This window comes from Piliocolobus tephrosceles, chromosome 13 (assembly GCF_002776525.5).
Source record: "Piliocolobus tephrosceles isolate RC106 chromosome 13, ASM277652v3, whole genome shotgun sequence".
NCBI lineage: Eukaryota > Metazoa > Chordata > Mammalia > Primates > Cercopithecidae > Piliocolobus > Piliocolobus tephrosceles.
Genome location: NC_045446.1, coordinates 30,613,034 through 30,685,122, shown reverse-complemented (window position 1 = coordinate 30,685,122; position 72,089 = coordinate 30,613,034). Strand labels below are relative to the sequence as shown.

Sequence of the window (72,089 nt, the reverse complement as noted above, 5' to 3'; positions counted from 1 at the left end):
CTGTGACCCTGGGAAAATCACATCAGCTCTCTGAACCCCAATTTCCTCAGATCTATAAAATGAAGACAATATCTACCTCATTGATGTATTTGATAGACATATGTATAAGCAGTACCAGGGACAACTAGTAGGTGCTCATTGAAGTGTAGCTATAGTTATTATACAGTTACACATGGATTCCTTAATTCCCCATTAAGCCCTGGTGGATGAATGAGGAAAATGCAGCAGGGGGTCGATCCTAGAAAACCCAACCCACTCCAGATAACTGCGCCAGCCTCACACCTGAGAAGCTGTTTATTCGACCTGCTGAGGACATAATGATAAACACACGAGAGGCTACTGTGTCCCAGGCACTTGTCTTAACTCATTTAACTTTTTTAACAACCCTAAGCCTAGGGTTCTCATTTTCCAGATGAGAAAACTGAGGCATGTAAGGTTAAGTAACTTGCCTGAGGGTGGCTGATTAGCATCAGAGCTGGGGTTTCAAATGGACAGGCCAACTCTAGAAGCCAGGGTGTTTGGACAGCCTCCAAATTGCCACCCCAGCCTTCAGGGCAAGGCTGCAGCATGCGTGGCCTCTAGTCTCCTACCCCTCTTCCTGGCAGGAGGCTGGCTCTGACTGGAAGTTGTTTGTGCCACAATTTAAGGACCAAGCTATTCTGGGAAGCCCAGAACAGTCTTTCCTTCATTATTCATCTCAATTAACCATTGTGTTGGTTTGCACTTGGGGGTGCAGGCATTCCCATCTCCCTTTCAAGAAAGTTTCTAAAAAATACAGACCAGCCTTTATTCTTGTTTTCCCAGGTAAATGTGGTCCTATGTACTTGCAGAGTAAGAATTAAAAATAAACTGAAACCTGAGAGGTAGTTTAGCGGAATAGGGAGTACAGAGGCCTGGAAGATGAGGGAGCTGAGTTTAAGCTCCATCAACCAGCATCAACTAGCCATGCTACCTTGGGCAAAATAACCGTAGCTAACACTTACTGATTGTGTGTTCTCATGTTATTCTGACAGTTAACACTTACAGGGTAGGTCTGTCAGAATTTTCTGTCCACAAGCAACAGAAGCTGACACGGAGAATTTATTGGAGGGCTATGAGACAGCTCATGGAATTGAAAGCTCTTAAGAACTAGATTTAGAGGGTGCAGAGACCAGGGCAACTTCAGGGATCCAGGTAGCAGGAAGGAATCGGTGGCCTCTTGGGTATGGCCACTGTGGTGGTAGACACTGTCTGCCTTGTTTGCTGAGTCTTCTGACTTTCTTCCATTCTTCCTGCTCTTGGACGTCAGACTCCAGGTTCTTCAGTCTTTGGACTCTGGGACTTGCACCAGTAGCTTACCAGGGGCTCTCGGGCCTTTGGCCACAGACTGAAGGCTGCACTGTCAGCTTCCCCAGTTTTGAGGTTTTTGAACTCGGGTTGAGCCACTACTGGCTTCTCTATCCCAGCTTGCAGACGGCCTATTGTGCGACTTCACCTTATAATTGTGGGATCCAATTCCCCCTAATAACCTCCCTTTCATATATACCTATATCCTATTAGTTCTGTCCCTCTGGAGAACCCTAATACATGAATTATAACTCTAAGTTTCAGTTCTGGCCATAGCATTATGTCACACCAACATCAGCATCAATGTTTTAGGTTGCCTAATTAATGTATCTGTAAACCTATAGGCAGGTTGGGTGGGGCTAGTGAGAGTTAGCGCCAGCATTGATCATATATAGGATCAACCTACTGGGGTTGGCCACGTTGTATATAGCCACGAATAGCAAGGAGGGGAACAGCAACATCCCTAGGGAAACTGATCACAGAAAGGCAGCTCCCTACCCCGCAGTAAAAAGAACCTTGAGTTTCCCAGTTCAGTCCCCTGCTGGGTGCATGCTGCCCCTCCCCTCTCCCAGAGGCTCTGGACCTACACAGCTGCTGAAAAAGAGAAAACGTCCTTACCCACAATGAACCATCATGGGCACCCACCTAGAAATTAAGGTACTGTGGTCATTTACCTTACCCCAGAATAATAGGAGTGTGTATAAACAGGAAGCTTTAGTTTAGATAAGTAAGATATCCGTTATAAAAATGTTACATTGAATAACCTATAAGTAATTTGAAAGAGAGACTTCTGGCTAGTTTTCACTTATTCAAAGTCAGTGGGGATAAATGCATTCTGAGTCGCTGTAGGTTTGAGACTCTTACAGCCCTTAACAGCCCTGTCAGTCCGTAACCAGCATCTTCCTATCTGGCAGACCCTTTACCTTAAGCCTCACAACAATTCTTTGAGGTAGGTATAGAAAGTGAAAGTTCAGAAAGGTTGGGGGGGGAAAAAAAAAAAAAAAAAAACCTTGTCCAGAGACATAGCCAATTAGTGGAAGAGAGTTTGAACTCAGGTTCCTAACTACAAAATCCACGGATTTAACTGCTGCTATCCTGAAACGAAATATCTACAAGTAGCAGACACTGAGAAACAGACCAGCAGATAGTGTTTTGAAATGATCTTCTGTTTCCAGGAAGGACTAACTAGGTCCTGTTCAACTCATATTGGGTAATCTTCCAGTTAAAAAAAAAAAAAAAAATTGCACTTTGTTTTCTTTTCCAAAAAGAGGCAGAAACTGATTTCTTCAAAGTAAAAAAGCACCAAGAACCCATTCTAGGCTTTCCAAAGTTAGGCACATATTAAAAACAGTATGCAAAACAGCAGAGAAGTAGACCTGCTGACCTGAGGAGCTGAGTGGGAAGCATGGACTTGCCAACCTACCTAAGCGACCTTGAGCAATCCAGCTAACTTTGCACAGTTTCCCCTTGAGTAAAGTGAGGTGTGAGTACAGATGAAAATGTATATAAAACATAGTGCTTAGAACCCTGTACAGAAAGTTGCCCTCATCACAATGAATGTCAGTCAGTACTAGCTCCAGCCAGCCCATCAAGAATCCCTCAGGGGGATCTGTCAGCATTCGTTCAGATCTGTTGGCAGTAACCGAAACTAATGTGAGCTAGTAGACTTTGAACACTGCTAAAGGACTTCCCAAGAGGACTCAGATGTATAAAGCTGGTTCATTCTGTCAAGAGGCCCAAAGTCTTGGGCAGGCTCTTATTTTTTCAGGACACACATGACATGAGAAGTCATAGGGGCTGACCGTAAGGACACAAGAAAAACATACCCATACCTTGAAGCCCCAGGACATTTAAGACTCAGTTCGGCAAATGGATTAGCATCTTTCAGGAAATACCATGAGCTCTACTGACCTACTCATCAGGTGTACCGTGCACCCCTAGCTCATCCCCTCAAGGGGACAGTCCAATGGGGTTACCACCCAATACTGAACACTATGACAGTTCCTGTAAATCCAGATGAGGAGGGCATGGGGTAGTGGCTCTCGAGCAAAGAGCCAGTAGGCAAGACTGGACCCAAAGGCAATACTGTAAACATCTTTACATTACAGGATTGCCTTCATGTCCAGGTACTCAACCTTGTCTATAGCATGAGTCACAGCAACTTTATGCAGAAAGCAACCCCAAAGTTTAGGGCCATTTATATGACCGTTGTTGATTTGGACAGTTTAACAACCCTCTTCCCATCTCCCCATTTAGCAGCACCCAGATTCTGCTTTAGAGGACTACCTTCTTCCCAATGTAGTCTGGCCAAAAAGTGGGTGCATGACACAAGATAGCAGTAAGCCAATCTCATCCTCGAATCTGAATCCTGAGAGAGGCTTCCGAAACTGTCGACTCCTGGCTTTCTGGAGTGTGGCTGAATTCCCCACCCCCTTGCCCCCAAAAGAGTTCCCAGAAATTCATTTTCTGCTCAAATTCATCAAAATTCGTTCTCATTCCTTAGAACTCACATGAAATGTGCTTCTTTGCTCAGCCAGTGGCTGTGGGCAAGGTCAGTACTTCCTTAGGCCAAAAAAAAAAAAAAAAAATCCTATTGAGGAAAGAGTCACACCTAGTATTTTGTCTTGAAACAGAGGATTGAAGATGATGTAAGGAAAGACACTGAGCTAACAGAGAACACAGAACACCAAGGTAATGCTGAGTTTTGATAAGCAAGTCTCTATTTTTCTATGTTCAGGGAATGGCATCAACAGAAGAAAGCTGGCACTGCTCAGGACATCTTCTTTCAGTTACTGCCATTAAGCATACTGCATATGCTCTTATCCTTTTGGGCCACAACCACATTCATCCACTTGTTATAGTTCATTTTCAGAAAGGCATCATTCACTGCACTCAATTTGTCTAAGAGTATAATCAAGGGTTTTTTTTTTTCAACATTAATCAAGAAATTCCTCCATCTGCAAAAGTCAGGCTATGCCATTAAATACAGCCAAGATCATAAAACACAAATGTTATTAAGGTCTACTGAATCTTGAGATTTATTCACTAGAATACACAGGGAAAAGGAAAAAGTTTGCCCTTGTGAAAGGTGTGTATCATTTTTTAGAAAGAGCTTCTGAAAGCCTCAAACATGTGTGACTGTGCTAATAGCCCTTACAAAGGTATTTTATACAATCTATGCTGAGTCAGCTAGGAGTTAACAGAAGGCTGGATGCAGATGGTAAAACAACCCTGCAGAGCTGTTGTTATTAAGGATGACCTCTGGAAGTCTCAAACTGTAACCACAAAAGTTGTTCCCATTGCATTCATACTGTATACACACATACCTGAACAGCCTTCCTACCAGTAACATTTAAAATAAGCACACTTAATACTGCCAGCCACATGTACGGAATGTTCATTCTGTAACTGTGTGTGGCAAACCCAAGATATCCCACCATTCCAATAAAAAAAAAAGGCGAGGAAATAGCCTTAACACACCATTAATGTGTGCTATTACACTTTTCCAGTGAAAGATAACAAAGCCCATATAAAATTTAAAGACAGAGGAAAAACTCGACTTTCAGCCACTTGTATCTCCCTTAAGTTTTCATGCCCTGCCATCTGGAACACTTACCCACTTCTCTTCCAGAAGTCCTCTAGCTCTGCATTAGGGATCTTGTTGCCCCTGACTGACACCCACATAAGGAACATTTGGCATGCCTCCATGGCAACATGGGAGCCCTGAAGTTTACAAAAGCGTTCATGTGAGAGAGGATGCTCACACACTCCTGCCCAATCCTCCAAAGATGTACTAATGATGCTAACTGACTACATCCAAGGAGCCAGAGGAAAAATAATCTGAGGGTTGCAGAGAACCCACTCAAGTTGTCACTGCAAAGCTGGTCCTCCCAAGAGCAAAGGAAGAAGCATGCAATCTAGCTCAAGTCACACCTACTTCACTCTTAAACTTCTTCCTTCAAGTGGGGCTTCCCTGCAAACAGAACTGGTCTTCAAAGTCTTCCAGAGCCCCTCTATCTTAGCCAGGTTGCTCAAGTCAATTTTATTCTTTCCCAACAGGATCCAGTTGGAAAATATCATGCCTTTACAATGCGGCAGCAAGGGAAAGGGGACTACGCAGCAACGGGGAGTATGGGAGAAGCTCTCCTGGTGTTGACTTAGGGATGAAGGCACCAGGCTGCTGCCAGAAGTGGGGTCACCAGCAGAAGAACTGTTTTCTCTGATAAGGATGTCCCACCATTTTCAAGCTCTTCGTTAAAGTTACACAGGTCCTTCTTGCAGCAGTGGTACTTTAGCTCGCTTTCCTTCAAGTGGGTTGAAATGTCATTGAAATTGCAATCCGCAAACTTCCAACACTGGTTATATACTTGTAACCCTGTGGGGAGACACACATACAAGGGTAAGAAAGTAAGTGAGAAGAGTTCTGTATCTGCCTTTGAACCCTCAATTCTATTTCATATGTATCCTGTGCAAGTAGAGACATCTAGACAAGATGCTCATCCCAGGTTGGTATAAAGGAGAACAATTAAGTAAATAATGATACACCTCTAAATAGAGCTTTTCCAGAAAATCAAGGTCTCATCATACCCAGTATAGTTGTGGGGGTGGGATGGGAGAGGAACAGGCATTTATACTCTTAAGAGGGAAATTTGCTAATATCTGCCAAGATTTTAAACACATGCTCCCTTTGATCCAGCAATTCCACTTTCAGAGTTTACACTATGAAGTTACTTGGGGTTTTTTTCCTTTTCCTTTTCTTATTTTTATTTTTATTTTTTGGAGATAAGGTCTCACTTTCTTGCCCAGTCATCTGGTCTTGAACTCCTGGGTTCAAGTGATCCTCCTGCTTCAGTCTCCCAAAGTGACAGGATTACAGGGGTGAGCCACCATGCCCAGCCAAAGCTATGTATAAAAGAGGTTAAGATATATGCTCAAGAATGGCCACTGCAGCACTGAACAGTATCTGTACAGAAAAAAGCCTGAAAAAAACCCAGTCCATTAATTTTTTAAAAGTGTTTAAAGAAATTACAATAGAATGTCTTACAATGCAAGTCCATGTAGATAAGAAATGACATGGGCCTACGAGTGCTAACATGGAAGGAGCTTGATTTAAAAAAAAAAAAAAAGGTGGGGGATGGGCAGAAAAATAGGTAAATTGGACTCCATCAACATTTAAAACTTCTGTGCTTCAAAGGACATTATCAAAAAATAAAAAGATAACTCACAGAAAGGGAGAAAACGTTTGCAAATCACATGGAAAACACTAGGCGCGGTGGCTCACACCTGTAATCCCAACACTTTGGGAGGCCGAGACGGGATAATTGTTTGAGGCCAGAAGTTTGAGACCAGCCTGGTCAACATGGCAAGACCCCCTCTCTATTTTTTTTTTAAAGTCATTGGAAGAGCATAGTATCCAGGATATAGAAAACATTCTTAAACTCTACAATAAAAAGACTAACCCAATTAAAATATGGGCAATGAGGCCAGTATGGTGGCTCACACCTGTAATCCCAGCACTTTAGGAGGCTGAAGTGAGAGGACTGCTTGAGGCCAGCCTGGGCAACATAGTGATATCCCAACTCTACACACACAAAAAAAATTTTAAAAATTGCCAGGCAGGGTGTTGCCGCTTTAGTCTTAGCTACTTGGGAGGCTGAGGCAGGAGGATCACTTGGACTCAGGACTTTAAGGCTGCAGTGAGCTATGATTGTACCACTGCATTCCAGCCTGGGCAACAAAGCAAGACCCTGGCTCTTTAAAAAAAAAAAAAAAAAAAAAAAATGGGCAAAGGATTTGAATAAACATTTCTCCAAAGAAGATTCTCAAATGGCCAATAAGTACATGAAAAGATGCTTGATATCATTAGTCATTAGGAACATGCAAATCAAAATCACAGTGAGATACCACTTTATACTCACTAGGATGGCTAAGATCAAGAAAATGGCAAATAGCAAATGTTGCAAGGAAGTGGAAAAAATTGGAACCCTCAAACATTGCTGGTGGGAATGTAAAATGGTATAGATACTCTGGACAAATTTGGCATTTCCGCAAAGAGTTAAAGATAGAGTTATCCATTTGACTGAGCAATTCCACTCCCAAGTGTATATACTTCTGCCATTCTCTGGAAGGATTCCCAAGTAATTTAATGGTGTTATCATCATGGAAGAATACACTTCATTTATGTTTCTATTGAGTTTTTAAAATTTGCCACATGGATGATTTATTTTTAAAATATTTAAAACTTCATTTTAAAAATCATGAGATTATTCAGTAATACAGGAAAAGTTTCTACAAAAACATGCCATCATGGTCCCATTTTTGGAAAAATAGCCTTGGGCACACAGGAAAATAAAGGCCAGAAGTATATGCTCCAAGTATCTTACCGTAGTTTTTTAATATTCAGAAAAAGCATGTTAGGTGAAAAATGTATTAGTTGAGAGTGGTGTTATGGCAGATTTTCTTCTCCAAAAATAACTGAGTGCCTATGTGCTAGATACTGGGGCATAAGAAGGTATTTGTCCTTGCCCTGAAACTGTTTTCTTATCTTCTGTGCTGGAAAGAAAAAAATACAGATGCATATTTCCTTATTTCAGGTTTGTAGCTAATTTACCCAATTCCATGAAAAGCCTGGAACACAACACTTCTCAGTTTACAACTGCAGGCATAACTGTCCTTTCCTTCTCCTCTGAGGGGATGGGTATCTGGACTGGAATTTAATGAAGTTTGGTCAAGTGGCAGAGTCCAGATAGAGTATTCTAGAAATGCCTCTACTTGCTGGAGTCTTAACTAAATAACTGGAAGCTTCTAACATTGTACTAGAGGCTGCTGGTGATTCAGACAAGTTACTGCTTTATGTAATAGTAAGTAAGCACTGGAACTTGAAAAGCTTTAAAGCTATCAGAATTTTAATTAGGGAAGCCTAGCAGCTTGGGGAGAACAGACAGTAATTTATTAATCATTGCTACCAATTAATCATTTACTATGTGTCCTGCAGCATACCAAAGTGCTTTACTTGAATTACCATATTCAAATAATTACCAGCCTTACGATGGTAATCTTCTCACCAAAGCTAGCCTCGGAATTATCCACGTAAAAGTGGATTATATCAGAGTCCCTGGAGTGTTAGAGGTTTTCTCCTCCCCCCTCTTTTTGAAGACCTTGGCTCAAGTCTATCTAAAGCCAACAGTCTTCAGTCGTCCTGGGCACCCTTAAATGTGGTCCTTGTTCAGAACGTCATTACAGCAATGACTACTCACCACTGTCATCAGAGGCCCCTTCAAGACTAATTTAACCTGGCTTATACTTCCATGGTTTATACTGCTAGGATGCCAGTAAATATTGGTTGAATTAGCAGCCAACCTGTCTCTCTTCTAGACTTACTTTGCATAGCACCATCATATCGGTCGCTATGCGAACGTCATAGAGTACAGTTACACAAACTTACATGGACTAGCCTAGTACACACTCAGGCTACGTGGTATGTCCTGTTGCTCCTGGACTACAAACCTGTACAGCATGTTACTCTACTGAATACTGTAGGCAACTGTAACACAGTGGTAAATATTTGTGTATCTAACCGTATCTAAACATAGAAAAGGTACAGTAAAAATGTGATACAAAGATTTTTAAAATGGTACACCTGTACAGGGGGGCACTGACCGTGAATGGAGCTTGTGGGACTGGAAGTCAGTGAATGAGTGGTGGGTGAGTGTATACATTAGTGTACACTACTGTAGATGTTTTAAATATTGTACATTTAGTCCATACTAAGTTTATTTTAAGAAATCAACCCTGGTTTGCTGCCACTTTACTTTAGAAACTTAATTTTAAATGTTTTTACCTTTGTAATAATAGTGTAAGACACAAACATGTTATACAGTTGTACAAAAATATTTTATTTCTATTCTTACTTTATAAGCTTTTTTATTTTTATTTATTTATTTTTGAGACGGAGTCTCGCTCTGTCACCCAGGCTGGAGTGCAGTGGCGTGATCTCGGCTCACTGCAAGCTCCGCCTCCCAGGTTCACGCCATTCTTATGCCTCAGCTTCCCTAGTAGCTGGGACTACAGGTGTCTTTGTATTTTTAGTAGAGACAGAGTTTCACCGTGTTAGCCAGGATGGTCTGATCTGCTGACCTTGTGATCCATCCGCCTCGGCCTCCCAAAATGCTGGGATTACAGGTGTGAGCCACCATGCCCAGTCAGAAGCTTTTTTATTTAATTATTATTTTTTTTATTTTAAAAACTTTTTTTTTGTTGTTAAAAACGAAGACACAAGCACACACATTAGCCTAGTCCTACATAGGGTCAGGATCATCAGTATCACTGTTTTCCACCTCTTCATCTTGTCTCACTGGAAGGTCTTCGGGGGTAAAAGTACGCATGGGGCTGTCCTGTCCTAGGACAGCAATGCCTTCTTCTGGAATACCTCCTGAAGGGACCTGCCTGCTGAGGCTGGGTTGTTTTTCTTTTTTGCTTTGTCTTTTTTTTCTTTGTAGAAATAAAAGAAAAAAAAAGCCTTGTTCTGTCACCCAGGCTGGAGTGCAGTGGCGCAATCTCAGCTCACTGCAACCTCTGCTTCCCGGGTCAAGCAATTCTCCTGCCTCAGCCTCCCGAGAGGCTGTTTTACAGTTAACATTTTTTTTTTAAATAAGTAGAAGGAGTACATGCTAAAATGATTTTTAAAATATAGTAAATACACAAGCCAGTAACACAGTCATTATAAAATATATACTGTACATAGTTATCAAAATATCAAGTATTATATATTGTGTTATATTTTAGTTTTGTAAGAAACTACCAAACTGTCATCCACAGTAGCTATACTGGTTTGCATTCCCACTAGGAATGAATCAAAGTTCCCACTGCAGCTGGGCGTGGTGGCTCATGCCTGTAATCCCAGCACTTTGGGAGGCCGAGGCAGGCAGTCACTTGAGGCCAGGAGTTTGAGATGAGCCTGGGCAACACAGTGAAACCCTGTCTCTACTAAAAATATAAAAATTAGCTGGGCATGGTGGCTTATGGCTGTAATCACAATTACTTAGGAGGCTAAGGCATGAGAATCACTTGAACCCTGGAGGCAGAGACTGTACCACTGCCCTCTAGCCTAGGTTGACAGAGCAAGACCTTGTCTCAAAAAACAAAAAACAAACCAAAACAAAAAAACAAAGTTCCATTGTTCCACATCCTCACCGGCATCTGGAGTTGTCAGAGTTTTGGAGTTTGGTCGTTTTAATAGGTGTGTCTCATTTTTGTTTACATTAACCATTTATAAGAAATTTTGGGATTTAAGAGCTGGAAAAAGATCTTGGCTCTGACCTTTCCTCTCCTCCCTACCTCTGCTGTCCAACACATACATTTCATAAATGAAAAACAGAGGTGGAAAGAACTAGCTGGTGGCAAGACAGACGTCAGTGCTCCTAATTGCTGCTCTAATATTCATTCAACACATAGTAATTGCTCTGATCATCTCATTTGGAAATTATACTTAGTTTAATTATACTTAGTAGTGAGGAGTCCAAGAGACACAGTTGATCAAGCTAAAGAGCCAGGTCTTCTGTGCTCATATATAATGACCATGTTTTCTCTAGGGGCCTTACGACGCTTTCTACATTAACAGTGATTGAACACGGTCTTCCAATGGAGGCAGAGGGACTGGTCCCCTACAGAATCAAGAACTCTGAATGGAGGGTTTGCAGTTTTAGCTGCAATTCAGCAATTTATATCAAAATTATCAGATGCTCCTAGTTTCTTAGACAGGGTAACTATAATTTGTCTTTAGTTATTGAGGGATTTCTCCTTTCTGGGGAAGTTAATCTTCTTTATCTCAGGCTTTTGTGAACCTGTGGGTGTCCCAAGGCTTTTCTGAGTTTACCTGACATGTTCACCATTTCTCGATGTTGACATTGGGGGGAGTTGGTGTAGAAGATCTAAGAGTACAAAGAATCTTGTGGAGTGTTTTTATGATTAATCTCTTAGAAATCTAAGCCTGGGGGTTTTACCTTGGACACTAAGAACATTCTGAAACCATCATTCCTCGCTGGCATCATTTGCACACATCGATTCTATCCAGAACCATACCAGCAAGAACAAAGGGCATGTCTTTGCTGGTTTCTTTCCTCTGTCTACCACTTCCTAAACTCCATTTTAACAGGGTTGATGGAGGTGAATATTCCGTGGTCTCACAAATTTGGGAAATGCAGACTGGACAGGACTGGTGCATGTTAGTATTGCCCATCCCCACATTCATGAGCATGTTGCTCTGAGGCTACCGAGCCCTGGTACCAGATGCTGCCCCTCGCAGGCACACCTCCTACTTATCCCTCTTACCTCCTACTTGTCCTCTGAGCTCAGCTTGAGTCTCCTCAGGACTCTAAAAATACCAGATACCCCATAGAATGAGACAAAGGCATACATAAAGTCATGTAGGACAGTCAAACAGGCCTTTGTCATGATTTTAACTGTATGTGTCTTTTATCTTTGCATCCCTAGCTCCTAACCTTCTGCTGGGCACACAGTAGGTTCTCCAAGGTTTGGGAGGCAGCACAGGGCTTCTGTTAAAGGGTACAAAGCTTTGGAAACAGATGGACTTCCATGTTCAATTCCTGAGTTGGTTAGTTGACAATAGTTTGTTGCTTAATCTGAGCCTCGGTTTCCACATTTATCAAATGGAAATAAAAGATCACCCTTAGAAGTACAAAACATTAAATTTAAAATGCATGCACATGTATATATATGTAACAAACCTGCACGTTGTACACATGTACCCTAGAACTTAAAGTATAACAAAAAACAAATAAATAAAATAAAATGCATGGACAAAGTGCTTAACCCAATACACACCTGTTGCTAATAAACAGCAGCTATTACTTGATGCAAGTCTAATGGCGATTACAGTGGCACAATTTTCTATTACCCCTTTACATTTAGGAGACAGACAGGGCAGGCTCTTACCAGCTCTGGCAATGAGACACACATCAAAACCAGATGAACAATTGATGGCTGTTTTGCAGTCAGTAGTTGGGTTAGAACAGCTGTAGCACTGCAGGCTATGACCTAGAATCAGGAAGAAAGTAAGGATCTCTTAAAGCAACACTGACTTGTTCCCTGGCAGCCCACCATCTCCATTAATATGGGCCCAAAGTCGGCAACTTATGGTATACTTCCATTCCCGCACAAATGTATAGCGGTCATATCTTTCCAAATTGAAACTACAGTTCCAGCAACATTTTTTGGAACCTGATGCAAGCACAAAGAAAATATCCACATTTGAAAATCCATCTAACTGTGTAACTGAGAAGCTTCCTCCTAACCTGCAACTGGAAGGAGATTAGTCTGCAATGTAATGATGTGTTAAGAGGAAATTACCAAGAGAAACAAACAGAATTCTATAAGTGTCTTCCAAGCAATGAATATGCCCAATTAAATCACATCCTGTGGGTTGATGATCAGTGTCTGGCAATACCTATCTGCATGAAAATACATTTTCAAAAATGAAATACGTAAAATGTCATCACAGATCAGTATTAACAAATGAACATCTGCAATTGATTTGATGAGAGGGAACACTAATTCTGAACCTCAATTAAGCAAATGGTTATCCTCCTAAAAAGAATTATATTCCCCTCATTAGTAGATGCGTATTATATGGTTGGGCTCAATTATTATGTTGTGAATTTTGTCAATAAAAAAAAAATCTGTGAAAATTTTGTTTCTTCTCTTATTATTGAGGTAAGTCTCATAATACCCTTGATTTTGCCTCTTGACCTGCAAAGCTTAAAATATTTACTATCTGGGCCAGGCGCGGTGGCTCACGCCTGTAATCTCAGCACTTAGGGAAGCCGAGGAGGGTGGATCACCTGAGGTCAGGAGTTTGACACCAGCCTGGCCAACATAGCGAAACCCCGTCTCTACTAAAAATACAAAAATTAGCCAGGCATAGTGGTGCGCACATCTAATCCCAGCTACTTAGGAGGCTGAGGCAGGAGAGTCACTTGAACCCAGGAGGCAGAGGTTGCAGTGAGCCAAGATTGCACTACTGCATTCCAGCCTGGGTGACAGAGTGAAACTATTGAAAAAAAAAAAAATTGCCAGCTGGTCCTGTACAGAAAAAGTTTGATAACTTCTGGGATAAGGTATCATTACTGAACTACCTGCTTCTAAGGGACTGACCAAATGCCAGGAGTACACATTGTCAAAGACAAGACAACAGCTGTGCACTTTAACCCATGGCCATAGGAGAGCTGGGTACCAGCAGACACAACGTGAGGGTCATCTTACGTCACAAGCAAATTGCCTCCAGTTCCCTAGTTTGAAAAACAATTATTGCTCCCAGTCAATTCTTAGGACTCATCCTTGCTAGCTGTCAGGTTTTACTGGGTTATTTTTCCTTCTCCATTTTTATAACGACAGTGACAAGAAAAGATGAGTTACAGTCCACACATGTGATGGGGAGAGACTGGGGAAGCAAGAGTTGGAAGGAAATCGTCCTGGTTTGTATAGATAACCCCTTTTCCATCATCAGAGATAAACTATCTTCCTGCCATGTGACTTCTGCCATGTAATCAGTATTTGGCAGAACCCACCTGTGTGAAAAGACATTTTCAAAGAGGAAACATGTAAAATTTCATAAAAGAATGTCATGGTTAAACCAAGTGTGGGTTTTAGAGCCCAAGAGCTGACTTCTAGTTCTAAGGCTGAAGCTTAGGTTTATCACCATGGAAAGAGGAGATTTTTCAGCGGAAAGTCCAGTGGAAGGAAGGTGGGTCCTCACTTCCTGAGCACAGAGAGGAACCCAGTTCTCTAGAGCATCTGAAATGGCCATGCTTGCCCTCACAGGTGTGAAATCCTACCCAACAGAGGATCCCTCTGACTTGTGAAGGTTCCAGATTAATGCCTTGAAATATTAGTTTTAAAAAACAACAACAGTAACAACAACAACAAAAACTAGGCCAGGTGTGGTGGCTCACACCTATAATCCCAGCAGTTTGGGAGGCCAAGGTGGGCGGATCACTTGAAGCCAGGAGTTTGAGACCACCCTGGCCAACATGGTGAAACCCCACCTCTACAGAATATACAAAAATTAGCCAGGCGTGGTGGCACATGCCTGTAATCCCAGCTATTCAGGAAGCTAAGGCACGAGAATCACTTGAGTTTGGGAGGTGGAGGTTGCAGTGAGCCAAGATTGCACCACTGCACTCCAGTCTGGGAGACAGAGCGAGACCCATGTCTACATAAAATAAAATAAAATAAAAATAAAATAAAACCAACCTCCACTTTCCCCACTTTTTTGCAGATAACAAGACAGATGTCTGGAGAGGTGACGTGACTCACCCAAGGACACCTGGCTACAAAGCAGCAGAGCTGGCAGCAGCCTCGGCAGCCTAGGGGCCTGTGGGCAGGGCCCTATCCACCGGCTTTGTTTGTTCTCCCCTACTGTCAGCCTGTGGCTGTCATGACTGTCTGAGAAGGAAGCCACAAGGAGAAGGCACAAAGATGCAATTTTTCTCTGGTCCCTTCCTTGTGCCCGACGTGTATTGATGCGCACGAAATGGAAAGAATCTAAGATGACAGGTCATTTTTGAGGGTCATTTTAAAAGGTTACCTGTAGATGTGGATTTTTGTACTGACCAGATCCTGGGCTCATTTGGCTTCTTGAGAAACCTTTAGAGGGAAAGGCTAAAACCCATGGTTGGAACGTCTGTGGGCAAAAGTATTCATGGCAAACACGTTCATTCAGTGTTCAAATATCTGTGCATTGATGTGCTAAGCTCTTCACAGGATTGTTAAAGCTTTTCATAGGATTGTTAAGAGAAGTAGGCTCAATTATCTTCATCCCCATTTTGCAAGAGAAAACTAAGACTAAGATGTTACCTAAATTGTTCAAAGCCACACAGCTACTAAGTGACCGAGCTGAGCTCAAACTCAGGCTGTCAGTTCTAAAATCCAAGGTTGGTTAACCATGATGTTCTAATTGACCTGAGTGGGAAGAGAAGGAAACTATACATTATGGGGGAAACTGAGGTCAAAAACAGGGCCAGGTGCAATGGCTCAGGCCTGTAATTCCAACACTTTGGGAGGCTGAGCTAGGTGGATCATTTGAGGTCAGGAATTCCAGACCAGCCTGGCCAACGTGATGAAACCCCGCCTCTACTAAAAATACAAAAATTAGCCAAGCATGGTGGCATGCACCTGTAATCCCAGCTACTCAAAAGACAGAGGCACGAGAATCGCTGGAACCTGGGACATGGAGGTTGTAGTGAGCCAAGATCATGCCACTGCCCTCCAGCCTGGGCGACAGAGTGAGACTCTGTCCCCCTGAAAAAAACAAGCAAACAAACAAGCAAAAAAAACAAGCAATAGGTCAGTGGACAACGGTTTGATATTTTAGCCACTAAGCCAGGGTAGACGAGATTTCCCCTGGGCTACGAGAGGCAGAGTTCAGAGGAAAGTTCCACTGCAGGGTTCTCAGACCCTTTGGGCAGCAGCAAAGAAGGCCTCTCATCTGTGGGCGTGTGAGCTTCACATCTCAATTCTCTGAGAAAGGGCTGATGTGCAACCCAAGACTTGTCACAGAGAAGCTGATGGTCCCAAGCTTGCTCCATAAACAAATGCAGACTGCTAGAAGTAGGATGTCACTGGGCTATTAAAATTCTAGAAAATATTCCAACTTAAGCAGCAGAGACAGAAAAAAAGAAGGAACAAAGAAAAATGAATAAATAAAAAATAACTATAGAAAAAATATAGTGTTTTAACACAGGTGAACCACATCACGGTGCACCCTGGCTAGAATCACAGAAGTGGAAGGAGGGGTGTCATGACTTCTTTTTCTGCTCAGAGAGGGACAGCATGTTAAAGTGTGTCCTGGGGCAAGTTACTACTTTGCCTTCATTTCCTCAGCTGTAATATGGGAGGTAATAGCATCGACCTCCCGGGATGGTTAGACGGATTTAAATGAGACAGGCTCTGGCACTGTCCCCAGTAAACAATAAGCAGTCAATATATGGTTGCTACCAATATTCTAAGACATGCTACAGTGGTGTGGAAATCTTTTTTTAAATTGCTCACTGTATTGCTACTTCCTTTTCTGCTCCCCCCACCAACCGTATTTCTAAAAAACAAAAATCCAGCAGCAGCTAAGACGTTCTACCAACATGACACAGGCAGGCAACCACATCTGACCCTTACAATGAAGCATGTGTGTTTCCACTGTTATAGAAGTTGACTCAGAAGCACACAATTTCCTCCAGCAACCAGGGGAAGGGGGACTGAGGGGAAGTGGTGGCCCAGTGACAGGTGGCCTGGAGCAGGAGGGAAGAGCAGGGACTCTGTTGCCAGACTGTGTGTTCACATTGCAGTGTACCACTTCTGTGTGTTATTTGACAAGTTATTAATTTTGGGGGGGCCCTCAATCTTGTTGCTTGTAAAACAAGGATAAAAATACCACCAACTCCATCAGGTTGGCATGAGGATTAAAGAAGCAAATACACGTAAAATGCTTAGAGTAGTGACTGGCACATAAATGCTGTCAGGGTTAGTTAGCTGCAGCTGCTGTAACTATGACCATCATCATCATTAAAACATAGGAGGAGCCCTAGAGCAGGATTGAGCTCAGATGGCTCTAAGCAGAGTGGACCCCAGATGGACTTGCACAGCACTCTAAGAACGCTATCCACTGGTGTCCCCAAGCAGCTTATGGTGACAGGAGTGAAACTTCAGCCGCTGAGTGTTGATCCACCCCTGCCAAAAGCCACTTTGTAACCCAGGACGGGGCTGTAACTCAGGAAGATGCCCCACTGAGGACAAGGTCATAACACAGGAAGGAGCTGCCATACAACCCCAGACCTGTAACACTGGAAGGCAAAAGAAACAAAGCCAGGCCTAGAGGAGGAGCTGGGGCTGCAACTGAGGCTTAAGAAGGGAGTTCATGTCCAAGGCAGCCTAGATCCCTGTCCTGAGACTAGAACACTCACCTGAATGGCAGAAGACAGCCAGGACAAGCAGGAGCCCAAACAGGACAGACCCTCCTTGGACTCCCATTGTGATTGTCCACAGAACCTGGAAGGAAGGGACAGGAAGGATTGTCAGGAACCAACAAATGACTGCTGGTTGTCTCAAAAACCAAGGGCTGGAAGGCCAAGGAGGCTTCTGAGAGGAACATTTACAGGGGAAGTCAAGGCTGAATCCCTGGGCCATGCCCCAGCTCTAACCCACAGCACCATATACCCTTCAGTAGGCTCAGTCCCTATAAGCCCCAGCGTGCACTACCACACCGTGGGAATAACACTATCTTCCCCATCAGGGTTATTGACTCAAATGACAATATGACCAAATTGACTCATACAGCCACTGTGGTTCCCACTCTACTGGCCCCACTGCAAGCTGCTGGCTGAAACAGAGGGCCACTTCTCTGAGCCATAGCACTACGTAAATCAGACCAAAGGGGTGACTCTGGAAGGCACCAGCATGCACTCAGCAGCAGAACAGGGAGCAACGGCTTAGCATACCTGGAAGCTCTGGCTCCTCACTGTAAGAATTATAATGGGGACACTTGCTTGCTCTCTTTGGGCACATGAAGAGAGGTACTGGGCAACTTTGTAAGCTTCCATTACACAAATGCCTAGATGTGTAGTGATAGCATCAGGTGAGAAGGAAAGGGTGAAATGCCTCCAACCCTACTTTACCCAGTAAAGAAGCTAAGGCATGGGGAGGTTTTGAACTTGCCTAAGTACAAAGCATCCATAGCAGAACTAAGAAATTTCCCAACTCCAACCCTACATCCCTGAACCCATCTTGAAATAAGGAGGTGGCAGCGCCTGTAAACCAGGGTACTCCATATTCTAGTCTCCAGAGTCCCACAGGCCCGGACAGACAGATGGGTTCTTGGAAGGGTGAGTTACCTACCCTCCCTAAGTCAGAAATGCAGAGTTCCCTGGGAAACTGACAATCCTGACAATCCTTACTGTCCCTTCCTTCCAGGTTCTGTGGAATCATCACCTCTCACATCTTGAAGGTCATCTGCTACTTAGGAATTTGCTGATACAGGCCAGTGGAGGACTGAGAAGCTCCAGGAAAAGGGCAGGGTCTGATATTGTTCAAAAAAGAAAACACTCAGTGAGTCAAGCCTGGAGATGTGGGTGGTGGAGGTAAGAAAGAGGTGGTTTTATGATATGTGAGGAACCAGGAAGAAAGACAACTGTGGCCTGGCCTTTCCTTACAAATTGAGGGCTCACCACCACCCACTGGGCTCTGAAACCCACAGCCTGCTATGGGACACCATCCCCCATGTGGACCTTCCTGGGGGCCTGGGCTCCAGCAGCCTGCCTGGTTCCCCATTTTCAGGGGTTTCTGAGTAGGAAGGGTGATTTACAGTCTCGGGTTAGACAGGGCTCCAGTACACAAGGAACTGCTGTGAGTGAGTAGGGAGAGGAAGGTACTAGTCTGAGGTCCCTAAACAGAGAGCTCCAGACACTTCCTAAAAGTTAAGCATAGCATGATTGGAACCTGGATATTATAGTGAGACCCTGTCTCTACAAAAATAAAAACATTTTAAAAAATTAGGCTGGTGTGGTGGCACATATCTGTAGTCCCAGCTACTTGAGAGGCTAAGGTGGGAGGATCGCTTGAGCCCAGGAGGTCAAGGCTACAGTGAGCTGTGACTGTGCCATGGCACTCCAGCCTGGATGACAGACCAAGACCCTGTCTCCAAACAAACAAAAAGCCAATGTAGCTACAATGTCAGGCATCCCCATGGAAGGAGGAAGGAAGGAACCTCCTGACTCGGGTTAGGCACTGGAAAGGCGTCAGGCTGGCAGGAGCTGCTGGCTCAGGACACTTCCCTTGGAGTGGTCCTTGACATAAATCACACCATCACAACACGCAGGGTCCCTGACGGGAAGCTGTTGTTTGACGAAGTGCCTTAGAAAGAACTGGCCTGGGTGGAGCACTGTGGCTCACGCCTGTAATCCCAGCACTTTGGGAGGCCGAGGTGGGCAGATCACGAGGTCAGGAGATCGAGACCATCCTGGCTAACACGGTGAAACCCCGTCTCTATAAAAATACAAAAAATTAGCTGGGTGTGGTGGCAGGGGCCTGTAGTCCCAGCTACTTGGGAGGCTGAGGCAGGAGAATGGCGTGAACCCAGGAGGCAGAGCTTGCAGTGAGCCAAGATTGCGCCACTGCATTCCAGCCTGGGTGACGAGTGAGACTCCGTCTCAAAAAAAAAAAAAAAAAGAAAGAACTGGCCTGCTTTCACAGGCGTTCCAGTTCAGTCTGGAGGCCTCTGAACAAGGCCAGATGGTTCTGGCTCTGTCACCTCTTTGCTGTGTATTAACCTCTGATCATGCTTTGGCTAGTAAGCATGGGGATAGTTATGTGTACTGCATAGCACAATGCCTGGCCAAAGATGGCACTCAAAAAGCTGTGGCCACTGTTAGTGTAACTTAGGCGTAATGAGGTTACCTGAGGAAGAAACTGCGTGGGGAGGGAGTGCTGGGGGGTGAAGGGTGGGAAGGCAGACAGAGGGTGATGTGAGGTGAGGAAGCCAGAGAAACACCCTGGGTTGAATAAGCAGGGGAGACGTCAGGCATCAAAGCTAAGGAAGCCCTCAGTTTTCTGGGATGGGTGGGGAGTGTCAAGTCTTAGCTTCAGTTCCACATGACCCGCTGGTTGTTGCTATAGCTGATCCCATGACACGCTGCAGGGGAAGCCAAGATGGCAGAGAAAGGAAGTAGCTATGTGTAGATGCCCAGGTCAGGGTGTTTGATCAAAATAAGACCAGGCCTTTAGGAACCACTGCCAAAATACGAATTTCCAAGAGCAAAACATTCATATAGAGTGTGTGTATGTGTATGTGGGGTGGAGGAGGGCGGGAGGCAGAAAAAGAAATAGCTGATTGTTTTAAGGCTATTTTATAAATGCCCTAAAATGTAGATGGTAACTAACACTAAGCAAGATCATTTACGGCTTTTATTTTTCTTCCTGATCCTTTACTTTTTTCCATCCTTTCCCCAAATAGTCTATAATTAACCAAGTATTACTTTTACAATCAGAAACATCAGGAAAATCCACACATGACAATGTTCCTCTTCTAGTAGTCATAAATCATCTATCTTTTGGTAAAACTAGTCCCTAGTCTAAAACACTCTCCATTTTAAGTAAAAAAAAAAAAAAGGAAGATGCCCATAAGTTAAGTGTAGATAAGATGACGAACAAATCAAAAGTGCTGCCATTCCACCCAAACCAAGCACTTAAATGCAAGATACACTCAGAAAGCATCAACACTCAACTCCTTTCCAAACATCTCAGGACTCATTAATAACAGTGGGTTTGTCCCTAAAGACTGTTCTAATAATATTGCTACTGTTCTGAATAATTTTTAATTCTTCTAAAGAATGCACAACTGAAAAATCCCTCAAAGAAGATATGTAGGGACAAGTCTTCCCCATGATGAAGGAAGGGCAGGTTTTCCTGGGTGGTGCGTAAGTTGACTCTAAAGTCATTTCCATAATGGGAGTTCCAGATAGGCCTTTCATCACAGGAATAAGAAATAGTCAAGGTTATACAAACATTCTTTAAAATAGCAACAATTTAGTGACATACACATCCAAAGATAAGGAAATGAGTATATTATGGTACACTTCCATGGTGGGGAACTGCATAGCCAGGAAAAGAATGGGTGTGGAAGGCTGCTTACAATGATTTAAGATCTACCAAGCAAATGCAAAGCAAAAAAAGCAGGGGTTGCAATCCTAGTCTCTGATCAAACAGACTTCAAACCAACAAAATCAAAAGAGACAAAGAAGTGCATTACATAATGGTAAGGGGATCAATGCAACAAGAAGAGCTAACTATCCTAAACATATATGCACGCAATACAGGAGCACCCAGATTCATAAAGCAAGTTCTTAGAGACCTACAAAGAGACTTAGACTCCCACACAATAATAGTGGGAGACTTTAACACCCCACTGTCAATATTAGACAGATCAACAAGACAGGAAATTAACAAGGATATCCAGGACTTGAACTCAGCTCTGGACCAAGCAGACCTAATAGACATCTAATAGAACTCTCCACCCCAAATCAACAGAATATACATTCTTCTTAGCACCACATCGCAACTATTCTAAAATTGACCACATAACTGGAAGTAAAACACTCCTCAGCAAATGTAAAAGAAATCACAACAAACTGTCTCTCAGACCACAGTGCAATCAAACTAGAACTCAGGATTAAGAAACTCACTCAAAACCACACAACTACTGGAAACTGAACAACCGGCTCCTGAATGACTACTGGATACATAAGGAAATGAAGGCAGAAATAAAGATGTTCTTTGAAACCAATGAGGACAAAGATACGACGTACCAGAATCTCTGGGACACATTTAAAGCAGTGTGTAGAGGGAAATTTACAGCACTAAATGCCCACAAGAGAAAGCAGGAAAGATCTAAAATTGACACCCTAGCATCACAATTAAAAGAAGTAGAGAAGCAAGAAATTAGAATGGCGATCATTAAAAGGTCAGGAAATAACAGCTGCTGGAGAGGATGTGGAGAAATAGGAATGCTTTTACACTGTTGGTGGGAGTGTAAATTAGTTCAACCATTGTGGAAGACAGTGTGGTGACTCTTCAAGGATCTAGAACTAGAAATAATATTTGACCCAGTGATCCCATTACTGGGTATATATCCAAAGGATTATAAATCATTCTACTACAAAGACACATGCACACGTATGTTTACTGTGGCACTGTTCACAATAGCAAATTCTTGGAACCAACCCAAATGCCCATCAGTGATAGACTGGATAAAGAAAAAGTGGCACATATACACCATGGAATACTATGAGTTATAGTTCTTTGCTGGAAAAAGGATGAGTTAATGGCCTTTGCAGGGACATGGATGAAACTGGAAACCATCATTCTCAGTAAAGTAAAACAAAAAAAGAAAACCAAACACCACATGTTCTCACTTGTAAGTGGGAGTTGAACGATGAGAACACATGGACACGGGGAGGAGAACATCACACACCGGGTCCTGTCTGGGGTTGGGGGTGGGGGAGGGATAGCATTAGGAGAAATACCTAATGTAAATGACGAGTTGATGGGTGCAGCACACCAACACGGCACATGTATACCTATGTAACAAACCTGCACGTTGTGCACATGTACCCTGGAACTTAAAGTACAATTTTAAAAAAAGAGCTTAAACTTAGTATCTCCAAGAAAAAAACAAAAACAAATACAGGCACTTCTTATCAAGTTCCTGAAAATGTTTTAGATAGCAAATGTTCTAGGTATTTGGGTAGAAAATGCAATGAGTCTATTTCCACTGTTTTAAGTAGGAAAACATGTTACTGTCCATCCAAAAACCCCAACTGGCTCCCCAAACATCAATTAAATATATACACCCACACACATGTGACCCTGAACAACACAAATGTGAACTGCAGAGGTCCATTTACATGCAATTTTTTTTTAAGAAAATGTATTGGAAAATTTTTTGGAGATCCGCAATTGAAAAAACTGTTACATAAACTGCATACCCTAGAAATATTTTTAAAAATTAAGAAAAATTTAGGTATGTCATGAATGCATAAAATGTATATAGATACTAGTTTATTTTATCACTACCCAAAAACATATACAAATCTATTATAAAGTTAAAATGTGTTAGCCAGACATGGTGGATCATGCCTGTAATTTCAGCACTTTGAGGGACCGAGGTAGGTGGATTGCTTGAGCCCAAGAGTTTGAGACCAGACTGATAAAACCCCATCTTTACAAAAAAAATAGCCAGGTGTGGTGGCATGTGCCTGTAGTTCCAACTACTCAGGAGGCTGAGATGGAAGGATTGCTTGAGCCTGGGAGGTTGAGGCTGCAGTGAGCCAAGATCACACCACTGCACTCCCACCTGGGTGACAGAGTAAGACCCTGTCTCAAAAAATAAAAACTTACACACACAAACACAGACCATACATAGCAACATTCAAAGTCAAGAGAAATGTAAACAAATGTAAAGATGCAGTGTTAAATCATACTGCATAAAATTAACTATAGTATATACTGTACTGTTAATAATGCCGTAGTCACCTCCTGTTGCTACTGCAGTGAGCTCAAGTGTTGCAAGGATCTACTTATCATCAGGGATAGGATTAGTATCATGTGATGATAATTATCTGTGAGCCGTCTGCCTCTCTAGAAAATTGTATATCACAGTGAAAGGTGATCTCTTGCAGTTCTTGAGTATTTTCTTTATCGTGTTAAGCACAATAGTGTAAAACTTGAATGACACATGAGACCCATACAGGGTACCTCTAGTGATGCTGGGCACGCTCCCAAGAAGCATAGAAAAGTCATGATGTTACCAAAAAAACAGTTGAACTGCTTGATATGTACCATAGATTGAGGTCCGCAGTTGTGGTCGCCTGCCATTTCAGACAGGTAATTCATCTTGTAAACAGATGACATAAACTCATGGTATCAATAACTATAGTACAGAACTATAACGGATTTTCTCTTCCTTATGATTTTCTAAGTAACATTTTCTTTTCTCTATCTTACTTTATCATAAAAATATCGTAGGCAATACATATAACACACCAAATGTGTGTTAATCAACTGTTTATGTTATTGGTAAAGTTTCTGGTCAACAATAGGCTATTAGTAATTAAGTTCTGGGGGAGTCAAAAGTTAAACTTGAATCTTCAACCGTGTGGGAGGGGTCGGTTTCCCTAACCCCACCTTGTTTTAGGGTCAACTGCATATAAACATATATAATATATATTACATATACATGTAAACACATATACATATTACACATACGCACACAAATACACATATGTATGCACATATATATGCAATCCAAATAAATGTGAACATAAAGCATTTAACACATCCAATAATTATTTAATAACATTTAAGGAATTCAGTCATCAGTATACTTACTGCTGTGAAGTAGGTCTCACCTCCTACACCAACTGGTGCTAAAGACTAGGACGAAAATAAAAGAGGGTCATAACACTGGTTCTCAAACTTTAGGGAGCATCAGAATCACCTGGAGGGCTCTTAAGCAGATGATGGGACTCCAGCCCTAGAGGTTTTAATTTAGTGGGGCTAGTGTAAGGCTCAAGAATGTGCATTTGGAGCCAGCACTCGGGGGCTGCGTATCTGCTGGTTCAGGGGTCACACTAAGAACCACTGGGTTAGAGGGTGACCTGGCATAAGGGCCAGGTTACTTTAGATTGGGTTGGAAATGTTTCTTCCAACAGGGCTATCAAAGAAGCTGTTAGTTCTGATTAAATATTTAGGAGCCGCTTCTACTTTTAAGGGCCCATATGATTATGACATTGAATGCAAGCCATTAGGCAAGACATTGTGATGTGGTTTGGCTGTGTCCCCACCCAAATCTCATTTTGAATTGGAACTCCCAGAATTCCCACGTGTTGTGGGAGGGACCTGGTGGGAGATAATTGAATCATTGGGGGCGGTTTCCCCCATACTGTTCTTTTGCTAGTGAATAAGTCGCACAAGAGCTGATGGTTTTATAAGGGGTTTCCCCTTTCACTTGGCTCTCATGTTTCTCTCTAGTCTGCTGCCATGTAAGATGTGCCTTTTGCCTTCTGCCATGATTGTGAGGCCTCCCTAGCCACGTGGAACTGTGAGTCCTTTAAACCTCTATTTCTTTACAAATTACCCAGTCTTGGGTATGTCTTTACCAGCAGCATGAAAATGGACTAATACACCACCAAAATCTCATGGTGAATTTTAATCCCCAGTGTTGGAGGAAGGATCTGGTGGGAGGTGATTGGATCATGGGGTGATTTCTAACAGTTTATCAGCACCATCCCTCTAGTGCTGTCTTGTGACAGAGTTCTCATGAAATCTGGTTGTTTGAAAGCGTGTAGTACTTCCCCTCTTTGCTCCCTTCCTCCTGCTCCCGGCAAGTAAGGTGTGTTTGCTTCCCCTTCTGCTTCCACCAGGATTCTAAGTTTCCTAAGGCCTTCCCAGAAGCAGAAGCCTATACAGCCCAAAGAACTGTGAGCCAATTAAACCTCTTTTCTTTGTAAATTACCCAGTCTCAAGTACTTCTTTATAGCAGTGTGAGAATGGACTAATACATTTTGGCAAACGTTGCCACCTCCCTCAACATTCTGAGCTCTGTGCCTTCTTCAGGGAACTGGGAGTAAATCTCCAGGAGTGGAGAACTTGAACAACTGCTCAGGGATGGCAGGGTACCTGAAACAATTAGCAGCCACTGCGTTTGTGCTGAGCGCTTTCCATCAATCATCTCAACTACCCTATGAAGTGAAGCCTATTTTACTGACAAAGTGCTGTTAAATACTTCCAGAAATGACCAGTGGAGAGCCTGGCTATCACTAAATGGCCATAAAAGGCGCGCTGCCTAATGCTGATTTTTGTTTGTTTGTTTTTTGTGGTTTTGTTTTGTTTTTGAGGCGGAGTCTCCCTCTTGTTGCCCAGGCTGTAGGGCAACAAGAGGCTCACCGCTATCTCCGCCTCCCGGGTTAATGTTGTTTTGTTTTTTAAAAGTCAGCAGTCAGACTCTAAGAAGGGTGCGGCCTGAGCCGACCCAAGTCAACAAAACACCACGTCGTACTTAAAACGTCCGTTTTGGCCGGGCGCAGTGGCTCACGCCTGTAAATCCCAGCACTTTGGGAGGCCGAGGCGGGCGGATCACGAGGTCAGGAGTTCAAGATGAGCCTGACCAACATGGGGAAACCCCGTCTCTACTAAAAATACAAAAATTAGCCGGGAATGGTGGCGCATGCCTGTAATCCCAGCTACTCAGGAGTCTGTGGCAGGAGAATCGCTTGAATCCGGGAGGCGGAGGTTGCGGTGAGCTGAGATCTTGCCACTGCACTCCAGCCTGGGCAACAACAGCGAAATTCCATCTCAAAAAAAAAAAAAAAGTCCGTTTCGCCCGACACCTGCTTTTCAAAATTCTACATTTAGACCGCGAGGGCAGAGAGTAACGGCCGTGACCACGGAGGGCTGGCCTTTCCCCCCGGCGCAGTTCCTCTAAACTGCTAGAGTTTCCCTTGAGACGAAAGCGATGGCAGTGGGCCTGGGTGCGAGGCTGCCCGGCGTGGGAAAGGAGGCTGCTTCTGGAGAGGGCGCGCTCCCCGTTTCTCCTTCCTTGTATGTAGATAAAATGAAGCCAGGGTTCTGCCAGGACACCAGGCCGCGGTGACGGGCGGAAGGGCCAGGCGTCGGGAGGCTCGCCCGGCGGGGTCGAGTGGAAGGCAAGGACGAGGGTAGCCCCCGCAGACCCTCCGCCCAGGCCCAGACTGCCGCCGCCGCCGCCGCCTCAGCTCGGCCCACCCCAACCCCAGCAGGCCCCGGAGCCTTCTTACCTGGCGGTGCCTGGGATCCGCTTCCAGCCTCGCGCTACTTCTGCGATCAGCCCCCGCAGCCCTTCGCTCCAGCCCGCAAGGCTCCGCCCCCGGATCCGCCCCTCAGGATGCCCTTGCCCTCCTAGGCTCCCGGCTCCCGCACCGCGCAGCCACGCCTTGGCAGGAACCCCCTCCCCTTCCTCCACCCCTCGCGCGGAACTCAGCCTCCTGGCCCAGGTTCTGAGCAGGCCGGGTGGCCAGGACCCAGTGAGCACCTTCAAAACGCCAGGGAACTGAAAGTTTGCGGCGTCCTCCTCGGATTTGCTATGGGACATAAAAACTGTAGGAAACTTCCAAAGACTTCTGATTTTCCCTTTTATTTATTTATTTTTTTAAGTATATTAAAAAGTTTTTCAAAACGTTTCTGTGCGTCTTGCTGGTGCCCTGGGTGCCCCAAGGCCTGGCTGTCAGGCTATGCGGCCCTGCTGCAGTCTGAAGCTGCTTCCTGCTGCCAGGCTTGGGCAGCATCCAAATAGCCATCAGCCACAGCCGCATCCGTGTCTTGTGACTTGTTTGAAACCCAAGCAAAATGTTATGCGTTTAAAAGCTTACTGGGCTGCTCAGGGACCATTGTTTTGAATGAACCTCTTCGAGTGTCTTTATTAACTTAGCTGGTAGCTACTGTTCTCTAGCAGCCACCAGCGACAGGGACAAAAGAGCAAGAGCAGGGGATCCGCCTGCATGAGTCTGTCCCTTCAGGGTGGCCTCGCCCTCAGGGACTGGATTGTAGGCATGGTTTCAGACACAGCGGTGTGAAAGTTAGAGTTTTTAGTACTTAGGGACCCTGGGTGGTACACAGCATGCCTACAGGACACACACACACACACACACACACACACGGAGATCAGGGAGCACAGGGAGAGGGGAGGGAGGGACCCACCTACCCACCTTTGGGCCAGCAACTTTATCCAGGTAAGTTTCCTCTGGAGAGCTCTAACTGGTGGATTTAAAGCAAGCAGGTGAAAAGGCAGAGGCGGGAAGAACTTGAACCGGAGTTTGAAGCTGCAGCAGTGCCTTAATATCACATCACTTCATGTTTATCTCTGGCCACCAGCTGGAGCCATTTGCCTGGGGTATTGTATTGGAAACTGTCCATGGTGATTGAGACCTGCTTCTGTTATTAAAAGTTAAACATATTTGAAAATGGATGCTGAGGTAACAAAAAATTATAAGCACTCACCAGAACCGAAACCACCATTTGGAACATTAATATGTGCAGATGTAATTAGAAGTTTCCATTTGCTATTATATTTGGAAAGTGTCCCACTCACTGAAAAACTGGCTGTAAGAACGCCATAGGAGGGAGGGTGGGGCTACAGGCCAAAAGTACAAGCCTTCCTCCAGGAGGATGGCCTCTGTTGGAAAGCATGAGACACACTTTGAGGGTAAGAGTGAGAAGATATTGCATCTAGGGGCTGCTCCTGTTGAACCGGTCAGGGAAGAAGGCATGAGATAAAATTTAAGCAGGGGAAATTATAGATTACTGAATCTCTTTTAGGGAAAATCATATGGTAACTGTCTTGACTTGTGTCTTCTACTGTCATTCTGATGGCTTTGGGATGTCAGGGAATGAGTTCCATTTGGTGGTGCTCAAATCCTGATATTCCTCCATACAAGTGAGAGTTTTTAAAATCAGGATGACTTGCTTTGATATTTAAAGCATGTCTCCTTAAAACAGCTAATACTGTATATTTCCTAAGATGATTTCCAAAGCTCTTTTGTGTGCATTACCTTACACACATCCTATTAGCTATTCCTTCCTTGACACGCTTGGCTTCTGATATGCCACTCTCTCCTGGTTTAGTTCCCAGTTTCTTGACCATTTGGTCTTGAGATTCTTTTCCTTTACCCACTAATAATTTGGTATCCCAGGATTAGACTGAGAACCATGACTATGTGTGCTCCCTGGGAGACTATAGTGTACCTAATAGTGTACCTACTCTTTTACCTCAGAATGTATGTGTTCGCAGATGATTCAGAAGTCTCAATCTCCATCCCTGACCACTCCCCCTTTCTTAATATTCATATCCAGCTGACTGCTGGACGTCTCCACCTACATGTTCCACAGACATCTTGTACGTAATGTGCACAAATCTGAATTCATCTTTAAAGAGTGACAGCTTTTCCTGCATTTTTTTCATAAATGAAACAGAAATCTAGGAGTCAACGTTGACCTCTTCCACTTCCTCACATCTACTCAGCCATTCCTGTCTATTTTACCATTTCAGTATCTCAATTTCATTCCCTCTTCACATTGCTACTGTGCTAATTCAGATCTGTAGTTTGCGTTACTTGAGCCATTACAATTCCTTTATACCAGGCCCCCATGTTGCCCATGTTTATTCCTGCATCCCCTGCCCCTTCCCTGCTTGCCTTCCACACAGCTGCTGGAGACCTGACTAGTTTACCTCTCCAGCCTCATGTCTCACTTTTCATTTTCCACTTCATTTTACCTTGTTGTCATCATCCTTTTGTGAATACAATATGACTGCAGCAGCCAGTATGCAACCATGATCTTCTTTGAGAGGAAAAGTCTTGTGCTAAGGATGGCAGGACAGAAAGATGGAGCCAATCTGAACTGTTGATAACACCACTGTGTCATCATGTCAGCCTTGAACTAGCTACCTCTGACTATTCGCAAGAATAACCACCCCCAAACTATTTAAGCTACTGTTAATTTAGGTATTTGTCTTATTCTCGTGATACATCAAGCCTCGGAGAAATTAGTAAAAAAAAAATCGGTTGTGTTTTCAAGGGGCCTCAGGGTCAGAAATGGCCTTTTCTCCACCAAAAGTAGAGTCTGGTTTGGGCAATGTTAATGCCAACTGTTAAATTCCTGTTATGTGTGAATAAGTATTCTTGCCAATGGCAGGAAATACAGAAGCTTGTTACCAGCAAACTTCCCATTAGGCCGGGTGCAGTGGCTCATGCCTGTAATCCCAACACTTTGGGAGCCTGAGGCAGGAGGATCACTTGAAGACAGGAGTTTGAGACCAGCCTGGTCAACATAGCAAAACCCTGGCTCTACTAAAATTGCAAAAAAGAACATGGTGGTGCACACCTGTGATCCCAGCTACCCTGGAGGCCGAGGCATGAGAATCACTTGAACTTGGGAGGCGGAGGTTGGAGTCAGCCGAGATCATGCCACTGCACTCCAGTCTGGGAGACACAGAGAGACTGTCTGGAAAAAACAAACAAAAAACTACACCTTAGTATGAACTAAAGGTCACTCATTCAACAAATATGAGAATGTGAATTCTGATGAGAGGATAAAGCAAATCAAAGCATTCTGAGGAGCAAGGGTTACACAGGGTTGGAAGGGAGATTTGGGGCATCGTAAGTACTCTGGAAATAGAGAGGTCATCCAGAAGAGAAAGAAAAACTGGCAAGGGATTCCAGGGCCAGCTTTAACTGCCAAGGTTTACTAGTTTTTGATTACTGCTTTATTGGAAAAGTTTGGTTTTGAAAAAATTAAGTGGTTTGACGCTATGGTCTGAACGTTTGTGTTCCCCCAAATTGTTGAAATCCAATCCCTAAAGCAGTAATATTAAGAGGTAGGGCCTTTAGGCTCTGCCCTCACAAAGGGGATTAGTGCCCTTACAAAAGAGGCTTGAGGAAGTTGTTTGCCCTTTCCACCACATAAAGACACGGCAAGAAGGTGCCATCTTTGAAGCAGAGGGAGGGTACTTACCAGACACCAAATTTGCTGATGCCTTGATCTTGGACTTCCCACCCTCCAGAACTGTGAGCAATAAATCTCTATTGTTTGTAAATTACTCAATCTAAGGTATTTTGTTATAACAAACTAAACAAAGACAATTGACTTATTTTGAAAAAAAGATAGCTGCCAGGTGTGGTGGCTCACGCCTGTAATCCCAGTACTTTGGGAGGCTGAGGCAGGCGGATCACGAGGTCAGGAGATCAAGACCATCCTGGCTAACATGGTGAACCCTGTCTCTACTAAAAATACAAAAACATTAGCCGGTCCTGGAGGTGGGCACCTGTAATCCCAGCTACTCAGGAGGCTGTGGCAGGAGAATGGCGTGAACCCTCGAGGCGGAGCTTGCAGTGAGCCGAGATGGCGCCACTGCACTCCAGCCTGGGTGAGAGCGCGAGACTCCATCTCAAAAAAAAAAAAAAAAAAAAGATACCCATAATAGGATTTGATAGCCTGATTATACTCTACTAAATGAAAAGTAAACAGGAAAAATGACAGTCTATTTCAGAACATTGTGACATGTGTGAACATGAAAGGGTAAGTTTGTCTTCATGGTCCCTAATGGCAGCTGCTTAGCCTTGAATGCCACTTCCTTTTCTTATAGTTTTCTCTACAAAATAACTGTTATTGGGGAAAATGGACGGTGGAGCACACAAGAGGGTACAGTCAAAGCTAGGAGATGACTTTGAGCGGGCCTGCTACATTTGCAGCAGGTCACCAAGAATCCATCCCATCTTCTACCTTAAAAGCAAAGGCTGACTAATACTAGTTTATGGAAAACAGGCAATTATACAAAATACAGAGGTGGAACCAAAATTTGTTTTTAAAATGTGAGTTTTTTAACACTTGAAGGATTTCATTCTTAACTCTCAATTATATAATTACAAAAAAAAAAAATCCAAGTTTCAGGAAAACATACTTAATCCTAACATAAAATTCATGTCACTTATCACAAAGACAGTCAAATGTATAAAGGAGAACCAAAACAGCAGCAGTATTTACAAATTTAAACTACATGAGATGTTGTGAACAATCCTTTGTTAATAAACAGCACATTACATACTTTTACATACTACATTTCAAAAATGCATCTGTGAATAATGTGATAAAGCGCATAGTGTTGAAGACTTTAAATTAAATTCAAGGTCATCATGTTGAAGACCTGAAATTAAATTCAAGGTCGTAGTGATGAAAAATTTAAAGTCAAGGTCTTAGTGATGAAGACTTTAAATTCAAAGACAGATTGTCTAAGGACAAACCACTAGCGTTCAAGTTGTTTAGTCAATTAGTTCTCTGTGAGTACAAAATATTAGGAATCACTAAATGGATTAGCCTAATTACAAATTTTGATCATTTCTAAATAACTCACAACTGCAAGTCTTTTCACAGAATCAGTCACATAGTTTCTCTCTATCCTTGTGCGGGTATTTTAAATCCTTATTCAAAACAATTCCCTCTCCATTTCTAGATTTTCGTAAGTATAAAATATTTTAAAACAAAGGTATGTCTGTTCCTTAGCTAGAGAACTATTCTTCCATTGACTCCTGGAAGAGAAAAAAAAAGATTCCCATTTCCTCCTCTACCTCAAAAACAAAGCAAACCCAAACAATCCAATTCCTAATGTAGTGTCACATAGAACCCAGGGCCTGAAACAATGTTTCATGCTAGTTTTCCTGCTATATGCAGAGAACAATTTAGTTATTTACATTATTGAGAAATCTATTTAACAGCCTAGAATCATCCTAGTGCTTCCATCAGCAGAAGGCTTGCTAAAAAAGGCGTGAGCAACGGCGTCTGCGAATGGGAACATCAAAGACTCTCCTCCGTCTCTCCTCTTCATCATCTTCATCTGATTCATCCATATCTGCTGAATCATCATCCTCGTCTTCCTCTTCTTCTTCCTCCTCCTCTTCTTCCATCTCTTCATATTCATCAGGACCCATTTCCTTTAAAGAGAAAACAATCTTTTGATAAGAAGAGCATCTATCAGTTTTTTACAGTTATTTCATGTAAATTCTCATTTATCTAGAATTCAAACCACCAGACATGGCAAATATGAATTTCCATAGACTTGAACAGTGCATCCTCACAACATACATGCTGATGCAAGATTCTGGAGTGGATTTTGTATCTTGTGTTAAATAATGCTCAGTGTGGTTTTTGTTGTTGTTGTTTAATGGAAGATCTTCTTTTTAAAAAAATTGTTTATTTTAAAATTTTCTTAGAGATGAATTCTTGCTATGTTGCCTAGGCTAGCCTCGAACTCCTGGGCTCAAGCAATTCTCCCACCTCAGTCTCCCGAGTAGCTGGGACTACAGGTGCATGCGACGCAGCCCGGCTCAGTATGGTTTTAATGGATAAATATTTCACTAAGCCAGTACTTATTTTTTATACAGTAGTTGGTAATTCATAGAAGGTAGCAAACAGACCACTTGTAACAATCCAAGATACAGTTTTACTGAACTTATATTCATACACTGAATAATAATTATTAATCTATATACTTACAGAAAAGAGGATATGAAAATATTAATCAAGTATGACCTCTACTGGTAACTTTTATGCACTGTCAACAAGAAGTCTAAGATTTTTATTGAGCTCCTACTATAAAGACACATCATTTCAATTCAACCATCAGTAGCCTCTACTTTTTAAAAAAAATATTTTTATTTTTTTAGTGGCTTGAAACAACAACAGTCATTATTATCTCTCATGGTTCATGTGGGTTGGTATTTGGGAGGTATTCAGTGGAGTGGTTCTGGGTTGGGGTCTCCCGTGATGTTGCAGTCAGACGGTAGGTGGAACTGCAGTCATCTCACGAGCGTCTTCATTCACATCTCTGGTACCCGCGCGTGATGATCCAAATATCTGGAATCTGAAACAGCTGGGGCTCCTGGGTGCCTCCCTCTATCTCTATGTGGTGTCTCTACATGGTCTCTTCTGCATGACGGCTTCATGGTAGCTGGACTTCTTACATGGTGGCTCAGGGTGTCAAAGACACATGTCCCAGGAGAGAGAGAGAGAACTCTAGGCTGAAGGAATATTACCTTTTTCTGACTCAGAAATCACAGTGTCACTTTGCCAATTCATTTTAAGTACATACCTAAGATCAACCCACACTGGAGGGAAATGACAGCCTCTGTTTTTAAATTACCTTGTTGGAGGCTTTCAGATTAGGACAGTAGTGATGTTGAACGTGCATCTGAATATCTCTTGGAAATGTCAATTCTGCCCATGCAATGTCTCTACTCAAGCCATGACTTACTCTGCTGTCAATGTTCTCTCTCACACATTTGAAGACACAATGAAAGGAGTTGCTACATTGAACAGAATTCTGAACAGCAAGGACCTACTTGGTACTCTGGAAAGTATGGGACAACCTGGGGCATGATGTCAGCCAGAGTCCTTCCACCAAGGCTTTCATGGTGTTGCATGATCCAGCACCCCATTATCCCTCTGATCTCATCTCCAGCCCCTCTCCCTGTTGTTCACTGCACTCCAGCTACACTGGCCTCCTTGGGGTCAAGCACACCAAGTGCATTATTGTTTCAGAACTTCCACATGTGCTGCTCCTTTGCTTCAAACACTCGTCTCCCACATATCCACCTAATTCCCTCTGCTCCTTTCACGTTTCAGCTTAAATGTCACTGAGGCCTCTCCTGACCCCTCTTTATATTAGAACAACCTAACAATACATTCTTTATCTCTTTTACTCTGCTGTTTCTCCACAGCACTTATTACTACTTAACATAAGGACACAGTGTTTATTGTTACAGTTTGTCTCTTTGAATTGGAATGTAAATTCCAAGGCAGGGAATTTGATTATATTGTTTATCACAGTACTCAATAAATAGCTGTTGTACAAGCAAATGAATTAATGTAGGAGAAAGGAATTGTGTCAGTTAGGATTTATTATAACACTAACAATAACAGAGAAAATATACACTGATATGACTTATAAGACATTACATTCTTTTTATCTTTGGATTTTTTTTTTTAATCTAAGGAATGAAGACTTTGAAATTCAGTTAGGAGGTCCAAAAGGTGGGAAAGGCAAAGGCTTGGGAAGTTCTAAAACATGTTATCTGAGTGGTATGATTATTAATTATCTTAATGAAGAAGAAAACAGAAAAACTGTTAAAGAACTCAATGTGGCTAAGGAGAGAGATTGCTCAGAAAAAAGGTGTACGCAAACAAACAGCAGATGCAGAAAGGAACACACAGAGAGGAGTGGAAATGTGTAGCCGGAGCCTCTAAAAGTGCCCCCAACAAGCCAAACACGCATATCACCTAGACTAAGAAAAGACATAAGACCAACTAATGCATATTTCCAAGAGGCATTCCAAGGAGAAAGAAAAAGGAAGTGTTAAGCCTACGAATTAATCAGACTGGTAGAGGATGAAAAAGCAGAACAATTCTCCATATCAGGAAACTAACATTCAAACAGGAAAGGTCAACAAATACAACCTCCATGGCTTTTTTAATGTCGATAAGAAGTCAGTCCAGAATTCTCATTTTATTTCTCATCCTTGAGAGAAAACATTTTCCACAAGGTAGGTCAAGATTTTATATGTTTATTTGTGGTTAGAAGGAAACGAAAACTAATAAGAAAGAACATAGTTAAGGGAGAGCTGAACATGAAATGGGTTTATTATTGTCATTTGAAAAGGAACTAATAGTAAATCTTGTAAAACTTTCTCAGTTTTAATTTCTGATATGGTAAGTGTTAATACAATCAACATAAGCAAGAATTCTTCGGAGTCCTCAATAAGTTTTTTAGAGTTTCAGGGGGTCATGAGACTGAAAGTTGACAACCGCTGTCCTTAAATAAAGACTACTTTACACCCACCCTAACAAACATTAAAAACAAACAAGATGCCAAAGGATCAAGTTGACCCAATAGTAACTCAACTGCCTACCGAAACAAACCTCAATGCTCTTTAAACTTTAGGACAAGGAATATTATCAGCAATAAAGATGGAGATTTCGGCCGGGCGCGGTGGCTCAAGCCTGTAATCCCAGCACTTTGGGAGGCCGAGACGGGTGGATCACGAGGTCAGGAGATCGAGACCATCCTGGCTAACACGGTGAAACCCCATCTCTACTAAAAATACAAAAAACTAGCCGGGCGAGGTGGCAGGCGCCTGTAGTCCCAGCTACTCCGGAGGCTGAGGCAGGAGAATGGCGTAAAATCCGGGAGGCGGAGCTTGCAGTGAGCTGAGATCTGGCCACTGCACTCCAGCCCCGGTGACAGAGCCAGACTCCGTCTCAAAAAAAATAAATAAATAAAAAAAAAAAAGATGGAGATTTCATAATGATGAAAGAATTATGTCATTAAAAATACATCATAATCCTTAGCATATTTGCATATAATTATACAGCTTCAAAATACATGAAGCAAACCTGACAGACCTAAAAAGAGAAGCAAAAAACTATAATTATATTTGGAGATTTCAACAATCATCTCTCACTTGTTGATAAGACAAAGACAAAAAAAAAAAAAATCAACAAGTATACAGAAGACTTGAAAAACACTGTCAACCAATTTGACCTATCATTTGTATAATAATATTCCCCAAAATAGCAGAATGTACATTATTTTCAAATATACAAGGATCATTTACCAAGATAAACCATAATTCTGGGCCATAAAATATTTAGGATTGAAAATACAGAGCAAATTCTCTAACCACAATAAATTTAAAAAATCTATAGTCAAAAGATAACTGAAAACTCCCCAATGTTTGAAAATTAACACATTTCTAGAAAAGTCATACATCAAAATTAAATTACAAGGGAAATCTAACACTATTTTGAACTACGCGTTCATGAAAACATATCACAACTTGTGAAATGCAGCTAAAACAGTGCTTGGAGAGAAAAAAGGTCTAAAATTACTAATATAAACTTCTACCTTAAAAAAGCTAGAAGAAAAGCAAATTAAACTCAAAGTAGAAGGAAAGAAATAAAGATAACTGCAGAAATCAATGCAATAGAAAATAAGCAAATAGAGAAAATTAATAAAACCAAAAGTTGCTCCTTTACATGATCAATAAAAATTATAAACCCCTAGCTAAAGCAATGAACAAAAGAGAAGATATAAATTAACAATATTAAGAACAAAAGAGGACATGTGATTATGGCTTTTGTAGCCATTAAAAGGATATCAAGGGAATACTGTCAATAACTTTATACCAATAAATTCAACATTTAGATGGAATGGACAAATTCCTTGAAAGGCACAAATTACCAAAACTGAAACAAGAAGAAATAGAAAATGAATATTAAAGAAATTAAATTCAAATTTCAAAATTTTCCCACAAACAGAACTCTAGCCCCTGATAACTTCACTGATGAATCATATCAAACATTTAAGGATAAGATTATTCCAAACTCATACAGATACTGGGGCAGTCAAAAAAGGAATTCTGTTATCCTAAGTAGCAAATTCCCAGTACTGGAAATACAGTTTCTGGCATTCCTCCACTGGGAAGAAAGCTAAATCTTCACTTCCAAACGCACACTGTAGATTCTTTTCACTATATATGCCACACAGGTAATGGCCCAAAGTCTCATTATCATCCTTCTCTTTCCAAACTGGAGTTGAAAATGTGTCAGCTCTGGGTCAGATTAATTTCATGTCCATCTTCCCAAATTTATACCCATCCAGCAGGGTCATTCCAGAAGCTGGAGGGTATTTTCCAAAGATTCAACACCTACAACTCAATTGCACTCTGGGTATATAATTCATATTTTATCCCCATTGTACAACTGGAGCTTCATAATTTTCTTTAATCATGTTATAGTCTCTAAGATTGGGATTACTGTTACACTTGTCATAAGGTAACCCTAAAGACGAGATTTTAAAAATATACCTAGTTGACTTAAGAAATGATCCCAGAGAGACTGCCAAAAGTACACATCTACACACTAAATTTTCTTTATAATGATCTTTCTGGAATATTTGTTTATTTGACATTAAATTGGAAGTTTGAGCAAAAACACTGTAAGAAGTTGTTTTCCCAGTCTTAAAGCTGATTCTAACTGGTCTAATGTGGTATTTCTCCTAATCTAAAATATTTAGGCCACTGAACAGTGAAAAAGAAGTTGAATCTTTAAAACAGATAGCAGAAATTCTCTGGTTAGAGACTATGGAGCCTCATTTACTTGTCCATTTCTCTCAATAAATTCACATGACCCCCAAGATATTTCCTCAAAATCTCTAGGGTTCTCTGGAATGCAATTTATAAACTTAACTACTTGCCTGCCTTATCTGCAGTGTTAACCCTACAAAGTCATGTAAATCAGCACTAGAGGAAAATTTAACTTACCAATCGGGCTATAGACACCCTGAATGTTGGACATGCCATATGGAATCGGGGAATGGCAACATTAAAGATCTTGTCTTTAAAGTAAAGAAAGTGGAAGGTATAATATCCTTCCATATATCCTGATGTTGTAGAGAATGTGGTACAGCTTGTGTATTCATATACCCGACCTGGGCTGATGATTGGAAATTCACCTGCAGGGAAAACAGTAACAATAAACCAAAGTATAAAATTCATTTATTACAATAAATAAGGTATGGTCTCCATGGCATTATGTATACTACGTAATAGTAAATGCACAGTTAGAAAAAAAAATTCCAAAAGAAAATGTAACAAAATGTTAACAGTGATAGGACAATGAGTAGGTATTTTATTCCTCTTGACTTTTTTTTTTTTTTTTTGAGATAGAGTCTTGCTCTGTTGCCCAGGCTGGAGTGCAGTGGCACGATCTCAGCTCACTACAACCTCCACCTCCCAGGTTCAAGCGATTCTCCTGCCTCAGCCTCCCAAGTAGCTAGGATTACAAGTGCCTGCCACCATGCCCGGCTAATCTTTGTATTTTTAGTAGAGGCAGGGTTTTGCCACGTTGGCCAGACTGGTCTCAAACTCCCGACCTCAGGTGATTCGCCCACCTTGGCCTCCCAAAGTTCTGGGATATCAGGTATGAGCCACTGCGCCTAGCCCTCTCAACATTTTTTAAATGTATTCCTCAAATTCCCTACAATGTAGAAGGTGGGAAGTATCTAGTGAAAAAAAAAACAAACAAAACAGAACAGGCATGTTTCTTTTTCAAAAAGCTTTGAGGCATTGAAGACATAACCTTTAAAATATGAGTAATAAAAAGCCTTACAGACACCAGTTCAAACTAATCTAAATATTTTTAAAGTAGCAAGAAACAAAAACCTAAAACTGTGAAGATGCATCCTAAGCATTCAGACCAGACAAAATGGCACTCACAAAGGAGAGTCCTTATACCACTGGACCAAATGGCAGAAAAAGAACTGTGGCTTTAATAAAGCCTCTCTCTTAGCAGTAGATCCAGAAAAAATTCCTGGACTCAAGTCCAGGAAAAAAAAATTTGTTAAGTAAACATGTAGATCTATTCATAGCAATGAATTTAGAAAACCTTAAACTGGATTCTGCATATGCTTAGGACTGATAACAGAAGTACATAGCATAAATGTGTTATTTTCCTGGAGCACATATTCACACCTGAAGAATCTGAGGGCTCAGAGACTTCAGATAATCATAATCTTTAAGAAAGCCAAATGACAACGGTAACCGCAACTAAAGTGACTGAAATCCACAAACAATAAAAATTCATGCCATTAATTTTAACATTTCCCCCCAAACTTCAAAAAAAATGACCAATACAAAATTTATTTCCCCTTTCTGCCCTATGTGTTCTAACCCACAAAATATAACGAATAATGAACCAGTTTAAAAAAAAAAAAATGAAGGAAAAGCAAAGAACCCCAGGTGATCCACAGAAAGGGAAATCAATCTCTGAATAATTGAGTTTGCTATTATTTTAGAAAAGTTAATGCTTAAGGAATTAAATTAATAGGATAATGACCTTTTATGTTATATTTATGATGCAAAGTCTAAAATTTCTTCTAAGGAATTAATGTATAAACCTAAAATCTTGGGTTCCATACCAACTACTCCAGGTCCTTGAACTTCTTCCACGTCACCCTTAGCATTTGTTATTCTCCAATAGCGACTGTCCAACTGACAGGCCTTCTCAGGAAGTGCATCCTTTGACATTTCAATCCTAGAGAAGGGAATGGGGTGGTAGAGACAAAAATCTGGCTTGTTTCTTTGGTTTAAGAGATACAGTATTCAGGCTAATACTATGAAGAAAAATTTCCAAAAAATTAAGAAACCCAACCCAAAGTCCATGTTAGCCATCTATTTTTCTAAGTTCTCACAGATACTGGCTTCATGAGCTGGATCCCCCTACAAAAATGCTTTCACTCAACGTACGCATTTGACTGTTAGTGTGGATCAACAATAGAAAGGCAACATAAAATATGCAACATAATGGTAACAACAATCTTTTGCTGTTCAAATAAAGATCAATTTGGCAAATGCTTTCTAGAAGATAGTGCCATGAAAAACTTCTGGAGAACTGAAAGTCTCTCTTTAACTGCATAAGGCTATACAACCCATTTCCTTTTTTTCCATTAGTTTCTAGACAGTTTAAGGCAAAATGTCACCAGTTACTGGGATTACACTTTTTTTTTTTTTTTTTTTTTTTGAGACAGGATCTCACTCTGCCACCCAGGCTGGAGTGCAGTGGCGTAATCTTGGGCTCACTGCTGCCTTGACCTCCTAGGCTGAAGCCATCCTTCTGCCTCAGCCCCTCCAGTAGCTGGGACTACAGGCATGTGCCACCATACCAGGCTAATTTTTTTTGAAATTTTTGTAGAGACAAGGTCTCACTATGTTGTCCAGGCTGGTCTTGAATTCCTAAGCTCAAGCAATCCTCCCACCGTGGCCTCCCAAAGTGCAGCGACTATAGGCTTGGGGCACCACATCCAGCCTGGGATTACACTTTGACTCTGTTTCTCAATGCTATCGCTTTCCCCTTTCCCTAGGAATCTGGTGTCTCTTATTTTCACTCTGAGTATCCTATAAGTGTGCGTTGATATGTTTATTTTGAGCACATATGAATCCTAGGCAGGATCTAAATCAAACAAGTAAAACAACAAATATCTATACATGTGTACTTGGATATAGCAAAGGTTGCATACAGTATCTAAATCCTAGGATGCTTTCTGGTAGTTATATTTTACTAAAATACTTCCAGTATGCATATATGCATGTATGTGTATTTTAAAATATACTTATATATAACATAAAACACATAAAAATATATTTTAAAACACAGTATCCTTAATCCCTTAGGGCAATGAGTTATCTTTGTGTCATAGCACAGAATACTTCTAACTAATATGAATTTAAAATATTTGCTTCTTATTTAATAAAATTCAATGTCTAACACTACGTCTGGCATCGCAATACACATTTATTAGATTTTTTAACTGAATATAAATAGGCCAGATGAAATTTAAAGTGCATGACTTTATTATGGCAATTTGACAGCTTCTAGAATGCATTACAACTTAGAGCTTTAATGACGACTACAACTTAGTGGTCCATTTCCACAGTATCTGGCACAATACTTAATACCCAGTATATTTTCAAGAAATAACTTAAATAACTTAGAGGTTAATATGAAGTCCAAGTCCTCCACGACCACTATCTTATAGAAAATGTATCCACCTTCCTCCCAACTTCAGCAAGTTCTTTCAAAATGTGTCTTACATATCATGTCAAATGGGACAATAGCAACATGTCCATTGGATATATCCCACCATTAACTGAAAGGCGACCCCATTTAAAATTCTCACCTGATTCGGTACGTGAAGAAATAGTGGGGTGGATGTACAGAGCTAAGTTCTGGCAGAAACGATGTGGAAACTGAAACAGTAATATCCCCAGTTGTTGCTACACACTCTGGATCGTGAACATATCTAGGTAATTTAAAAATTAAACATTTAAAAATCTACAGGATTTAAAAGATACAATGCAAAATAGGTTATACTTTAGGACGAAAAATTTAAATCATATTTCAGACCCAGAAAAGTTCAATAATATTTGGGTATAGTTCTATTAAACTTAGAAGGAAACTAGAAAGAAACGATAAAACCTTGGTAACTCTGGATCAGTAATGACAGCAATCAAGGTTCAATGACCAGTGGTTCCAATAATGGACTGGTAATTAGCTTGGAAACAAAAATGAGCTTATTTAGTTTCCAGGGCTAAGGAAACTTTTGGGACATCTGAAAACCCAGCTACATGATGGCTAATGCTAAATGATGGCTCTGACAATAAAAATGTGCAAGTATGCTGTTCTCAGAAGCCTCTAATGTATAATCAGTCTATCATTTCTGCCAACCAGGCTATTATGAACCAGTATTACCTCCAATACTATCTAAAATACCTGAAATGTTCCATTTAGAGATAATAAATATTTGCCAGGAATTAACAGTTACTGACTTGCTATTCATAATAAATCTATCAGTTGCCAAATAACTTTTTGTTTTTTTTTCAAAAATAAATTATATAGATACTATTAACCCACAGTTTCTAAATCAAAATCACCTTTTTCTTGATTCTTCCGGATAGGAAAAATACCAGTTGTCTAAGCATTTAGATGTTTGGCTTTAAGGTGAGAATAAAATAGTGAGATTGAAGACAATCTTCTATTATCAATCTCAATAGAGATGTTTTATTATCAACCTTCTTGGGAAACTTCATTTCATGATCTGTGACTTATCATTTTTTTCTGATTTACAGTCATTTCAATACAAAAAGACCTAAATAAAATACCTGAAAATTTGGTCTCTGATGATGGGGAAGCCACCTGATACAACATTTTTGACATAAGAGGTAAACCAGTCAGTAAAAGTAGCACCTATAAACCAGGAAAGGGAAAAAAAAAGAAAAGAACAAATAGTTTTGTAAAATCTATATAGGAAACAATTGTAATTCCTCTATACTTTACAATATGATACCAAAACTAGAAACATTTATAGATATAATTGTGCTAATCATTTATAAGGTCAATTTCTATTCTCAATTCTATCTACCTTATTTCCTTGGGATTCTCCTCCTTTTCATCCCCCCAACTATTGTTAGAGAATCCGCCAATGACCTTCAAACTATTTTTTTACACTTACAATTAATCAAATTTTAAACTTTAATTCATTCTGGTACAAGAATGAAAAGCCTTCTGTCTGTAATTTATTGAACATATAGAACAAAGAAGATACAGCTATGTCTAGGAACAAACTACAAGAAAAATATCAGCACCTATTCTCAGACTTCCCTGGTGCAGGTACATCCTGACTCAAGCACAAAATTTTAGCAGAAGCCAGGCTCAGTCTGGACATCTACCAGGGACATGGCATTGTGGAGTTCTGTGCATCAGGCCAATCCCAAAGTGGTCTAGTTGCACACTACTATAGATTTAATTGCACAGCGGTCCTCCATATTCTTAGTGACCAGTTCAAAGCAGAAAAGGATTACTGGAACAGTCTAGTCCAGACCATATATCAGTGATCTAATGATTGGATTGTAACAAGTATTTACATGAATTAATAATGTTTACTCCTTCTAGGTAATATTTAACATAAGTCTGTCAGACCCCCCATTATTTACTGTTAATACATCTCAGTGCCTAGAACATATTAGTCCTTTAATTAATTTTGTTCAATGAATTTCTTTGTAATCTGGTTTCAATTAACCCAGTTTCTACACTCTGTCACACTGAATGTCATATGCTAAATTTATAGTGTTTACTAATTATTCTATTTAGGGAATGATAGAAGATACATTTTGGCTTATATCTAATGGTACAAGGCTTTAAGCTTTTAAAAGGCATCAGCTGAGAGAAGGGAAACTATAATAGTTGGCTCTTTTCTCAATATCTATTAATGACCCATTCTGACCCATTATTTATTAAACACTTGTATTCAAGGTTCATTGATCATGTACCTACTTTGAGTAAGATATTAAGAAGCTATATAATGTCATTAAAATTCATAGAGGGTATAATTTTACATTTTTAGCACTAGTAATTTCTCTGAATTTTAAAAAATCATATACATGTATATTTTGTGGAAAAAATGTTATATAAGTAGAGACAAATTTGTGGTTTGCATAAAAAGATTGGCACGGTGTATTTTAATCTACCTTATTTTATTACAATACGTACCAGAGTGTATTCTTTAAGATGAGGACAGACTAGGCTGCATTCACTGCTAAACTTATCCGACAGATTCCAGTTTTCTTAAATATCTATTAATAGCACACTGAACACCAGGATATGCCATTTTGTGTGTTACCAGTCTAAACAAACTTAGCTGAATCAAGATGCAATTTATATGTTCTAAGGTAATTTACCTTTTAAAGTGAGCCCATGTCTTGGGGTCTCTCTGATGGTTCTGGAGCTTTATCAAGGCAGCTGAAAGGAAGCTCCTTTTTCGTCCTTTCTCCCCGCATTAACTTCCCACCTCATCACTTCTCAGTGTCTCTCAATCTTTTGCTTTCCTCTCCCATTTTAAGAGAAATCCGAGCTACTGGCATAGTATTATTACACCTTAGTACTCTGCTGGAGTGGTGAGGTGCTCGTCTGACACACCATGTCAGACGAGCACCAAACTAAGAGTAAGGAACTCACAGAGGCTGGGCAGCAGCTTACCTTAGCACTTGGCTGCCTTTCATTTGTAAACTGAGTAGCACTGCTGGACCACAGCCACTATGGTAATCTCTGAAAGTGTGTGCTATGCAAAAATACCAACGAGGGCAATGAGCACAGGAAACAGCTCCAGAGAGTGCTTAACTTAGAAACCAGAGACCACATGAGTCAGAGTGAGCTGAAAGCTAGGACCTACATTTAAAAGCTTTTTATAACTTACTAGGTAAGGGTGAGATCTTAATATTGTGAAGTACACCATGAACGTGGAATGTGCCATAGTATGGAACAAATACAGTTCAAAGTTCCAATGAGATACACTGTTCATTGTTCAAAGTTCCAATGAGAAGACAGAATTGAATACAAATGCCTTAGTCTATAAGGACCCTTTACTATTCATATATGGAGATGTTTAATACATGTCAGTCAGTACCCTTAAAAAGCAGAATGGACAGTCTGGAAGCTTCTCTAGATGACCAAAATCCAAACAAGACAAGACGGGATAAATAGCAAAGGGGTGAGCTGTAGTTACTTACAAATTGAAGGGTTCTCAAAACCTATAAGAAATACTCTTTTAAGGCCAAGAAAAACTAGTTGTACCAAGGAGTTTATGAGGTATAGAGTTTATATTAGTCCCTAAACACTGTTGCTTTAGAGGTCTCTAACGTGACTTAGTATCTTAATGCTACTGCATTAGCACCAAAAGAGAAAAAGTTTAAAGTTGCTTTATATATATGTATCTCCAATTATACATGAATATAATGAATAATACACGTGCGTTAAGAAAAATATATACACATTCACAGCAATTCTGCGTATTTCATTGCCTTATAGAAGAGTCCTCAGAGCATGAGATTGTATATGGATTGGCTTTTTTCAAAATTAAAAATATTCAATACAAAAACTGTTCTAATGAAAACCTAGATGCAGTACTTTATAAACCAGCAAACCTTAAAGAAATCCAAGTATGAAATTGCCAGCTGCTAAAGTAGCTGAAAAAGTTTTTACCAATTTAATTTTTTTTATGATATCCAGGAAGAAGAAGCAGGAAAAAAAGACTTTTTTCTTTCCTACCTATAATAAACATGTCAATAGCAGCTGGATTTCGAGCCATTTGGTCCTAGGTGAGAAAAAGAATACAATCGATAAAAACATATTTTACTTAATTTTTCATTGTTCATTATCTGTATCTTTCCCTGGAAATGAGGCAAAACAGATAAAAATAAAGTTGAGATAAGAAGATATATGGCTTGTTATCCTAGAAGAAAGGGTTCTGAATCAGAGTCAAGAGATCTGAACAATTCTAGGTTACTCACTCTTCTCAGTAAATGGAGAGACCAAGCTACCATCCTTACAATGTTACAGAGACATCAAGTCAGAAATGAGATAAAAAGTATGAAAATGCTTTAAAAAGTTAAAAGCTATAAAAGCTCTTTAAATATGTAAAATGTTATGTAGAGTCACAAGTCTCAACTATGAAAAGCATCTTCTTTTTATTTTTTTTTTAGAGGAAGCCTTGCTCTGTTGCCCAGGCTGGAATGCAGTGGCTTGATCTCAGCTCACTATGACCTCCGCCTCCTGGATTCAAGCAATTCTCCTGCCTCAGCCTCCCCAAGTAGCTGGGACTACAGGCGTGCGCCACCACACCTGGTTAATTTTTGTGGTTTTTTTTTTTTCAGCAGAGATGGGGTTTTGCCATGATGGCTAGGCTGGTCTCAAACCTCTGATCTCAGTTGATCCACCCGCCTCAGCCTCCAAAAGTGCTGACATCACAGGCGTGAGCCACCACACCCAGCCAAAATTTAGAATTTTATATTTTAAATTCCTTTTTTAAGTAAAAAAGTTCATATCAAGGCAAAAATGAAGGCAGAGCGTGTGTAACTGAGAAATTACTGAGAACTTAAAATTATTTTTTCATTTTTACTAAATGAAACCAATACCATAATATTTTCTGTGGTTACATTAAAATAACAAAAGTCTCCTAAAAAAGAACTACATTTTTCGATATGTCAAATACTCACTGAAGAAAGTTTTAAAAGTTTCTACTGCACTCAAAGCATGAATCAAAGGATGTTCAAAGGCTAAATTTTTGGCAAGTCTGAAACATATATTACAATTAATTACTTCAACAAAAAGCTCCTCATTACTTTTCCTTAAAATACCTTAAGACAAATCGTAGCTTTTCCTCTGTATATACACTAGTTTTTTATGTCCAACTGTCAAGTTTTCTCTTGAGTTCCATGCCATTATGTCAGAATATTAACTCTAGTTAGAGAGGTCTATGACTAAAATGCATAATATTCTATACCCATTCTACAATCCTGAAAATACCTAATGCATGCATTTATACAACCATCAGAATACATCTTAATGCCATATTTAAACACATGTTCTACTTACTGGACATTGGTAGAAAACTTCATTTTTGTTTCGGCCCTCTGCAGCTTCCACTGCTATGTACTGACTCAAACCAGTATGTATGCAAAAAGTTAAAGGCAGACAGTATTTCAATCCCTGTCTCTGCTGGAATCCTCCGGCAGCTGTATCGACGTCTAACAAATCTTCAGAACGATAGTGATTAGACAGTGCCATGCTTCCCAATAACCTGAGGAACATACAGACTCAAACATGTAATACACAGCAGTGCCAAACAGCTGTGCTTCATCTTTCTGATGAATAATAATTTCCCACTCACAACTTTATGAGTACTAATTAACATGACAATTCCAAATCAGGAATACCCAAAGCACTATAATTTCTAAATATGTAATTCAAACTCTTTTGATTGGAAAAAAGATTCTGATTTAAATTGAAAATTAATTTTTAAAAAGAAATACAGTTTTATTGTTTTCAAGAATCCATCTTGCCATGATATATTGATTTGCTGGTGTTCTGCTAGCCATGTATGTATGGCCAATTTAATGTTTAAAGAAGTAAATTATCCGATGCGTTTATCTTGATACAACCTTTGGCTTACCCTGTGCAACCAGAGAGTATAAATGTAAAGCAGCTTAAACCTTGTCCAAATTTTCACAAAGTTGGATGCCTGGGGTATAGATTAATCTCATTAAATATACATATAGCAATACAGGTATCAAGGTATTCCTTGATGAGATTCCTAAGTCTCAATGCTTGAGCCATGTATAGATAAAAATCCCTGGGTTGCAATTTATGACCTATTTGTCATGTCGGTTCTGGGCAACTCTTCTAATAAAGTTCTCTCCTGTTTGCTCTTAAAATCTGACAATTTTTCAACTTTGTCAAGTTTCAGTTCAATAGGAAAAAATAGCCAATAATTCAGGGTCATCTAGTCCTAACCGACTTCTGTTTCTGACCCATGCCCAATATTTGATTTCTTTCTGAGTCAGGATCTCGTTCTGTCACCCAGGCTGGAGTGCAGTAGCTTACTGCAGCCCCAAACTCCTGAGCTCAAGAGATCCACAGGTCCCGAGTAGCTGGAGCTATAGGTGCATGCTATCAAGTCTGGCTAACTGTTTTTAACTTAATTTTTTATAGAGACAGGCAGGATCTTGCTATGCTACCCAGGTTGGTCTTGAACTCCTGACTTCAGCAGTCCTCCTGCCTTGGCATCCCAAAGAGCTAGTTTCAGGCATGAGCCACCGTGCCCTGCCCCCAATATTTGACTTCTGAAGACTACCTTGTAATCTCAATGTGATTACCTCTGGGATTCCCTATACTCATTCAACCCTCATCTGAAATTGTAACAGAGTCTCACATGATTCTTCACATACAAAAGAACACCAGGTTCCAATAAGAACAATGCAAAGTTCTCCTTAAATTCTTATTAGCATTTCAGAAGCACAATGTCTCTGAAATAGCTGACTTTCATAAAAGTGCAAAAGGAGTAGGCCCATTCAAAGCACAGCCTTCTAAAACTGTGGGTGAATTCTGGTGACTACTGCATGGTCCACTTTTACCCAAGAGTTCTACCATGTAAGGTGGATATGGTTGACTGGAAGGCTGAGGCAGGAGGGTCCCTTGAGCCTAGGAGTTCAAGACCAGCCTGGGCAATATAGTAAGACTCCATCTCTAAAAATAATAATAATAAATAAAAATTTAAAATAATAAAAGTTTGTAAAACAAATCTTAATAAATAAATAAATAAAGCTGAGCCAGGCACAGTGGTATATGCCTGTAGCCCCAGCTACTTGGGAGGCAGAGGCAGGAAGATTGCTTGACCCCAGGAGTTAAATACCACTAGCCTGGCAATATAGCAAGACATCATCTCTTGGCAAAAAAAAAAAAAAAGGCTGGATGCGTGGGTTGCATCTGTAATGCCAGCACTTTAGGAGGCTGAGGCAGGAATTGCTTGAGCCCAGGAATTCCCAGCCTGGGCAACATGGCAAGACCCCATCTCTATAAAAAATACAAAAAAGTAGCCGGGCGTGATGGTGCGCCTGTACTTCTAGTTACTGGGACAGCTGAGGTGGTAGGATCGCTTGAGCCAGGGGAGTCAAGGCTGCAGTGAGCTGAGGTCACGCCACTACACTCCAGGCTGGGAGACAGAGTAAGACCCTGTCTCAAAAAAAAAAAAAAAGCTCCATAATAAATACTTCATTTTTTAGAATTAAATTTTAAACAGGCCATTCAACTATAGACTGTGTTTAATATGACAAAACAATTTTCTTTAGTGTAGTGTATGCACCTCTGGACAAATGAGTTCTCTTTACATGTAGAGTAGGTAGAATTCACATCAAGCTCCCAAAATAATTTGCCTGGCCTGTAATAAGATACACATTTCAAGAGTTTTGAAGAATTTGGTTAAAATATATCGCACATACCTTTACTGTATGTCCCATCTCCCATCCCATACCAGACTTCATTTTAACTATACAAGTATATTGATAGAAACTGTGTTTTTATGAGATATATTTATTTTGGTAAAATCTAATTCAAGCTATAGATTTTGTCTTATGGATTGCTATAAAGGAGAAAGAGGGAATTCCATGCATCTTTAATTTGTTAAGGGTAACTACAAATACAATTTATTTACTTTCATTCTAAAAAATAACTTGCATCATTAAAAATAACCAAAACATTGAATATCTTACCCAGGAACCACTAACTTCTGTCCATTGTGGATTCGGTATGAACATCGATAATCGTCAGGAAGCTTGCAGCCAATCTGCGCTTCCACAGCGTCAAGGTCTTCCTCTCGAGCACCCTCTATAAAGGCACAAAAAAGAGTGAATTGTGAAGAAACAACCTTAAATCTAAGAAGAAATGCAATCTGTCTGCTAACTAATGAAACAATCTTGGAGTGAGTGAATTCTGTCCAAAATCTACGGCTGAAATAGAGGGAAATGAATTGAAACCTAATTTGAAGCACTGAGCAAGCAAATTTCTTAGTTTCCTCCCAACAGGGAAAACACTGGCACTTAGTAAAACATGGAAAGTGGGTACCAATGAGAGCCACAATAATGTTTTCACATTATAACACAAACCTCTAAATTGCCTAAATCTAAAACATTCATACTGCTTTATTAAAAAATAGTAATAATAACAAAACCCCTGGAAGTTCTCTAAACTGACGTTACTTAAGAGTTTTAACACTAACTCTCAATGGGAAATATAGGACATAAGGTATGGGTTCATGTGTGAGGAGGCCATTAACTTGAACTCTATTTTGCATGTTTGCAAATTTGCCACATATTTGAGCTTTTGAGAAGTGGGAAATAATGACAAATACCAAGAGAAGAGATCGACATTCAGCAGCAGCCCACCAGGTTGTTGGACTAAACCTCTTGCTGAATATTGACAACAAAAAATTGGCTTGAAGACTTTTAAAGAATCACAACAGCAGGGGAGAGGGGTCCAGGAGAAGAGGGAGACTGAGAGGTGAGCCAGGCATTGGAAGCCACCTTATCTTTAGACAAGATAAGAATTGCTGTCAATTCTGAAAGCAAATATGAGGTTGAGTGGCCAAGAAGCTGAGCAAAGCTTTAGGCAGTACCACGAGGCTAGAGGGCAAAACAACAGAGTTCAGGGTCCACAAAGGAGAGAGGGACCTGGTAAAACCCAAGGTTTTTGGACTAGGATCCTGACTGACATCCTAGGAAAAAGGATGAACTGAAGATAAGACTAGTCCTCATAAAGACTAAAGCCCAGTTTTCAATCATATCAATCCCTGATTGCATTACAGTGATCTGCCCATTGACTAGCTGCTAGCCGAAAGCAAAAGTAATCTCTAGAAGAAAATAACGTTATCCCAAATTTCAAATTATGTCTAGCAATAAATTAAAAACAACTAGGCCTATACAAAGACAAGCTCTGACTAAAGAAAGAGAAAAAATAGAAAATAGAACCAAATCCATAATACATGGTTATTGGAGTTAGTAAACATGGACTTAAAAATAACCACAATTGATACATTCAATGAATTAAATGACAAGATCGAGTATTTCAGCAGAGAACTAGAAACTATAAAAATGAATCGAATGGAAATCTTAGAGCTGAAAAATGCAAAAACTAAAATAAGAATACACTGAAAGGGTTTAACAACAAATCACAGTTTCAAAGCTGAAGAGGGAATTATAAACTGGAAGCCAGGTCAGATGACAAAAAGGGATGGAAAAACACAAAAAGAGCCTAAGACACACATGGGAGGACATGGCAGAAAGGTCTATGATACAAGCACTGGAATCCCAGAGGGAGAGGAAAAGCAGAATGAGGCAGAAGCAGTATTTGGAGATAACAGCAGAGAATTTTCCAAAATTGAGGAAAATGTCAAACCATGATTCAGAAGCACCATAAACCCTATGGAGAAAAATTACAAACAAAATAGTTATCTAGATACATCTTGGAAAACTGCTAAAATCGAAGACAAAGAGAAATTTTAAAAGCAGTGTGGGGGATAAGGTGAGTGTACAATTACCTTCAAAAGAAAAACAGTAAGACTGACAGCTAAATTCTCTACAGAAACAATAGAAGTTAGCTGGACTCAGTGGCTCATGCATGTAATCCCAGCACTTTGGGAGGATGAGGTGGGAGTGTGGCTTGAGGCCAGGAGTTCGAGACCAACCTGGGCAACATAGCAAGACCCCATCTAAAAAAAAAAAACAACTTAAAAATTAGCCAGGGATGGTGTCGCACCTGTAGTCCCAGCTACTCGGGAGATTGAGCTGGGAGGACTGCTTGAGCCCAGGAGTTGGAGGCTGCAATGGGCTATGATTGTGCCACTGCACTCCAGCCTGGGCAACAAAGCAAGACCCTGTCTTTAAAAATAAAATAAACAATAGAAGTCAGGAGAATGATACCTTCAAAGTGATGAAGAAAAATCACTGCTGACCAAAACCCCATAACCAGTGAATATATCTTCAACAATGAAGATGAAATACATACATGTTTAGATAAACAAAAGAAAAATTCAGCAGCAGCAGCCAGTTAAAAGAAATACCAAAAGGAATTCTTCAGGTGGAAGGAAAGTGATCCCAGATAGAAGCATGAAGACATAGGAAGGGATAAAGGGCAACCAGAAAAGGTAAATATGAAGGTTAGTCTAAAAGAATATTGAATATGTAAAATAAGAATGTTTTTAGGGAAACTATGTTAAAAATCAAAATCACAAAAACTATAAATCAAAAGGCAGGAGGGAGGTGATTGGAGTTAATGCATTATAAAGTTCTTTCATTGTGCAGGAAGTGGAAAAAATACTAATTTACATTAGACTTTAATAAGTCAAAGATGCAATGTTTTCATCTCTAATATAATCACTAAAAAAAAAAGGAGAAGGGAATGGAATGAAACATAATTAAGAAGATTGCAAAAAAGGAACAGTGAACAGGTGGGACAAATAGAAAAACAAACTGAAACATGGTATATCTCAACTCAAACAAATTAGTAAATCTATTAAATATGAATAGATTAAATAATCTAATGAAAAGACAAACTGACAGACCAGATAAAAAACAAAGAATTATATATAAGAGACACATCTTAAAGTAAATACAGAAAACAAAGCTAGAGTAGCTCTACTAAAATCACATGAAATGAGACTTAAGGCAAACAACTTTATAAGAGCTAATGGAGGATTTTTTGTAATAACAAAAAGGTTAAATTCACTACACAGATGTTCCAATTCTAATTTTATGTACCTAATAAGAGCTTTAAAATATATTTTTAAATGACAACTAAAATGGGGAAAAGATATATCTACAATCACAGTGGCTGTAGTTTTCTCCTGCTGTAATATTAGCAGCTTAAAGCACTTATTATTTCACAGTTTCTGTAGGTCAGAAGTCTAGATATGACTCAACTGGATCCTCTGCTCAGGCCCCACAAGGCTGAAATTATGGCATCAACTGGGGCTGCTATCTCATCTTACGCATCGTATGCTTAGGATCCTCTTCCAAGCTCACTGGTTGTTGGCAGAATTCAATTCCTCAGGACTGAGGCCCTCAGCTCTTGGAGGTCACCCACCATTCTCTACCATGTGGCCCTCTCCATAATATGCCAGTTTGCTTATTCAAAGTCAATAGGAGAGGCACATTGAATCTGACTTCTGGAAGGGCCCAGTCCCTTTTAAGGGCTCATCTGATTAAGTGGGGCCCAGTCAGGATAATTTGCTTTTTGATTAATAATTAACTCAAATTCAACTAATTTGGGACCTTAATTACATATGCAAAATCCCTTCACCTTTTTCATATAATATGACCTAATCAAAGAAAATCAGTTATTTTCATAGTACCACCTACACTCAAGGAGAGATCATTATACCAGGCATGTACACCAGTGGGTGGGAATTTGGGGACTATCTCAGAATTCTGCCTACCACAGCAATAGATTTTATCATACTTCTCTCATTAACTAACAGAACAGGTAGACAAAATAAACAATTCAGTAAGAGTGTAGAAGATTTGAACAAGATTAACAAATGTTACCTAATTATATATACAGTATTGAACTCCATAATTGCAGAAAATACATTATTTTTAAGTATACACAAAACATTTACCAAAATAGATCATATGCTAGACCACAGAATAAGTCGTAACAAATTTTAAATGACTGAACTCACATAAAGTATATCCTGTGATCACAGTGGAAATAAATTATAAATTATATTTAAAAGATTACTTTAAAAGTCCAAAATATTTAGAAATTAAGTAATACACTTCGATATCATTCATGGGTTAAAGAAGAAATCAAAGAAATCAGAAAATACTTTGAACTGCATGGTAATGAAAATACAATGTATTAAAACTTATGGGACAAACTAATGTGCTCAGTGGGAAATTTAGAGCTCTAAATTCATTTGAAAAAATAAGAAAGCCTGAAAATCTATGATCTAAGCAATGATCCCAAGTCAGGAAAAAAAAAAAATCACAGTAAATTCAAAGAGAAGACATCAAAGAAATTAATGAAATAAAAAACAAACACAGTAAAGGACTGACAAAGGCAAAAGCCAGCTCTTTGAAAAGATTAATAAAATTAATTCACCCCATCTAGCAAGATTGATGAAGAAAAACAGCAAAATTATAAATAATTAATATTAGAAATGGAAAAGGTGATAGCACCACAGATCCAACAAGCATTAAAAAGATAAGAGGATATTATGAAAAACTTTATGTCAACAGATTTGAAAATAGATGAAGTGGACAATTTCCTAGAAAACAACTTATCAAAATTGACATAAGAATAAACAGAAAATCAAAATACTCCTATATCTAATAAAGGAATTCAATCCATAATTTAAAACTTTCCTACAATGAAAAATCCAGAATTGAATGGCTTCACTGGTGCATTCTACTAATCATTTAAGCAAAAAATAAGACCAAGCTTACATAAACTCTTCCAGGGAACAGAAAAAGAGGCAACACTTCCCGACTCGTTTTATAAGGCCAGCATCATCTTGATACCAACACCTGACAAGAACACTGCAAGAAAGGAAAATTACAGGCCAAACTCTCATGAACACAGATGTAAAAATCCCAATAAAATACTAGCAGATCATATCCAGTACATATAAAAAAGATAATATATTACAATCAAAGTAGGATTATTCCAGGAATATAGAGTGGTTTAGCATTCAGAAAAGCAATTAATGCATTTCACTGCATTAACAAAATAAGGAGAAAAATCATGAGAATCATAAGGCAGACAAGGCATTTGATAGAAATTCAATTATCCATTTAAAAAACAAAAACAAACATCCTCTTCCCAAACTAGGATCAGAGGGACTATCTTCAATCTGATAAAGAATATCTACAAAAAAAACCCTACAGCAAACATCTTATTTAAAGGTGAAATGCTGAAAGCTTTCCCTCTGCAATCAGAAAGATAAGGATGCCCACTATCCCATCATTACTCCTCTCCAACACTGTACTGAAGGCCCTCGCCAGTGCAATAAGGCAAGAAAAAGAAATACATGATATATGAGATTTGGAAAGATAGAAATACAACTGTCATTATTCTACATCCTTAGGGAAATGTGAATGAAAACCACCACTACACACCTGCCAAAAAGGTTAAAACGAATGATAACATTAAAGTGCTGGTAAGAATGTAAACTGGTAGAACCACTTTCAAAACTAAACACCATCTTTTGAAGTTTAATATAAGCAACTCTATATCCCAGCAAACCCAATGCCAGATATTTACCTAGTAGAAATATACTCATATAGACATCAAGGTATATAAAAATTTACAGCATTATTTGTAATAGCCAGAAATAGAAATAACCCAAATATCCATTAACAGTAGAAGGAATAGTCTACTTAGATAATGGAGTATATACTGCAGCCAAAATTAACAAACTCTGTTACACTCAAAAAGATTGAATCTCACAAAGTGGAAATAATCCATACAAAATACTTATTCATACAACTTACATAAAGTTCAAAAAAGAAAACTACTCAACAGCTTAAACAATCAGAATAATGGTTGCCTCTGTGAAAGAGGGAAGAAATATGAGGAGGGCTTCTAGGTACAGATAATATTCTACTTCTTGGTCTGGAGGGTGTTAGAATGGACATGTTTACCTTGTGATAATTCAATGAGTTGTGCACTTACAATTTGTTCCTATTTCTGTATGCTAGTTAAAACCATTAGTGACAGCATGTACCCCTGGACATAATGTGATGAGAGGGGCACTTCACATCTGCAGTTATCTAAGAAAGAAAATAACTCCAGCTCCAGTCTAATCATCAGTAAAATATCAAGATGAAGTTGATTTCAGCAACTGTAATTAATTGCTTTTGCACTAACCTAACACAAAATACCTGATAAGTACTCTCTCAAAAATGTCAAGGGGCTGGGTGTGGTGGCTGGTTCACATCTGTAATCTCAGCACTCTGGGAGGCCCATAGGGGCAGATCACTTGTGGTCAAGAGTTCAAGACCAGCCTGGCCAACATGGTGAAACCCTGTCTCTACTAAAAATACAAAAATTAGCCAGGTGTGGTGGTTTGTGCATATAGTCCCAGCTACTTGGGAGGTGGAGGCAGGAGAATTGCTTGAACCTAGGAGGCAGAGGATGCAGTAAGCCAAGATCATGCCACTGTACTCCATCCTGGGCGACTGTCTCAAAAAACAAACAAACAAACAAAAACTGTCAAGGTTATAAAAGACAAACTGCCACGGATCAGAGTACACTAAGGAGACATGACAACTAAATGCAATGTGGAATTCTAGACTGGATCCTGGAACAGAAAAAGGATAATAATGGAATATCTGGTGAAATTCAAGTGAAGTCTGGAGTTTAGTTAATAGTAATGTGCCAATGAAGATGTTATAGTTTCAAAAATGTCCCACAGTGGGATACATAAAGGTAAAGGGTGAGGGGTGTATAGAACTCTCTGAACTCTCTTTGCAACTTTTCTGTAAATCTCAAATTACTCCAAAATAAAAAGTTCATTAAAAAAAGAGAAATTTTAGTATAAAAGAAACGAAGCTGAATGGCAACCTGAACTACTGGATAAGGAAAGAAACTAACATTTTTACGGTATATGCCACATGTTAGACACTTAACATGTAACAGGAAACTAAGAATTTCTTAAAGAAGAGAAAGAGACAAAAATAAACATGGCAAAAAGAAAACTAAAAGGAAATATATGTTTACAATACAGTAAAATCAAGGTTGAAAGAGGTATCCAACCATAATAGAATTTGGGAGGCAGAAAGACCAGAGTTAATCTTTGCTCTACTACTTTGACATAGTTTGTATATTTGTCCCCTCCCAAATCTCATGTTGAACTGTAATCCCCAATATTGGAGGGGGGCCTGGTGGGAGGTGATTGGATCATGGGGGTGGATTTTTTCTCATGAATGGTTTAGTATCCTTCCCTTGGTGCTGTCCTCAAGATAGTGAGTGACTTCTCATGAGATCTGGCTGTTTAAAAGTGTGCCGTACCTCCCTCTCTCCCTATTGATCTTGCTTTTGCCATGTGACACGCCTGCTTATGCTGTGCTTTCCCCATGAGTAAAAGCTCCCTGAGGCCTCCCCAGAAGCAGATGCCGCCATGCTTCCTGTACAGCCTGCAGAATCATGAACCAATTAAACCTCTTGTCTTATAAATTACCCAGATTCAGACATTTATTTATAGTAATGCAAAAATGGACTGATACACACTGACTGCATGATTTCTGGCAAGTTATTTCACCTCTTTAATCCTGTTTCTTCATTCTCAAAGCGGGATAATATCACCTACCTTAGAGAATTATAGTGAGGATTAAATAAGACTTCACGAATAAAGTGCTTTATTCGCACTCAGTAAATATTTATTTCCTTTCTTTTCCCCTTAACCTACTCATAGAAGGAAACAGTGAAAAAGTTACTAGGAGCCAAGAAGCCTAGATTAGAGTTGTATCTTGGTCACTAGTTTGATACCTTGCATGAGTCACTTAAACTCTCTGGGTATGTTTCTTCAACTTACCAGCAGAAACCAGGACGGGCACATTAATAGCCCACACTCCAAATCCTGGCCTGCTGCCTCCTTGTATGAATAAAGTTTTATTGGAATACAGCAACACTCATTTGTTTATGAATCATCTTTGGCTGCTTTCCCACAACAGCTGAGCTGAAGACTTGTGACAGAGACCATGTGTCCCACAAAGCCTAAAATTTTACCGTCTCGTCCTTTAAAGAAAAAGTTTGCCAACCCCTGGTCTAAACAGTCTCTAAGGTGCCTTCCAACTCTAAAATTTTAAGCCAAAACTTAAGGTAAATATGAGATATGAAGATATGTGATAACAATATATCTTAATTTCAAGATATTCCAAAAAAATTTCCCCAAGCCCAATGCCTATTTGCTTTCTGATTTTCCTTTTTATCTGCAACCTCTATAACCTTGTGATGGAATCAAGACTGTGGCAGCTGACGTGAGCAGCAAGTTTCCTAACTTTGTTCTAAAATTCATAAGCCTAGGGTTCCAAGAACCCCCAGCACTGCAGACATCAAAGAGCCTTTATCCTATTCCAACTCATGGCAAAGCCCCAGAGAACTGGCACCGTGGAGTAAAACAGGAGCTGTCAAGGAATTATCTGACAACCCCACCTCCAACTGCTAGGTAGTACAGGAAGCCTGGAAATGCCAAAATTCATGCACCAAAAAAAAAAAAAAAGAAAGAAAAAGAAAAGAAAAATAAGCAGCAGCAGCTGTTACATATCCTTAGTTTTATCTTCTTGATAGCTCTGAGCCTAAGAGCAGAACCATATACCATATCATGTTCCAAATCTCCTAATATTTAAACTAGCTCTTCTAGTCCAATACACATTCCAAACATAATAGGATAGGTCCTGTCTCCCTTCAGTCAATGTTAAGACCATAGCTCTGGAGTCAGCTCTGTGTCCAAATCCTGGTTTTTGCCTTTTCCTTTGTGATGGTTAAACAACTTAGTTTTTTTGTTTGTTTGGTTTTTGTTTTTGTTTTGGAGACGGAGTCTCGCTCTGTCACCCAGGCTGGAGTGCAGTGGCACGATCTCAGCTCACTGCAAGCTTTGCCTCCAGGGTTCACGCCATTCTCCTGCCTCAGCCTCCCAAGTAGCTGGGACTATAGGCACCCATCACCACGCCTGGCTAATTTTTTTGTATTTTTAGTAGAGACGAGGTTTCACTGTGTTAGCCAGGATGGTCTCCATCTCCTGACTGCCCACCTCGGCCTCCCAAAGTGCTGGGATTACAGGCATCAGCCACCGTGCCCGGCCACAACTTAGTTTTTTATGCCTTAGGTAATCCACCTATAAAATGAGAATAGTAATTATTTATCCCATAGGACTTTTGCAATTAAATGGAGCAATACTCAAGAAATACTTAGCCAGTGCCTAGCTTTGTGTTTAATTAATAATAGCTACTGTAAGCCCTTGCCTTATCATCACCAAATACCTATTTTCAGATTTATTTTCCCCTTGAAATATTCAACCCTATATACCAAGTAAATAGTATTATTCTTTTTTCTAAGAAAAGGTACTTTTCTTAATCAAGGGTACTCTTCTTCAAAGCTCGACTCTTTCTGCCAAATCATTCTTTCTTCTACCTTCTAGCAATTCAGTTTCAAGCACCTGGTCATGCAACTGTGATTTGCATGAAAGTAATATTTGCATGGGAAATTAGAGAGGAAACACAAAATGCAAAAGGAATACTGTTTCAAAAGAGTCTTTAGTTCTAAAGGGAAGAAAATATTTGAGAAGAACTGATTCCAACTTTAGCGCAGCAAAACCGAATATGCATACAATGCCTTTCAGTACAGAAATCTGAAAAAAACTGGGAGGGTAATGCAGGTAAGTGGCAATCTATCTACAATCTGTCTATTTTCATGATTGTTAATTAAATCAAATTAACAGAAATAGCTTAATATTTCTTGCAAAAATTGGACAATAATGGTATAATAGAGTATACGCTGCAGTTGAACAGACTTCAGTTCAGATCTTAGTTCTACTATTTTGTAAATGTCAAAATAAGGATAAAAGTTTTCCTTACTCTACTAGGTTGCTCTTACACAGGTAAAGACCAAGAGTCTTTCTGAATATTAGACTATCAAACAAACATTTACTTGTACTGAAAATAGGAAAGAGTATTGATACAGTAGGCAAAATTTCACAATCAAAAAAAATCTTTTAAAAGAAATCACTGTAATTACTCTCACACAATCTTAGCATGACTACTTTCTTAATAGAAAACAAATATAAGGATTAAAGTTCAGCTTTCCCTTCTGATAAATAACCATGTGGGTCCCAAGGCTGAGAAAAAACAGCGTAAGCACTAGAGTGAAGGTCCTACTTCCATGGCCAAATATGAACAGTAAATCACAGACAAGGTTGGATTAACACAGTTGTGTAGATGACAGAGATTCAAAGTTATTTAAACTAACCTATTTATACTAATAGTATTGAAAACGGGGAAAGGGACCCTGCATTCTCAGTACCTTTCAGAGATAAAACCATCCGAGGACACCTGGGCTCCAAATATTTCTTGAGATCATCCCAGGCCTTTTTAATAGCAGCATAATGGTCAATGTATCTTCCTACATCAGAGTAAGTATCTATGAAGAGAGATTTCCAACACTGATTCTTCTGTGTTTTCTCTTCCCTAAATAGATGAAAAACATAAGACTTAAAATCTTTTAAAATAATATTAGCATTTATTTTAGATACCTACAACATAAAGGAATGTGTACTTTTCTCTTCCTTTTCACTATATTTTAGCCACAAATGAAGATCAGATAGCAAAAAGTGATATATACATTAAAATTTTTAACAAAAGTTACTGCTGGCATGGTGGATTTTTAGGCACTCATTTTCTCATTTTCTTTCTAGTTTTTTTTTTTTCAGTTTTCTAATCTTTAATAAAATATGAATAGTAGTAACGTATAAACTTCAACTTACTCTTAAAAATAACACCAATTATAAAATTTTAAAGGCATCATGTATTCTGTTTTAGAGAATACTTAGAATCTTGTGATATAATAATATAAATCTAACACATATCTACACTGAATTAGTTGAGAATCATAGAACATGAAATTAATTACATGATTCAACATTCCTATTTGGTAAAATTCCCCAAGCATTTATTGAGTGTCCACTTAGCCACTGAGGATTAAAAAAATAAGGCACATTTTTTGCCTTCAAAAAAGGTAGAGTCTAACCAGTGAGAAAGAATGAAGTATAAAATTAAGAATCAGAAGTCACAGAGGGTAAGGCAGCCACAGAGGGCCTTAAGGTAACATACTAATGAGCTTGGTAAGAAAGGCTTGTTAAGCCTTTGTGATGAATGTAGAAGGAGAGAAGTGGGGAGAGAGAGAGACACACACACCTAGGATGACTCCTAATTGATTTGGATGCCTGAGTGGATGATGCTGCTATGAAGACTGGCAATGCTGAAGGATAGGTTTAGGAATGGGGAAAAGAACAATTCAGGGTGGGTTTTTTTGCGGGGATAGGAGAGGGAAGGGGAGCATCTTTTTATTAATCTAAATAATATACATGTAGATTATTAAAACTAAAAGGTACCAAAGAACTTACGATGAAAAACTATTCTCCTGTTTTAAGTCCAACTCCTCAAAGGAAATCTTAGGTATTTCTAGAAGTTACCCCTATAGTTCTAAATGTTTATGCCTCTAGTTGTTGATTTATCAACTTCACATGTATCTACTGATACCCCAAAGGGAAACACGGAAAGATCTAGCAATACTTAAACTTCCCCTTACCTGTTCTTTTTCCTCCCAGTGTTTGATAGCTCTGTTATTAATTTTCAGTTCTGTCTAAAGCTTGCAGCTTTAAATAATATGCTTAAACCTCTGCTTCTTACTTCACCAACTTTAGTCACTACCTGACTCCACTCAATCTAAGAAAAGACATTAGCATTCCTACTCATTTCTTCCACCTTTCTCAACTCCCACTTTCTGTCATCTGTACTTTGATTCTGTCAAATTTGTTAACATTTACTGAATCCAGTTAATAAGTGTGGGACAGCCAATAGAAAGGTCCAGCAGACAGTTCTGCAAACAATTCTAGAGCTCAGTAGGGAAGTCAGGGAGGGAGATTCAGGTTTGGGAGTTAGGAGCATGCAGATAGTCACTATAAATGGCAATAATGCATGCAGTAGAGTTCAGAGAGGGAGAGCAGAAGTGGGCTAAGGACAGAACCTTGGCGAATACCAACATTTACTAGCAGGCACGAGAAGAACCACCAAAGGAGATAAAGAGACAAGGGTTAGAGAGGAGAATCAGGACAGACTAGTGTTATGGAAGAAACCAAGGGCCAGTTTTCAGAAGTACGTATTCCCTGAATACTCACTCAGATATCAGCCAGTATTTTTTGCAATGTCTTCTCCAGAGCGGATCATGACTTGATAGTTGGCTAAGTCTTCGACTGACATAGCAACAGCTGGCAGTAACCAGATTCACCGATAGTATTAAAAAAAGTAAGAAAACAATTTTAAAATAAAGATTAAAATATCCATTGTTCAGTTTTGTTTTATGCCTTTTGTTTCTTTTATTTTTCACTGATTACCCTTACAATTACAAAACCATTTTCTAAAACATGTTTAACATGTTAAGTAGTATAATTGCCTTGTTAGTAGTGAAACTGAGTTCACAAATAAACCCTGAAACATCTACAATCGTAATTTTTCACAAAAATATCTACAAACCATATATACCATTGGAGTTAATCTCTAATCAAGGAGTTGTCCTATGCTTATTGTCAGGACAATACTCACTTCTGCATATAGGAAGAAAGTTATTTAGTCATAAAGGGACTTGGGTTTTTTCCCCAAGATCTGTAAGATATATGCTACTAAATACACAGATCTTTTATTTTTGTTTTTAAAAATTTTTTACTTAAAGGAAAAAAGTATTACCACCAAAACCACTTTTTCATTAAAGCAACTACTGGAAACTCCACCTATAGAGGGTGCCTGAATCATAACAGATCTGATTCAATAATCATGGCTCTACAAGTTATCAGCTGCCACAAAACATGGAACGTTAGAAGCAAATAACTTTCTTACCATATAAAGATTTCTAACACAACAGTGTTGCAATCTTGTAAATTCCACCCTACATAATTAATTTGTAAAAAGAATGAATCTAAGATTAGGACTCAGTTATATTAACAGAAAGTAGGTATTCAAAGATATCACTTGGGCAATAGCTAATCAACAGAATCTTAAATCACATCAGGTTTGTCAAGGCCATGACTAAGGTGTGTTAAAAACCAATCTATAATAAACAAAATTGCCTTTGTTTGATTTTCAGATTTTACAGAAACATCATCTTCATCCTTTTCTGCCAAGTTCAGGAGATGCCCAAATTAACTTTTGTAAACATAGGAACCCCTTCAGTTTTGTGCAGTTTCCATACCCTCTTCTTGATTCCTCTCCCTTCACTGCCCTAGGAGCTAAACAACATAAAAGAATCTGGAATATGCATGAAAGATGAAATCAATGCACATCAAGATTGAAAACTACTGTTCTAGAGATTCTGATCCAGTTGGTTTAGACTGAGATCTGTACCTCAGGCATCTATATATGTTTAAAAAGTGCCACAGGCCATGCTCATGCACAGGTCATTCTGATGCACAGTGTGGCACTTATTCACTCCATTTCAGAATAAATCACTCTGCAACGGAGAGGGTATCAGATTATCTCAATTCAAACTATGCAACTGATGCTACATGATTCCAGGGTACTAATCCAATCCAACCCAGTCCAGTTCAGCAAATACACACCAAAAACTTCAGAGCTTATCGCTAGACTAGACCCTTGACAAAACTGGGCTGTGTGGTACAGGAAAAAAGCTGCAATACACTAGACACTTTTCTGTAGATAAATTCAAATGGTATTCAACTCAATTTATTTCCACAGACATTTACAGAGGGATCATGTCACTTCTGTTTAAAATTGTGATTACTACCTAAGGCATCTAAAGTAAAATTTTACCTCCTCACCGTGGTTCTCAAGGTCCTTCATGATCTCACCACCCTCATCTGATCACTGTGAGTCACTCCCTACCTCCAGCAACGCCAGCCTTCTGTATCTTCCACCAGGCCATGCTGTTGAACAGTACCATTCAGCAGTCCCGTCAACCTCTGAACATACTTTTCCCCCTGCCAGAACTGCATATGTCCTGCTTCATATATGGCAGCTCCTTCCGATTTGATCACCTCTCCCTTTCTATTTCTTAACAGAGCAATCTATTTCCCTCACTGCACTAAGCACCTCTTGCAATTATGGCTTGCCCACTGGACAGTAAGCTCCATAAGAGCTGCTTTATCTGCGTTGTTCACTACTGTACCCTCAACACTTAACAGACTGGCACATAGCAGGCCCTCGAAAAAAAAAAAACTTTGAATACGAAGATAAGCAAGGCAGTCCTTACAATCAAGAAGCATGCCATCTACCTGACGTGGCAAATCAATTCTGCAGGAAGAAGGTAGAGAGGACATCTTCTCCACCTTGCCAGGTTGAGAAGAAGAAGGCAAGGCATTCCAGGCAAGGTCGAGAGCTGGAGCCACAGGAAAAAAAAAGAAAAAAGAAAGTGCAAGTGTGCTGTGTGCTGGCAGAGGCCTGATTTGGCTAGAATGGATGGTGCAAATGTGATAGTGGAGGAGAAATAAGTCCTGGAGGACCTCAGATATACAAGCCAGATGATAAGAGCCTTCAATGCCCCAGAAGTTTAGGTTACAGTCTATAAACATAAGGGTGTCACAGGTTTTAAGGAGAATGACAACCAGATGTGTCTTAGAAAGATTACTCTGGCAGCAGTCAAAAGTTGGAGGTTGTTAGTTAAATTGTAAGTATTTTCTAGAAAAATAAAAGTGCTAGCAGGTACAGCTAGCGACCAGTACAGGTAGTGACCAAACACTTGAGGTATCTATCACCACTTAGCTAGGCCAACAACTATCTGTAACTCCAAGAAATCTGTATTTGTAAAAGAACCTCTAATAACACAGGGCACAATCATCAAATGGCTAGAATCTAATGGTTAATCCAAAACACAAAACAAATCGCGCCCACCTATCCTAAGAGGGGGACTTTGCATCCTCTGCAAATCTATACGGTAGCACAGGAAACTCACAGTCATGCCACCCCCTGTCAAGGGTGTAAACAATCCTGACAGCTGGGGGGCGGGCTGGCAGCGCCATTTCTTCCACCACCTCAGACAGTCCCAAGTTCTGAAGAAACTGGGAATTGAACCACCTTATCAGCAACGGTGTTTATTTCTGGAACAGATGCTAGTAATGTGGGAAACCCAAGGTGTCCAGGAGAGAAGATAGTCACCGGCATGGCATCACCGGAAGTCAGTACCAAAACACAAAATCCAACATCGAACCGTAAGGAGCAATGCTGACAGCAAAACAATTCTCACGCACTGAAGTCCGAAAGTGAGCCCTGACAGCGATTCTGGCGCTGGGGAAGTCGCGCCAGGGGAGTATAAGGGGTTGCCTATCTCCTCCTCTCGCTGGCCCCACCTGCCCACGCCGGCGCCAGACTCCGCAGGCCCCGGACCCATCAGAGAAGAGCGCCTGGCAGGGACAGGGGCTTTTACACAGCAGCCGGGACTGACCCCGACCAGGCGGGCACCTGCGGGGCCAGCGGGGGTCCACGAAGCGCGGCGGGGCAGCAAGAGAGCCACTACCTCTTTCTCTTGCAAGTGGGCCTCGCCGAGGCCTGGGAGAGAGGGGCTATCGTCACTTCTCAAACCTGGGCCCAGGACGGGAGGAAGACTCAGGGCGAGGCCCTTTCCGCCCCCGTCTCGTCCCGGTCCCCGGTGGCTCTGCAGGATGAGGGCGGCCCTGGCGTCACCTTCTGGTGTCGCGGGAGCCCGGGTCCTGTCAGCGGCCCCGACCTCCTTTCCCCTGCCTCACCGCCTCCCCTCCCCATGCCCCACCCCTGCCATGCGTGTCGTCCCATTACTTGATTAGGTCCCGATAGTCCAAAAAGGATAAGATGAGGAGCAGGGGATCGGTGGGCAGCGACTCTAGGGTCAGCGGCGCCGCGTCCGTCTCCATGGCCGCCATCTTGCCTGGCCCGGTGCAGGTCTAGCCCCGCCCCGGCCCCGCCCCTGCCCCGCCCCCACCACCGCCCGAACCGCCCGAACCGCCCCCAGCAGCTCGCACAGGTTTGTTATGTAACCGCCGGGCCAGCCTCGCCCTCAGGGCGGGCTGAGGGGCGGATCCCTGGAGGTCCCGCCCGCGAGCCGGGAGCCAGCCGCGCGGTGCGAGTACAGCCGGCTTCTTTCGCGCTCGTTGTCAAATCTCTCCAACTCGGTTCTCGCATCCCGGTTCGTAAACTTGCGCATCCCGGGACCCTTTTGTTGCCAAATCTGCCTCGGTCTCCCCAGCTCCTCCTGCGAAGTTTTACAAAAACTCAGTATCCAGGAAGGCTCGCTCAAAATCTCACACCCCTCCACGCGCTTGGTCCCCAAACCCATTCCTTCTCTTTGTTTTCCAACCCGAGAACCCCTGGTTTTCCCCGCTCAGCCTTCCCCACCCCGCGTGTCCCCCGCACACAGCAGGGCCGCTCCGAGACTTGTCCACTCAGCAAGAGCGGAGCTGAGAGTCAGCCAGGGAAGCCAGCTGAAGGCCCTTCTCCCAAATTAAGGAAAGGTCGTTGAGTGCTTAACTTCACGCCCCTCCCCGTCTTCCTAAGTAAAATGTGTACAGGGAGTGAGCCTGAGTCTCAGTCGCTGTCCCTTAATTTGGTTGTCATGGCTATTTTCAGCCTATTAGCGTAATGCAAAGGGTACAGCGTGGATTTTTTCCAGCTTTACATTTTATTTTGGCCAGAGTTTAGATCCCGCAGCGTTAAGTATCCCCCGTGTAAAAGGATGAACTGAGACTCCCAGAGGGCATAACTGATGGAGGCACGAAGATATCTGCTCTTCAGCTTTGCCAAGGTGATACTAAAATGAGAGTGGGGGAAGTATAATGGGTCCATACATCACTTGCCTGATTTTTTCTTTTCCATTGCTTTTCCGAAGGCAGTATGTTGTTGTAAGGAGCTTTGGGGAATCCAGACAGATCGGGACTTCACACACCTGTCATTTATTTCACTACTAGTGAAATGTTGGCATAGTTATGTCTAAGTTCTCTGAGACTGTCCCTCATCTCTAAAACCACCCCTCCTTTGGTGAACTAAGGATGGCGATAACGCTTTATGTAAAGTGCCTGGCCAGATACTCAATAAATGTTAATTTTCCAAACTTATACATACATCAGTCACTACGTTCTCCAAACATTTCCATATCCTGGAGAAAGTTTCTCTCAATTATTTGGAAGAGTGGAAGTGATATGCCCCGCCCCCCCAATCCATTTTCTCCATTCTTCATACCATTAATGCCTTCTATTTATGGTTTTGCTTACTAGTTATAACCCCTATCACCCAGCCAACAAAACAGAACAACAGCAACAAAATATTCTGCCTACATCTCTGTGCTTCCAAATTGTTTATGCACATACTTAAAAGAACATTTATTGAATTGAATTTCAATGACTTGTTCTGTGTCTCTCTCATCTAGCTGTAAACTCTCAGTCTTACTCATCTTTCTAATTTCAGGGCTTAGCAAGGTATTCAATAACTAGAAAGTTTAAATTCAGGTTGAATGGATGAATTAAGACAGAATAATCATTTCTGTTTACAAGGGAACCATACCTTTTTACATAGACAAATGCTTATAAAGGTATTTGATCCTGATTTATGTTTGTCTCCATTTCACCTTCAGATGGGCCACCTGTTTGAAATCCAACAGCTGGTGGGAGTTTCAGGTACACTGCATTTGCTTTTGCTATCCTATTGCACTTGGACTTGGTGCAGCTACGACCTAATGCAGAACACAAAGTATGAAGCTACTGTACTGTCAGGGCCAGAACTAAAGTGAGGGAAGAAAGCTACTTGCTTGGGGCACAAAATTTAAGGAGAAGTGCCAAAAAACTGAATAATCAAATAAATAACATTTTAATGCAATATTTAAAAAAAATTAATGCAAAAAAAATTCACAGTGAACAAAATACCAAACTCAAACAAAAACAGGATCCCACAGTGCCATGTAAGCCATATTAGAGCCTGATGCAAAAAGAAAAGACAATGCACACCCCTAAATACATGCTTTTTGTGTTTGTTGTTGTTGTTTCGGAAACAGGGTTTCTCTCCCATCGCCCAGGCTGGAGTACAGTGACATGCTTTCAGCTCACTACAACTTCTGCCTCCTGGGCTCAAGCAAACTTCCTGCCTTAGCTTCCTGAGTAGCTGAGACTACAGCTACACCACAACGCCCAGCTAATTTTTGTATTTTCAGTAAAGACAGGGTTTCACCATCTTGATTAGGCTGGTCTTGAACTCCTGACCTCAAGTGACCCACCTGCCTCAGCCTCCCAAAGTGCTGGAATTACAGGCGTGAGCCACCATGCCTGGCCAGGTGGAAGACTTGCTTCTCCCATGTGGCTAGGCTTACAGCTTCTGCCATGCGCTCTCAGCCCCTCTTTTCCAGGCTGCTAAGCCCTGCCACTTCCCACCTTGCAAAGTGCCATTGGGTTGCCAGCCCCTGCTGCACTAGCCCAGGCCCCTCTGGAGAGGTGGCTTTGGCTCAGGCTCCACTTTTCTCCCCAGCATGGTATGAGGCATGTGGTAGAGGTTTTGGGAGCAATGCAGGTAGGCAGGACCCAGGAGAGCCCTTTCCTGGGCCAGGGCTTCCTATTGCCCACCCCCTGCGACCCTGCCCCCAATGCCGGCTGGAAAAGGGGTAGGTAGGAAGAGAGAGTCCAGGATTTGGCTATACACATCCCCAGGGCTAAGCTTGAGGGCGAGGGCTCCAGAACCTGGGGGCCTGAGTGGAAGAAACAGTCCCTCCACATTTGCTCATTGTTTTGGAAGTTGGTTTCTAAAGAGTTTCACTAAAACAGTATTTGCTTATCATTTTAATTTCTATGGCAGATCGGAAAGCAGAAGGTTCTAAGGCCAGGCATGGTAGCTCATGCCTGTAATCCCAACACCTTGGAAGGCCAAGATAGGCAGATTGCTTGAGTCCAGGAGTTCCAGACCACACTGGAGAGACCCCGTCTCTACAAAAAAAAAAAAAAAAAAAAAAGCCAGGCATAATGGTGCATGCCTGTAGTCCCAGCTACTCAGGAGGCTGAGGTGGGAGGATAGCTTGAGCCTAGGAGGTCGAGGCTGCAGTGAACCGTGATCGTGCCACTGCACTCCAGCCTGGGTGACATAATGAGACCCTGTCTCTAAATAAATAAATAAATAAATGTTTTTAAAAAAGAAATCAGAAGGTTCTAACAGAAGGGTTCAGATGTAGAATTAAAAAAAAAAAAAAAGGTTTCTCCTTTTCTCAGGAGAGGGACAATGCTTGAGAGACACACAGTCTTACATGTTTCCTTTAGAACCCCAGTGGCATCTTATCTATGATGAGTAGCTCCTAGCAGACAACACCCTACCTCTTGGTAATCACATCGTAGTTTTGGCTTTAAGGTTCTCACTGGCTGTTTAGGTAAATCCTTCAGACATTCATTCCTATCAAGTACAAGCATCCGGGCTCAGGACTGTGAGAGATCAAGCTGAACACAGTGCCATACCTGCCCTTTAGAAAGTGACAGACACTCCCTCATGGTTTGGTTGGGGGCAGGCAAATTCAAATGGCCCTGGAGACTCATTTTCTCACCTGTTTTCATGGTTTAGCAATTCGCTGCCTCAGCAGACCTGAGTTAGCTTAGAGACAGAACAGGATGCTCTAGAAGTTCCAACTAAATGGCAGCCTAGAGGTGCCCTGAATCCCCGGCTTCTACCCCAGCATTTGTAAAACAGAGTTTAAGATCCTTCTCTATTGAACTCTTTGCGAGATGAATCCAGTCTCGCTTTGCCCAGCCTAGGCACATCTCTCAGCGGGACAGGGAAGCTGGGGGCTGGGATGGATGGTGGGATGGGGAGAGGGGGTTACTTACATGCTCCTCCTTCTCTGCTTGTATCCCCCTCCCCCACCCAACTTGTATTTATGCCACATGGCGCTGGTAATGTGTGTCTGTGGCCCCTGAAAGGCAGTTGCACGCATGAAGATTAAACTCCACTTTGCCTTGGTGCTAAGTGTTTTTGGAACTGCCCTTGTCCAACTGGGCCTTCCCAGGGCCAAAAGCATTCTCTCCTGGGGGCCCTGTCACCCAAGCCCAGGTGTCAGCAATCCTGGTTGTGCTGAGGCAGTCCTTGCATTTGGGAGCCCAGAAGATAAAAGGGTGGGAGGATCACGATCACGGTGGGACTGCTGGGCATTAACTCCCCCAAACAAGTGTGACACCCAAAGAAAAACCCTGGGCCACAAGACTGCAGTGATTGGTAAAAAGGAGACCCGCCCCTGCAGAGCCCAGGAATATTCAGGAGAATTATGCTTTATGGTTGAAAACAGGGAGAAGGATAAAATTGCAGGGATGAGTGATTAGGGGCTGCCACTGCTACTCAGAAAGGCAGCCAGGCTGATGGGGTGACACAAAAATCTGGAATGGATTTAGCTACTCTTGTGCAGCAAAACCAGACACTCATGGCTAATGAGAAGCCTGGACCGGATGTAAGAGATTTATAGGCACAGTTTCAGCAGCTAAACACACTAAGTTCTAGGACTTGGTTCCTTGCTCCTTCCTTAAGGGATACTTTAAATATTTCTGAATTTGACAAACCAATGTCTGGGTTCTTTGTTTTTATCTGTGATGTGTCTCTTGCTTTTTGCAGCCTGTATAATTGATAGGAACCTTCTGGGTGCATGGTGAGTGGATCTTCTGATGAGATACATTTAATGTGTTCCCTGTTGGTGGCTTCTAGTATGGCCGCCAAGGATGTGGCCAAGAATGGCCTGTAGTCCAAAAGCCTGCCAAGATTGCATCATTGAAACAATGCTTCCTACCAGGTGGAGAGAAAATACAGTATTCTTATCCAAGACATAATAGAGGCCAGAGTGCTGAACAACACTATCCATCAGTTCGATAGCCCTGTAGGGCTGGGGAAGTCACTAGTATATGCAATCTAACTGTGCCCTGTTGAGGCTTAAACAGGTAAGTGGCCACTATTCTTACAATGTCTGATATCGTAAGAGTGGCTGAACTAGAATTGGGCCATTAGTGTATACTTGGCATGCAGGCTTGGATAGATTAATGCTGGGGTTTGTTGTTTTGTTTTGTTTTGTTTTTGTTTTTTTAGAGACAGGGTCTGGCTCAGTTGTCTAGGCTGGTCTCCATCTCCTGGACTCAAGCGATCCTCGCACCCCGGCCTCCTGAGTAGCCAGAACTACAGGCTTGTGCCACCACACCCAGCTAATGCTTAAAAAACAAAAACAAAAAAACTCTTTATACCTTTTCTACCCTTCTCCATGCCCTAGGAGGCTGATCTTTAGATACTCCTTCACCTGGGCTTCTTTGTTATCTGGCTTCTGGAAGAGAAAACCAGATAACAAAGAGAGAACAATGGGAGAGAAAAGTGACATTCAGGTATTTATACATCTCCACCTCCTGAGATTTTGGTTGGGGCTATGTTCCTAGGTGAGACAGCTCCTGTCAGTGCCCTCTTTCCTGCCTCCGGCTCACTCAGCTCTGATGACACTATTCCCTCCCTCCAGCTGCTAGAACTGTGCCTCTTGCTTTTTCAGGGTTAATAACAGCTCCCCTCCCCCTCACTCCATTACTAATCCCTGGGCACCTCACTGTCCTGCGTTGGTTCCCTTATCTGGTTCATACCTCTGTTAGTATTGTCCCCACTGAATTCTGTTTAGTTATGTTCCTTTGAATGTTTTGTCTGTTTCTTGAGAGGACTCTGACTGATATCACTTGCCAAGGCAAGCAGTACTGTAACAAACTCCCCAGGAGTACATTGTACATTGTCAGAGAGCTGAACAAACGCTGACAAAATGAGAACTGCTGGTTGGGGCCAAACATTCCACTCTCTTGATGACCTCACCACTGAATGTACTGCATGAACTCTATTGCATTCCAGCTTAGAAAAGCTGACCAAAGATGAATGGGCTTCCAAGGAAGAAGAAACAATTTGGTCACCCATCTGACCTTTTTGGGGTCTTCTTGTGTGACAGCCCAAAAAGACATTCTATCCTCTATTAAAGTCAAAGTTCTAATCTTGTGGCCACTAGCTGCTGTAGGGATTGGCCTAATCTCTGATTGGCCTGTTTTGGAAACAACACCCTTTATACCTGGAAATTCCACAACAGGCTTTATATACCCAATAATTAACTATATTTGAGAAGGGGACACCTATGGCAAGAAGCCTTGAAAGTGATCCAGGCATCAGTAAAGCAAACCTTGTCCTGGAGCTCCTATCTTATTCAGATCGAATCACAGATGTCAGTGATCAATCTCACAGTGATTGCAGGCTTTGGAAATGAGACTCTACCTTCTTACCAAGAACAAGCCTGCAAGGACTTTCTGCTGCAGCTGGGCCTGAAACTAGCCCCTTCTGGAAAAACAGAGTGTCACTGAAAGGAAAAATTATGACTTTGCTACCTGACATTATCACTTTGCATTGGGTCCTGTCTGAACTGAGATATCCAGAAAGTTCTGTAGCAATATGGAAATGGCACCTACAACCAAGGTTCAAGTCTGGTCCCTAATACCTTAGCCAACTTCAGGAACAACAGGTGGCTGCCCACCCATTAGACATGGAGAAACCCACCTACTGTTAAACCTAAGCTGTTGGCCTACTGGGGCCTCTTTGATAAGACTTGCATCTGACAAGAAGCATGGTTCACTGGTGAAATAGCTTGCTTCTGAGATGGGCAAATTCTGTGGAATACCAATGCCATAAATTGTTGAGGCTCACGATGCTTGCATGCTGAATAATTGGCCAAACTTCAAGTGCTGTTCTTGGCTGTAGAGCATACCGCTCCCAGATTGATGAAAATGAACCTTTACACAATATGTCAACTAGGATTCCCTAAAAAACAAATGCGAAGATAAGATTAGATTCATGAGAGATGTACTCGGGGGCTGGGCAGAGGGCAGGAAAGTCTTATGAAGGATAAAAGAGAGGGAGCAGCAGTAGGCAAGGAGTGCCTTCAGACCATGATGCAGGTCTGACACCTGTGAAAAGAGA

At 40.9% G+C, this 72,089-nt stretch overlaps 2 protein-coding genes and 1 long non-coding RNA gene across 5 annotated transcripts; 1 reads left to right on the top strand and 2 right to left on the bottom strand.

Annotated features, from left to right (window-relative positions):
- Positions 1-1,062: 1,062 nt before the first annotated feature.
- CD59 (CD59 molecule (CD59 blood group)) lies at positions 1,063-26,803 on the bottom strand. Of its 2 annotated transcripts, XM_023185557.1 has the most exons (5): positions 26,700-26,803; positions 24,274-24,318; positions 17,298-17,382; positions 12,280-12,381; positions 1,063-5,701 (listed from the first exon to the last, which is right to left on the bottom strand). In XM_023185557.1, exons 3-5 carry the CDS (start codon positions 17,362-17,364, stop codon positions 5,484-5,486), a joined length of 387 nt encoding a protein of 128 aa, XP_023041325.1. In that variant the 5' UTR covers positions 17,365-17,382; positions 24,274-24,318; positions 26,700-26,803; the 3' UTR covers positions 1,063-5,483. The 2 variants fall into 2 exon arrangements, with proteins under 2 accessions (XP_023041325.1, XP_023041326.1); XM_023185558.1 differs by lacking the exon at positions 24,274-24,318 and having other exon boundaries at positions 26,700-26,791.
- A 4,458-nt stretch (positions 26,804-31,261) lies between these two features.
- FBXO3 (F-box protein 3) lies at positions 31,262-65,072 on the bottom strand. 2 transcript variants are annotated; one of them, XM_023185506.1, is made up of 11 exons: positions 64,923-65,072; positions 61,301-61,390; positions 59,428-59,591; positions 49,122-49,236; positions 46,450-46,654; positions 45,124-45,169; positions 42,183-42,267; positions 41,201-41,323; positions 39,443-39,558; positions 37,788-37,978; positions 31,262-32,402 (listed from the first exon to the last, which is right to left on the bottom strand). In XM_023185506.1, exons 1-11 carry the CDS (start codon positions 65,024-65,026, stop codon positions 32,226-32,228), a joined length of 1,416 nt encoding a protein of 471 aa, XP_023041274.1. In that variant the 5' UTR covers positions 65,027-65,072; the 3' UTR covers positions 31,262-32,225. The 2 variants fall into 2 exon arrangements, with proteins under 2 accessions (XP_023041274.1, XP_023041275.1); XM_023185507.3 differs by lacking the exon at positions 31,262-32,402 and adding an exon at positions 35,702-36,711.
- Positions 65,073-65,795: 723 nt separating this feature from the next.
- LOC111521864 lies at positions 65,796-70,307 on the top strand. Its single transcript, XR_002725100.1, has 3 exons — positions 65,796-65,904; positions 65,989-66,881; positions 69,726-70,307. It is a non-coding gene; the product is annotated as an uncharacterized LOC111521864 (long non-coding RNA).
- The last annotated feature ends 1,782 nt before the right edge of the window (positions 70,308-72,089 follow it).

Excerpts from the sequence above, each read along its gene's own strand:
- FBXO3 (XM_023185506.1), bottom strand. The coding sequence starts at position 65,026 with ATGGCGGCCATGGAGACGGACGCGGCGCCGCTGACCCTAGAGTCGCTG. Across the intron at positions 59,592-61,300 it reads AAATACTGGCTGATATCTGA|GGAAGAGAAAACACAGAAGA; the intron begins GTGAGTATTCAG and ends TCATCTATTTAG. Across the intron at positions 49,237-59,427 it reads GATGGTTTTATCTCTGAAAG|AGGGTGCTCGAGAGGAAGAC; the intron begins GTACTGAGAATG and ends GTGCCTTTATAG.
- CD59 (XM_023185557.1), bottom strand. The coding sequence starts at position 17,364 with ATGGGAGTCCAAGGAGGGTCTGTCCTGTTTGGGCTCCTGCTTGTCCTG. Across the intron at positions 12,382-17,297 it reads GGCTGTCTTCTGCCATTCAG|GTCATAGCCTGCAGTGCTAC; the intron begins GTGAGTGTTCTA and ends TCCTGATTCTAG. Across the intron at positions 5,702-12,279 it reads GTGTCTCATTGCCAGAGCTG|GGTTACAAGTATATAACCAG; the intron begins GTAAGAGCCTGC and ends GTCTCCCCACAG.